The sequence below is a fragment of the Sphaerodactylus townsendi genome, linkage group LG11 (genome assembly GCF_021028975.2).
Source record: "Sphaerodactylus townsendi isolate TG3544 linkage group LG11, MPM_Stown_v2.3, whole genome shotgun sequence".
Classification (NCBI taxonomy): Eukaryota; Metazoa; Chordata; class Lepidosauria; order Squamata; family Sphaerodactylidae; genus Sphaerodactylus; species Sphaerodactylus townsendi.
Window position 1 is genome coordinate 48040971 of NC_059435.1, and position 72089 is coordinate 48113059.

Below are 72089 nucleotides of genomic sequence, written 5' to 3' on the forward strand. Positions count from 1 at the left end.
TGGAGGCCAGCCGCATCATTGAGGGGCTGGGAACCACCAGCAAATTGGCCTCTGTTGAGCGCAGAGGCCGAGTAGGGACATATGGGTTAATGCGGTCCCGAAAGTCTATTTTAAAATCTATTTTATGCTTTTCGTTTCTAGCACTAAGCACTTTTCCAGCTAATTTCAACATTTCCTGATGTATCCATTGCTGTGTAATTCAGGATCAATTTTTTTTGAGGAACAGTAGAATTTCCAGCATTAAGATTAGTTTGCTTTGGCCCCATGAGTTCAAATGAGACATGAGGCTTATTGAACAATCTTTTGTATGTCCAGCCAATGGCGGGCATGGCTTGTGAACATACATTCTAACCATGTCCCCCCACCAAGCTTTTCATCCATCTTCCCTTTAGACACCACAGGATTACCTGTCACCTTTTGCTGCCAAGTAGGATTTTTTTGGGAGGGGGGATCCCTGTGTTGGCTGTAGGAGGGGGTCAGTTAAATAGGTCTGGTCTTTTAATTGTTTAGACCATGACTGGTTTGGCTGGGATAGAGAGGGCTGATCAAGATAGGTAGGAATGACTTGAGGCATTGACAGTGATAAAGGGCAAGTTCAAAACAGCTTAGCGTGTGGCTGGGAAGGAGGATCCTTGGTGCTAAGCGACATCTTTCTGAACTTGGCAGTAGCCCTGGCAGATGCAGCTGGCTGAGTTTGGAGTCAGTGTGAATCTGCCAAATAGAGGCAGCTAGGGTCAGAGTGTGTAATACAGCCTACTCATTTAAATATGCTGGCATATTTAATAGTATGCTACAGATAATTTTATTTAAATAAACTAGCTAACCCAAAGCTGTTGTTTCATGTCTTCATTTGTAGGGTGCCTGGAGCAAAAAGAAAATGCCAAAGTTCCCCTGATCAAAGGAGAGAATTTTGTAATTCCAGGGAGACAGGAAAATGACAACAAATCATTTTGAGTATATAAAATGGGAAGCCTGGTACTAAGTGCTTTCCTTTAAACTAACATATTCTTCCAAACTGTTGAATCCCTGTAGCCTCACAATACTAATTTACATCCATCAGGGACACATCACAGATTATACCCATCACAAGCCTATTTTTAGCCATTCAGGAGACATTCTGAATCAGCGGCAATACAAAAGAAGGATCTGCCAGCTATTTAAAAAGCTATCTAATCCCAGAACAACTGGAGTCAATATTGAGGTCTATTTTTTTCCTTGTGAAAGTTCATCTATAAATCCAACATGTTTGGCAGCAACCATTTTGTCCCTCAGCTTAACAGAACCTACTCAAATCATAAAAGGTCAAGTCAAACCAATGTATGTTAGACATCCCCTACAGATGTCAAGGTAAGGTGTACGTTCCACAGCATGGAGACCTCTAGACAGATCTAATATAACCTGGGTTAATGTCAGAGGCTTCTGAATTCTTATGGAACTTTTAAAAGGATCAGAGTTCTCCCAGAATTCAGCAATGTCAGTTCTATCACTAAATTCTATTTTGCCAAAATTCAGCAGCATCTATTCTTAAAAGGGATAGAGGCAGCAGCAGTTTGAAATTCCTATCCTACCACTTACTATCTCCCATACCAAGATTTTTAACAGTTTCTGGATTTTAAGTAGTCTAATTGTTTCCTACAATGATACAAAAATGAATTAAAAGTTTGAAGTTAAAGGTCAGAGACCCAGAGCAGTATAGCCGGTTACAACACAGGATTGGGATCTGGAAGACTCAACTTGGTCTAAGATAATTCACAGGGCTGTTGTGAGGATAAAAAAGAAATAAAACGACATTAGCTGCTTTATGATGCCATTGGGCGAAAGGCTATATATAAATAAAAGAAATAAAGACATAAAATATGTATCCATGAATTTTGTCTCTAAACTTTAAATGGAAAAAAATGCTTTCTACTTGCTCTAATGGACCAGTTCTGCTCTTCTCTCTTCATATGGATTATACATAAGCAAACAGAAATTCATTATTGTTCTGTACCTCATGTATGTTTAAAGTATTTAAACAATGGAGAGCTGAATGTTTTCAGGAGTAAATAGAGAAGGCAGTATGGGCGTTGTTTAATTTTTCCCTTCTCTGTCTGCTATTTTTGCTCTGTCCAGGGATTTAGATATGGTCTTTTTCTCCATAATCCACATGGCATGAATTGCAAATGTAATCACAAGCATGAAATAGGTCCAAATGCTTTGTAGTGTTAAGATCTGCAGCTTTTACAAACACAGATCTCCTCATGACAAATACAAAGAGCACCATTAAGCTTCTACTCTCCACTGTGAGAAGAGCAGACCATTCTTTAAACCACAGGCCATGTCACATGAAAGAAACCAGTGAACCTGTGGCATTATATAAATCAACTCTCACAAAAGAAACTGGGAATCCAATGCTCACCCATATTGCCATTTCCCCACCTTCATTTTCAGCAGTGATTTGCAGATGGGAACACGGAAGTTTAATTGATGCCTTTGGGTGTGCATGGAACATAAGGTCTCCTTTAGTAAAATATGTTGTTTATTGTACTCAAGAGAAACACCTTCATAATTCATTAGACACTTCTGGGAAATAGAAAGCATTAAATTAGACCAAAAAGAAAAATAACTGGAGCAGCCAAATGAGTTTTTCTGCAGTACACATTCACATAGGGGTGCTTGAAAACCCACTACCCTATTTTGCAATGGCCAGGGAATGCATGAGACGAGGTTTGGCAGATTAAGGTTATGCTAGCTATTTTCATTAGGATTATGTTTATTGCTGAGATTCTTTCTACAGGATCAGATTTAAGAATAGGTAGCATAATACTGCCACTCCAAGAGATACATGCTAAGGCCCCTATAAGGCCCCGAATGGTCTGAGATCCTCACACCTTTCGGATTGCCTCTCCCAATATGACTCCCTTCTTGCCCCCTTTAGTCTTGTGAGCCCAGTGTTGAAGAGGGGAGTTGGAAATAGGGAGGGTAGAAAGTACCAATAAACCCTTGAATCCCAAAGTAATAGACTGACAACTTTTTAAGAATACAATTGGCACAACTTCATTGGTTACAGCAGCTGTCAGAACCTTGGCATCGCGTGGAGCAATGGATCCAGCTATCAGGCGACCACCCTGTCTGCCAATATACCAATCTGCATAGCTCACCTCAAAGACCTTCATGACCGGAGATGCAGTTTTTGAAGGACCATGTCTTCCACCATGTTTCTATGTGGCAGCATCACAAACAAACACACCCACACCTCCAGGTATGGTCCAGTGGAGGGCATGTATTTATGCTAATACCTCCTCAGGAGTCAATTTTGTTGGCTTGTTGTGGCTCGTATTTTCAGATACCTGGGACTACAGTGTCTAAGACACAAGATGACAAGTCTGATACACAGATTTAAAATGTAGGAAGTCAATATGGCATATTTTGGTTTTTCCAATACTGCTCATTTTCAAGTTTCCATGCTAAGGTCAAGATTATATCTATAGAAATATATGAATCAAAAATGTAACTAAAGAACAGGTTTATAGCCCAAAGATAGATTTTAAGGGTTCATTAAAAGCATTCAGAGATCACTGAGCTTTACTGACTTGCATTCTTGTGCTTAAACAAGTTTTATTGTTCCCATAAAATTTAATTTTTCAATGTCTGAAACCTGAATGATTGAAATTGGGCATGCAGACGCCCAAGCCAATGATTCTTTTCTGCATGTTGCCCAGTAAGAGTGAAGATGGAAGGGAAACAAAAAGGGCTCAGAGCAGGTTCTTCACAGTTTCATACCTGAAAAGATAGGTAAATGAGCAAACTGAATGCAGTCATATCCATGAGAATCCTGTCCTCAAATTGTCCATTCACCTCCTTGCTTTTTCTGTTTCCACTTTCCCTTCCTCATGCAGACAGAAAAAGTTAGCAAAACTTCCTACATCTCTGTGTCTAAGATGAGAAAAGGATCTCCCACTCCTCACTTCCTTCCAGTCCTGTATGAAGTGAATAAGTCTGTGTCTCGTATCATATGGCATCACTGCTGGGGAAAATTTGGAAGTGATGGTTTTATCACAGAATTTCCATCAGTTCTTAGAGTGACTGGACATCACTTCCAGTTCTTGCAGGAAATGACATCATGGTGTGTGGAAATCTGGTGTTCCCTATGTCCCTGCCCCTAAAGCTCCTGCAGGTGGCCAGACCTACTCAAACACCTAGCTACTAGATGTTTTGCTAAGTAACACTGACTGGAGAATAAGGTAGAAAAGCAGTTAAATGGGAAGGAACAGGTGAACTAGCATTTGCTTTGTTGGTATATGCACTAGTTTTTCTAATTTTGAAGTTGTGCTAGTAGGCTAGCTGAAGGTGCACCATGAGTCCTCTTTGTATATTACATCTATCTTTAGCATTCTTTACACATTATAGAGCCCTCAGGTTGGGTTTAAAGTCCCCACTTTGTGACCTGTGTAACAGATAAACATAGAGTGCAGGTCCTTCTTGGTTTCCACAAATATGGTTCTTGGTTCAAGCAACTGTATTAATTGTAGTTTCTGGATATTCCTCAAGGGCAGATCGATATAACCCCCATACCATCAATCCAATTTTAATGGTCCCTAGGGGCACTGTTTGGCTCACTGGGAAAACCACGTGTCCTACAGTCATAAATTAGACTCCTCATATGAGGGTACTGAGAACACCCATGTCTGACTGGAACCCAATAAGAAGGGCCCTAGACTTAATATATGTACTGTGTAATGTGTGGAGCTCAAAGCAGTGATACATGGGTTTTGCTATCCTCCAGTTTCTGAAACATGCAAAAAAAAAATCCCAGTGAGGCTGTAGAAATTGTGAATCATTGGCCGTTTCCGCATGGAGGCGGAAGGGGTTGGGTCGGTGTAGATGATGCCGACCCGACCCCTCTAGGACCGTTCGCATGAACGGTCCCAGAACCGGCCGGGACGATGGCGCCAGAGCTGCGCCGTCGTCAGGGCGACCTTCCTGTCCTGTGGCCCTCTCCGGCCGCGTCACACAGAGAGCCAGGGGACGCACACCCTGCACCCCTCTTGGCGCGACGGCATCCCGGAGTCGCGGGGGGCAGAAGGCGTGTCCCCAGGCCTCACCGGCTGACTGCGCTGGAGACGCCAGCTGGAAACAAATTAACCGTGGACATGGGGAGGGAGGGCGCCTTGGAGCCACTGCGTTCGCGACAGCGGCTCCAAGCCACTCAGGCTTTCCGAAAACCTGCGGCTTCACCAAAGCTGGCGAGGTGAACGGTAACCGCGTGGCTTCGCACCAGTTGGGCAGAGTGAGGGCGGCGCGGCTGCGAAGCAGCTGCGCCCCCTGTGTGAATGGCTCCCTGGGGACGGCGTTTTTGCCGTCCCCAGGGCGCCATATTCTGCCCGTGCGGAAGGGGCCATTGTCTAGAGATAGTTTGGGGATAGATGAGGGATATCAAATTAAAGCTTAATCCTGAAGATGCTACTGTTCTGCATCTAAGTCTTCAAATGTGTCCTGTTGTGAATGGGGTTGCCTTCTCTCTAAAGCAGTAGGTTTACAGAGTGGGGTTTCTGCTAGGCTTGGGCCTCATGTTGAATAAGAAGTGGCAGTAACTTTTGCCCAGGGCCGTAGAATCACAAACACTTCCCCTGGATGGTATCAAAGACCTGAGGGATGCCAAGTTTAAAGAAACTAACAGAGGTTTCAGGAGGGACAAGGAGACACAAGAACAAACACTCAAGTATTTTTAAAAAGAGAAATTGAACAGCAATTTCATTTAGGCTCATTCCGCACATGCAGAATAATGCACTTTCAAACCGCTTTCAGTGCTCTTTCAAGCTGTGCGGAATGGCAAAATCCACTTGCAAACAGTTGTGAAAGTGGTTTGAAAATGCATTATTTTGCGTGTGCGGAAGGGGCCTTAGATTTTAAGACAGGAAAGTAGCAACTTGTATGCATCTTCCACACGTCTCTACAGAAAACAGTACCACAGAATGTGCACTCTAATTAGCACCAATGTATCTTGCATTTTTGTAACAAATGTCATACAAAATAAAATAAAACAGACCTGTCTGATATATTTAGAACCACAGTTGTACATGTTTGACCTCCATTTTACAATTTCAGCTCATTGACTCTCTCTCTCAAGTTCCTGGAGTGAGCTCTCACAAACCCCAGATCACCTATATATCTTCTGTACTGATTTGGTCTGTGCACTATAACCCTTGCAACAGGACTGTAATGTCTCTGGCACCCAGAATGCCAGCTGCTTGTCATTATGACATATCACCTAGAAGATGTACTTAAGAACAAACAGCCTCAAAATTGGTAACATGCCATCTGTCTTGATAGCCAAAAAGCACAGCAAGATCCCAAGACAATCCAAAATTGAATCCATGAGCTAAACTGGATGAGAACAGCAGACTTAGGACTGCATTAAATGTTTGCCAGCAAATATCTTCAAGGCTAATACTGCAGTTTTGACATGACTTTTAAAAAAGGGTACTGAAAAAAGGAGAGTTTTCACATTAAAATATAGTTACGCTAGCTTATATTTTAAAAAAATTGGGTTGGGGTTTTTAGCATCAGAATTGAAGTTGGAAATCAACCCAATTGTTTCCATTGGTTTACATTCATTCTGCAACCTGATTGGAAGAAAACATGCCTTGAAGAGTGCAGCATAGTAATGTGAAATGAAGAGGACAGGATTAGCCCATCTTGCTCACATACTTCGATTTTTATTTCTGGTTCTTGCTTTACACATGCTGATTGGTCCTTCCATGGTATAATAAGAATTTCAGAGCTCTTACACCCTGAATCAACAATATGCTCTTGTGTAGAAGTATCCAGCTTTTTTTATCATTACTGATCTCTCTCACATATCCTTATCATGTGTGCCCAGTCTTTGCTAACTTTAAGCCTCAGCCTGCATCTCCAGCCAGTAAAGATTATGGCCTGCCTTTTTTCCACTCCCATCTTTGCAGCCCTTCTGCCCATCAGTATATACAAGCAAAGCCTTTGTCTCTTTCCCTAGCAGGCCGGTGGACTCCTTGCCTATCACAGAGTGGCAAGCCTCTTGTTCTGTATCCCCCAGTCTGCTCTTCTGCCTTGATCCCAGCAGAAGCAAGTATGCTTTGCCTTTGCCTCACAGATACAGACCTACACTTATATAAAACCAGAACCAGAAAAACCTCCTCAAAGTTTCTGAAAAAGTGAAATTTTTGGCTGAAACAATGTGCCTAGTTGGAACTATGATTTTCTTGTTTAGCAGGGAGGTCTGCTAACTTTCTAGTTAGATGACATCGTTGTCAGGCAGATATCTGTCATCAGTTGTTGCCCTTCTTAATGCTTAAGAAAATGGAACCACAGCAAGTAGAACCAGGACAAGTGGAAGGTGTCTGACCACTCCCAAATGTGAAGTTTCAGTTTCATAGTAAATATTCAGTTTCATAGTAAATACAGTATTTATTAATGCATTGTTTGCATCCGATTAGTCAGATTTCCAGATGCTCATCCCTGGGTTTTAACTTTGTCCGTGTTTATCAGCTCCAGCTAATGTTCTCCAAGAAACTGCTTCATTGCCACTTTCACCCCATCTGCTATCATCTTCTTGGAGTGATCTGAGCTAATCAGAGACCATGAAAGGAGGGTGATGATATCATTGAAGAAAAGTGATCATGTAGCCACTTGGGTAATCTTTACCAATCCAGAGAATGCTGTTTTTTTCTCTCTAAGCACTTGTGACAGACTGACAAGAGAGGGGGAGGTATCACACTGTATATCATGCTGTGGATCTTCGTCTTCAAATTGTTAGTTTGGAAACACTTCGCTGGTTTACAGGAGGCAGCATGCAGTGTGTTGCACAGTATGACCTTTCCCTCTCCAGCCCATTTGCAATCACTTTGCCAAAAGAAAGGAGGCAATTGTATTGAGCATCATTTGGTGGATCTTTTTAAGCTGACACAGTGCTTGGAAATCGGCAGCCTAACAGAGATGAACCATAGCGCAATGTGCAGCGTGCTTCCTTCTACCCTTCAGTCAATTTGCAAAGTACTTTGATGGGGTATGTGTATGTTAACACTGGACAGCAGGCTGTAGATCACTTTCTTTAAACTGAAGAAGTGTTTGCAAATGGATGTTTCAAGGAGGTGACATGGGGCGCAATGCGCAGCGTGATCCCTCTCTTTCACTAGCTAATTTGCAAATGCTTTGCTAAGAAGGGTAGGAGGACTGCACTGTGTACCAAGCAACAGATCTCCCCTCCATTCATTGTGGTTGTAATTCTAAGAACACTTTCCTAGGGGTAAGCCCCACTGAATACAGTAGACCTTCTCAGGATCACTCCCTGCAAGTTTTGCACTGTGGATTGTCTCTTTTAAGACCATTCCAAGCATTTTGCTGGCTTAAAGGAAGCAATCTGCAGCATGGTTCCTTACCCTCTTTCTGCCATATATTTATTAATTTATTTAAAACCTTTATTAGTCATCTTTCTTCCCTGCAGAGCTCAAATATTTTCCCCTAGAAAGACAGAGGGATTGTGCCAGAAAATTTTCCTCTCACAGTACTCCCCTATCACCAAAGAAGGTCCCTTTTCAAATTTGGCAAAAAAGTTAATGAAACCTAGTCTCCTCTTTTGGTTCCACCACTGGATTCTGAAATGGAATCAAAAGAAGCTGAACCCAGGAAACATTTGAGGAAAATGGTTTTCATGAATGTGAAAAACTTCTGTTTTCAATTATGGATTGTCATAAAGGTTAATTGGAAAATGTCCGTTATGCCTGAAAGAATATATATTCTCTATGAGTCTGACAATGAATATTGCAAGTAATACTTTTGGTCAATTTTTCATTTCTTTTCTTGGATATATTACTCAGATATATACATAGCTTTTAAGCTTTTGATGGAAATTTGGCACCCAAGAATGAGTAGGATTTTGGAGGGGTTGCCCCTATTTGATTGGTCAGCTTTGATCTACATGGCCCAGACTAGCGTGTCATCGGATTTCAAATGTTAAGCAGGGTTGACCCTAATTAGTACTTGGATGGGAGACTTATAAGGCAGTCCATAGTTGCTAAATAGAGACAAGCAATGGCAAACCAACTCTGTCCTTCACCTTGAAAATCTTGTGGAGTCATGATAAGGTGGGCTACCACCTCCACATTTGTTCTTTACAAGTTGGCTTATGTATAAATAGGTGTGAGAGGTTGGTGAAGGCAAGATGGGGTTGGCAAGATTTGTACATATTAGATTAGATTCAATTAGGTTTGATAGTGGTTATTTAAATAGATTGACAAACATCCTAGAGAGAAGTCACTCAGATCATCCATTGATAGATACACAGTCTCAATGAAAATGGAAGGTGTTAATCATTTAGTGCTATGTATATTCGGTGATGGCAAAGTGGACTTAAATAATGCTGTAATATTGAACTACTAGAAATTACATAAAAACCTTCACATTCAAGTGAACTCTGAGTTTGAAGCAAATGAAGGGCATGGGGGAAACTCCCAATATTCCAGAAAAGTGTGGTCATTTTTTTCCCTAAAAATTCAGGGTTATTCATATTGTCATCACATTTTTTGTCAAAAATAAAGTGTGTTTTATGTATGCCATTTATTTTGTTTATAGTCCATCTTTCTCACAGCTACTAGAGGTTGATTATACAATTATAAGCAAGCAATGAGAAATGTATAGTACAGAATTACAAAATTAGAGAATACACTCTAAAGGGTATAATCCAGGGGTCTGCAACGTGCGGTTCTCCAGATGTTCAAGGACTACAATACCCATCAGCCCCTGCCAGAATGGCCAACTGGCCCGTTAGCTTGACAGGGGGGGCTGATGGGCCCCAACCAATCCGCAGGACATCTGGAGAGCCACAGGTTACAGGCCCCTGAATCCCATCCAACCACAGCAGGATGTGACTAGAAGGTTGGAGATCAACACAGTAAAACAATTTAATGCATTCCACAAAAAATGCAGTAAAGAAAGGTTACAAAATTAGAGAAAACAAGTTTTAGACGAATTTGGACTTCTTCAGGCAAAACAGTTGAGCCATCAAGAAAATTTCAAAAGTTTTCTTTAGGAATGATTGTGTTTCATTAAATTTTTATACATTTTGCCAGTGATTTTGAATCTGCTTTTTATAATTATTTGTATATTTTTTATTTTATGTCCACCTGTTGTTAGATTTTATATGCAATCTACATGGTATTCATACATTCAATATATGTCATTTTAATATACACATAATGAGGATTTGTTGATGCACAAGTTATGTTGAGAACTGCATAACTTTTAAATTGGTGAGGAGGCAGAAAATGGCCTCAAAACTTAGGCCCTTTCCGCACGGGCCAAAAACGGCGGCCTGGGGATGGCGAAAACGCCGTCCTCAGGCCGCCCGTTCGCACAGGCGGCACTGCTGAAACGCAGCAGCGCCGACCTGGCTCCCCTTCCCCTCCCTCAGGGCGGCGTCAGGCCGTCCTCAAAAACATCCGTTTAAAGGGTAGTTTTTGAGTGAACAGCGTGTTCACCGACGTAGCCCTTGGTGCAAACAGCACCCGTGTCGGGGAACCGCAGCTGTTTCCCCCGATCCCTCTCTTACTTACCTGCCATTAAGCCCGTCGTCGCCCTGCTGTCCTCCTAAGCCCCATGCGCTGTCCTCCGACCCCTGGAGGTCGGAGGGTAGCGATGGGCGTGGAGAGCTGAAAGAACAGCAGGGTAACGGCTGCTGACTCAGGTTAGAAAGGGACGAGGGAAAGCAGCGGCTCCGTGCAGAGCCGCCTCTCCTGCGCCAGCCTCTGCTGGGGCCGCTCGCACGCTTGCGTGCGAACGGCCTCCACCCCCACGCCAGCAGAATTCTTGCCGGTGTGAGGGCGCTCGGAGGCCCGTGCGGAAAGGGCCTTACAGATTTGAGTAATGTAAGTCAAGCACAAAATCTCAGGTTGAAAAAGCAAGAAATGAGAAAATCAACTCTCTCCATATTTTGGATGAGATAAGTAACATTTTCTTTGGAGGGGGTATCCTTGAGTTCAATTTTGCTTTAGAACAGATCAAATAATATTTTTAATAAACCAAAGTTATCAAATCCATTATGCATCTGGGATTTATTTTTACTCTTCTTAATAATCTTATCTGTAAGGAAGGAAATCAGAAGAACGGAACACACAATTATAAAATAATAACAATGGAACAGGAACTGTTTTTTCTTCACTATTTTTTCCCCTACATTTGACAGGCACTTCAGATTTGGTAATGGGAAGACAAAAGTCACTTTTTATTCTTATTGAGCTTTGCTTCAAGACTAACATTGAACAGATGCTGTCCCCCTTGGCTAGCCTTTTCTGCCACTCATGGCAGCCCCAGTGAATAGGATAGGGTAGCACTTGTAAACAAAGCTGTATGGGTCAGATGCATTGTTCCACAGAGAACATATATAGGCAGCAAAGACTAATCCAAAAAAAGTCCCACAAATAAATAAAAGGTCCTGTTTATAAAGGTGGGGGTGGAGGAAGAGATTTGGAATTGAAAAGTAGCAATTCAGCATTTCCCTCCTTGAGTTTTTCCATGTGTGTTCTGTTCCACCGTGAATGCGAATAAATATATAAGAAATGGTCTGTCATTTCTCCCCTCTCAGCTGCTTGCTCTGAAGAGGTCCTTGTGGTTTCAGTGCACCTGATCATGCAGTCCCTAAGCAGAGCACATCTAACAAATCACGGAGAGTGTCTGTACCCTGCCATGTATCAAAGTCCTTTAATGCAGCAACAAAGTTCTCCAAGGTCAGAAAAGCTGTTTATCAACCTCTTATATCTCTTAGAGCAGACAATAAATTTATTCTAGTGCTGGAATCTATGAATATTTCAGATCCTCCATGAGATAAACAGTATTGCTTAGGAGGCTCCATGTGTCATTGTCAACGAACACCAAACACTGTCATTGCTGCGCGCACGTCATGCCTTGATATTGCTTTGAGTGCCATAAAATTTAATGCTACCTGGTTTGCATTTTCCTTCCAATGCCCTCATGGTCTTGTACATTTATTTTACAACAAATAGCCTATTATTACTGCAAACTTCCATTTGCAGATAGACTGAAACTCGTAATGTTTTGATTAATTGCTCAATTGCCACTTCTTTAATTTCTAATCAGAGTAGAAATTAACTCTAGGAAGATAAAAGAACAATGTATGTCTGAAATTACCTTCTCCATTCAGTTCCTGGGAAGAATGTTCCCTACTGCATATGTCCTAATTTGGATTAATGTGAAATTAGTAAATTCTTTGTATCTCTCAGTTTAAATTAGTTGACTGAATTATCATCATTTATTATTTTTAAAAGCATCTAAGGTATTTGCATTAAGTATCTAGTGTTTGTACAGAATTAGCCTACTGCTGAATTGGAGGGGGATTACTGGAACTACCAATAAGTGTATATTGGGGGTGTCCGAGTATCCCAAATTTGACCAAAAAAAATCACAAACTGATATAATTGGTTTTTGTTGGTGTCTAGATATTTCTGCACAATGTAAGGATTAGTACCTCCACTACTATTTATTTTTTGTATGGGAATTTTGCCTGGAATTTCAATCCTTCTGAAGTTCTGCTTAACCAGGAGAAAATATCAGCTTTAAAACTGGAGTATGTGCAGTTTGCTTTTTTTTTTGTTCCGCAAAAAACAACTGGTCCACAAAGCGTATCAATGTGTGTCAACAGTAGTGCAATGAATACTGACTACGAGGTGCCCATGACAGTAACAATTTCACACCATTGCCTGGTTGTACTAGTTATCTGAATGCTGCAAAAAAATTTATTCTGTAAAGAACTGCATCCCCTATCCTCATTGAGAGAGATTTGCTGTTTGCTTATTTTTTGTAGTAGAAGGCCTTTTTCAAAATTCTTATTGCTAGACATATGGAAGCAGAATACAGGTAATGCAGGTCTCAAGGCTACATTGAGTCACAAACTAAATATAGCACAATTTAATTTATGCTAATAGAGGGGAAGTCAGGCAAAACATCAAAAATCCTAAATTTAGAAGGGAAGGTCTATCTGCATTAGATTGTATTGAAATGACACGAGGTGAGAAGCAGACAATGAATCTGGCTACCCTGCTTTTCATAAATGAAGGTTTGCCAGGTTAATAGGGTTTTCTATGTATCCCAACAATGTGAGGCAAATACTGTGTGTTTTGCACAGAGATACTCTAAAACACTCAGAGAAGTTCATGAATCTTGGATAAAAGAGACTTTCTTTAATCCTCCAGCAGCATGGTATAGTGATTAAGAGCAGGTTGACTCTAATCTGGTGAACTGGGTTTCACTATTCCACATGCAGCCTGTTGTAGCAATGTGTTCATTCATCTCTGAACATTCTTATTGTCCATATGACTTTAAATAGTGCAATTTGCTACAGTTTACTAAAACTACAATAGTTCAGAATTCAATACCTCACCCTTGTCTTTAGAAATTTTGATACTGATATATGCGTACCTATGGACATAAAGAACTAATGAAAGCATTATTTCTCTGCTATCTCTTCCTTTTGATTGTTTCTGAGTGATGCCACTGCATGTGTCTTAATTGCACATAGGGTTGCCAGCTCTCCCACTATGGCGGGAGACCTCCATCTGACAACCCCTACTTTCTGTCAACCAATGAGAGAAAAACTAATTTAAACATTGATGTTGATGTCATGGTGTGATGTCATACTGGGGAATGTCTGAAAGTGATGTCATACCACTCTAGACACTACTGGGAACTATGGTTTTGCCAAAGAATTTCTGTTGATTCTAGTGTGGCATAACATCACTTCCGGGTTTTCCCTGCAGTGATGCTATATAGCATGAAACTGGCATTTTTAATTATTTTTCTCCATTTAACAATGGTTGTCAGTGGGAAGTCTCCCACATAGCAGTAAACCGGGCAACATACAAAAAAATTACATTCAATATGCAGTGATATATGTAGGTCGGATTTTTTTGGACGATGAGCATAATAAACTGATCTTTTCTTTGAAGAGATAATTGCATTGAATCCTGCAGGTCATCCACTACAGGATATATTATTACAATTCCTTGCTTTAGAAGTTAGTAGGCTTTCCAGCTATTTCCTATTTCAGAAACACTTATGAAAGAGACACTTCATAGCTGCAAAACTAACCTTAGTGCAGGGTCAACCTAGATCATCCCTGACAAGTGTTTATTCAGCCACTGTTTGAAGATTGTCAGAGAGAGGCAACTCATCAGCTCCCTAGGCAGCCGATTCCACTGATAAACTATTATCATTGTAATTTTTTTATCATTGAAAGGTGTCCAGCTGGTACCTTTCTGCTCATAAATTGATACCCATTATTGCAAGTCCAATCTTCAACTGACAACAGGAACAGCTTCCTGCCCTCCTCCCTGCCTGCATGGTGACATTACCAGTGATGTTATAATTGAACTTCTAGTGCAACCACAAGTGACATCATCATATTGCCAGTGCTATTGTAGCATTCAGCCAAAACTTGGTTGAACCATAGAGTTTTGGTTGAATGTCAAAGACGGCAGTGTGATGAAAGCGGTGTTCCTGTTTCCCCCTCCAATTCCTCTTGCCAGCCAGGTAAGTGGTGATAGGAAGGTACAAAGGCAGGTGGGAAGTCTCCCACCAAAACAGGAGAACTGGCAACCTTTCTCTTGCTTTATGCCTCTGGGCCTCAAAAGTTTAATATGGTTCTAATCCTGATACAGTTTAATATGGTGAGCTCTAAACTGGTTGTCTCTGGGTTATACAGTTGGTAGGTTGTCTATTTCATATCATCCCTTCATCAGCTTGTGGCAAGGTTAGGCCTCATTTTATTACAATCCCAGTACTGCAACAAATTGTGGGTCCTGACATCCCACACACAGTAGTAGAAGTTTTGCACGGCAGTAGAAGTTTCCAAGATGCTGTCCATTTTGTATACGTGCAGTCTCCTATTGGCTTATAGTTCAGTTGCCCCCAACGAGATCCGTAACAAAAGTATTGTGTTTGTCAAAAATATAGTATCTACTAAGTCTGGAGTTTAAAGCATCATATTGAGATCATACATTAATTGGATTATCTTTTGAGGTCCTTTCCAATCTGGCTTCAGTGCTGGTCATGGAGTGAAGACAACTCTGACAGCCCTCACAGATTGGAGCAGGAGAAATCTACAGAAAATGGTACTTGGAGCAAACAGGGAAATTGCTCTCCCTCTCAAAAAACCCCATCTGATACCCATCCTTTAGTTTTCAGAAAATGAACAGGGTGTGGGATCGGGCTGTGTGGACAGCTGTATTGCATCATTATTCTCAAATAGCTGCAGTTTTGTTATAAATTGACTAGGATCCTAGCTAGCCTTTTCTACCAAATAAAGTGGGGGACTCATCCAGCATAGCAATCCACCACTCTTTCCCAAGGAGATAAACCACCATGTCATGCTACACTGACAATATCCCATCTTTTTACCCTGTTCCAAATTAGTCCACCTCTGGGTCCCAGTTACTGCTGATCAGGTTCCTCAGTTGGCCACTACCTTGCATCAAAAGGGAGGGGACCACTGCTCTTTAATCATCATCAGGGTGTAGCAGGGTAGTTAAAAAGTGTTGCAGGGTAAAATTCCTGAAAACTGATTAGGTTGTGTGGATCACATTGCTTGCAAGAATGTGTTTTTTAAAGATCTATCTGCACCATTTTGAATGTGTTTACTTTATTTACCTGGTCTATCTCATCAATGGGCATTCAAAGGTGCATATATTATTCCTGTCACCTCCATTTTATCCTTCCAACATCCCTGTAAGGTAGGTTAGGCTGAAAATATGTGACTGGCCAAAGGTAAGAGTGGGGATTCAAACCTATATCTCCCACTTTAACCCCTACACCAAGGTGGCTGTTTGAGAAACACAGGGGTTCACGCACAGTGAATTTTATTTTTATTTTGTTTGTAACAATCAGAGAAGCTAAATAATACTATGACCACTTGTGTATATGTCTTAGGCCCTTTCCGCACAGGCCAATTAACCCGGGATAATACCAGTAAAAAAAAAACGTTTCGAGGGGGAACTTCACCCTAATATCATCGGGACCCATTATTGAGACCATAGGTCCTAATACCATCAGGACCCAATGCAAATTGGGCTGAAATGTGAAATGGCTATTACAGACGATTTCATACGCCTTCACAATATACCGGCAGAGGCAGCTAGGACCCTGGGGGAACCCTGGATTACAATTCCTGGTAGGAGGCTGAGACGAAGGCGGGACAGAAGGAGAAAGAGAGGGTGCCGGGCTGGTGTTTTTACTAAGCTGGGAAGGTATCAATTCAAGTCTGCACTTCCAAGCATTTTTCTTACTAATGCACGATCTCTTAACAACAAAATGGATGAACTAAGGCTACAGACTGTGAAGAGCAGGTTTGGCAAGAACAGCTGTGTTTTATTAATTACAGAAACCTGGCTTCAATCACACATTCCTGATCACGGCAGTTGAACTATCTGGCTTCACTTATTTCCGGCAGGTTAGAAGCGAAAGTAAAGATTCAGGCAAGCTGAAAGGGGGGGAGGTTAAATCTCTATGTGAACAAAAGCTGGTGCACTAATGCAAGCATCCGCGGGGGGAGTCACTGCTCAAAGGATTTGGAAAGTATGACTGTTAGATGTAGACCCATATATCTGCCGCGGAGGTTCAGTGTGGTTATCATCATTGCAGTGTACATTCCACCTGATGCTAATGCTACCATGGCTTTGAGCTCTCTGTACAACATTGTTGAAAACCAGCAAAAAAAAGCATCCTGATGCTGTGCTCATTATAGGAGGAGACTTTAATCATACTAATTTGTTAAAAGCAATTGCTCCCTAAACTCTACCAGCATGTTAGGTGCCCTACGAGAGGATCCAATACATTGGATAAAGTGTATACCAACATTAAGGATGCCTACAAGGTGATACAATTACCACACTTGGGTCAGTCAGACCAAATTTTACAATGCACTGTTTCTAGCACCAGCATATATTCCACTTGGGAGGCGGAGTGTTGCCTGTAATAAAGACTGTGAAATCCTGGCCTGATAGTGCCTCCGAACTACTTCAAGATTGTTTGGAGACAACAAATTAGGATGTTTTCTACAGATCTGGAAGAGTATACCACTGCTGTTCTGAGTTATATCACCTACTGCTGAGACACTCTTACTGTGGATAAGCGCATCCGGATTTACTCCAACCATAAACCCTGGATGACAACGGAGGTTCAGCGACTTTTGCATGACAGGAATATTGCTTTCAAGATCTGGTGATGAGGCAAAATACAGTGCGGCGAGAGCCAGTCTCAAGAGAGGTATTAGACAAGCCAAGATGAGTTATAAGAGAAAAATTGAGGATTATTTTAATAATAACAACATGAGGGCAGGTGTGGCAGGGGATTCAACAAATCACCAATCATAAACCAACCAATGACATCTCTGTAGATGGGGATTCTTCTTCTCTGGCAAGAGCAGCTAAATCACTTTTTTTACCCAGCTTTGAAACAGGAGTTTATCAGAAGGAGATGACACACAGCCACTGGGTTGATTGCAGCTCACACCTCACTGTGGAGGAACATGAGGTGAGGCAAGTTTTGAGGGCTGTGAATCCAAGGGAAGACTGCTTTGGACCCGGATGGTATTCCGATTAGGGTGTTAAAGGAATGCGCTAATTAACTGGCTGAGTGTTTTTTACTGGGATCTTTAATCGATCTCTATCCCAGTCCACCATCCCATCTTGTTTGAAAGCTTCCACCCATTGTTCCACTACCAAAGAGATTTCCTGCTGACAATCTTCAGGATTATAGACCAGTGGCACTCATCATCATGAAGTGTTTTGAAAAAACTGGTCCATAGGCATATTAGTTCTTGCCTTCCAGATACATTTTTGATAAACATCAGTTAAGCATATGGGACTAATAGATCTGAGGACGCCATTGCCATTAGCCTCCACACTGCTTTGACGCATCCTGGAACATCAGGGGAATTGTAATGCGAATGCTTTTCTTGGACTTTAGTTCCGCATTTAATACAATCTACGCCACAAAGACTGAGTGTGACGAAACTTCGTGGATCTTGGACTCTCACATTCAATCTGTTTGTGGATTAGGGACTTCTTGTCTGGGCGTTCCCAGAGGGTTAGACTGGGAAATCGGGTTTCCCTCAGTTCTTACTCTAAATAATAGGGCATACAGGGCTAATGTTGAGTCCTTTACTGTTCACCCTTTATACATATGACTGTACTCCTGTCTATCACTTAAGTAACACCATTATCAAATTTGCTGATGACACAACGGTGGTGGGGAGCTCATCTCTGGAGGGGATAAGGTCTGCTTCTCGGAATGAAGTGGACCGACTGCTCTCATTAGGTGCAGGGAAAATAACCTGGTTCTTAACACCTAACAAGACAAAAGGAGCTCATAGTGGACTATAGAAGGAATAGCTCAGAAATTCAGCCCTTGACTATAAATGGAGATCAAAGTGGAAGCGGGTAAGCAGTTTTAAATTTCTGGGCGTTATGATTAAAGAGGACTTGACCTGGAAATTACAGACTGCACGGTGGTTAAAGCCCAGCAAAGACTGTACTTTCTAGAGACTTTTAAGGAAGCAACAACTAGATGGAAAACTTCTGGTGTCCTTTTACTACGCTGTGCTATAGAGAGTGTCTTAACCTACTGCATCTGTGTATGGTTCTCCAGTTGCACAGTGGCGAATAGGAAGGCGCTCCAAAGGGTGATCACTACTGCACAAAGGATTATCGGCTGCCCTCTTCCCTCCTTGGAAGAAATCTATAATTCCCGAAGCCTAAATAAAGCCCAAAATATTCTGAGGGACCCGTCTCATCCAGCACACTCTCTTTTCAAACTGTTACCATCTGGCAGACGATACAGGGCTCTCAGAACTAGGACAAAGAGGCTTAGAGACAGCTTCTACTCTAGAGCTGTGGCTATGCTAAACTCCGCTGCTTCATATTGATGTATTTGGGGCTGTGTAGGGATGGGTGGAGGAAGGGGAAGTGAGGATGATGTATGAGTCTGAAATTGTGTGCATCGAGGAATGCTGCTGTAAATTTCGTTGTGCGTGCACAATGACAATAAAATGCTTATGCTTATGCTTATGCTTATGCTCTCTCTCCTTCTTTTTAGGAGGATTAGGTTTAGGTGAGATGCCATCTTAGGATAACTGCTGTTTTTATCATATTTATGGAAGCTCTATATGATGATTTTATGTATGGTTTTTATGTTGTACACCGCCCAGAGCCCTTCGGGGATAGGGCAGTATATTAAGTTAAATAAATAAATAAATAAATAAATAAATAAATAAATAAATAAATAAATAAATAAATAAATAAAAATAAAAATAATAATAATAATAATAATAATAATAATAATAATAATAATAATAATAATAATAATAATAATAATAATAATAATAATAATAATAATGGCTGCTGCCCCTAAAGCGAATCAGCCCCGCATTTTCCCCCTGAAACGGGTTATTTGAGAATTGTGCTATTCATGATTCTTTCATTTTAACGTGTTTGGCAGCCGCTCATGAGTGAATAGCTGCCTTGAGAAGTGCTTTTCTCGACCATGCTTTAAAGTCCCCACCTAGTGGCTGCATAGCCATGTGGGGTTGCAGGGACATCTCGCGGCAGCACAAGACATCAGCAGCACTATGGGGGCTATGCCTGCCCACCCTTGTGGCTGTGGTGAGTCCCTATGGCATGGCTATAGTGAGTCCCTTTGAAAAACCCGTGCCTCTGTACGAAGGTTCACCGGCAGTCCACATTGCCTCCACGGGCTCCGGTTGCTGCCTGTACAGAAGTGTGAGAACAGGGCAGGAGGGAGAGCGGATTCCTTTATCCCACCTGCAACCTGCTCTCCCTGTGCCATGTGGAAAGGGCCTTAGACGCATCCATGAATTAACTCAGATAATATATACATATATGATATATACACTGATAATCTCTAGACCATTCATAAGTATACCATACAAGGGGCTGAGGAAAGACTGTTATTGTTGGAAGCTGCTCCAAGTCCATGAGAGGAGGAGTGGTAGATAAATTATAAATAAATAAAGGGCAAATCATGACAACTGAGTTTACTTTCTTGGTGTAAATGTTTTCAACAAGTCAAGAAACATTCTGGCTGCATACCCATTTCTAACAGGACCTTTCAAGCTTTTTATGCAACGCCCAAATTTTCTAGTTGGCTTCCATTAATTACAAACAAAATTGAGGAAATTGGCATTTCCATTGAATCTCTGGGTATGTTACTCCATGCTGAAGCCTACATTAGTCTGAAAAATGGTTACTAGAAACAGAATCTCAAAATCTAAATGCAACGGTATCCAAAACATGCTCACCCCTTAGCTTTTCAATACCATTCGAACAGGGATGCATAACAGATTATATACGTGTAATGCTCAACCCTAGTTCTAGAAGAGTCATATCAATGGATATGTTTAATGTTCTGCTTTCAGCACTGCTGTATGGTAGATTTAAAAACTAGACGGTGCAAAGAGATTTTGCTCCTGTAACTCAAATCAACTGGAAACCCCATTCCCTCTTCTATTGCACTAAGTACAAGGGAATTAGGGGAAAATATGCAAATGTTCTTCTTTTGAACTGTGATAGGATATCAGAGACTCAAAAGATCTTATACTTGTTAAATAATTCTGATCTTGTAGTTTGTCAATTGGTGGCCAAGTTTTTACTAGAAATCATACACTTTAAAGGATAGCTCTGTTCTTTCTAATTTTGTAGTGTCACTCTGTTATTAAGAGATTTTTGTCACTGTTTTCTTGGGGAGGATGTATTACAACTATGCCAATAAAGGCTTTCATATTATTATTATAAGTCAAGAAGCACAATGTAAGCAACATTTTTAGTGACTGGGATATTACTGTTGAATAAGAATTTGGATTTATACCCTCCTTTTTGTCTTATGAGGAGATTCAAAGGGGCTTACAAACTCCTTTCCCTTCCCCTCCCCACAACAGACAACTTGAGTGAGTTGGGGAAAACTGTGACTAGCCCAACGTCACCCAGCAGGATTATAGGAGTGGGGAAACAAAACTGGTTCACCAGATAAGACTGCCACTCATGTGGAGTAGTGGGGAATCAAACCTGCTTTTCCAGATTAGAGTCCACCTGCTCTTAATCACCACACCACACTGCCTCTCTTCTGGTATGGGGCTAGAAGCTATGGTCATTTGGTGCTATGTTCTGAAGATTATTATTATTATTATTATTATTATTATTATTATTATTATTATTATTATTATTATTAAATAAATGAGAGGAGTAATGCCATAAGAAGCAAGATTTCTGGGTGATTTCAAATGAGAAAAGAGTAAATAATGAGAAACAATGTAGTCAATAGCACAACTAATTGATGACAAATGTACTTAGTAGAGCTTAATACAGAGTAATGAGGCTGGGATTAGAATAAAAGGAGAGAGCAAGACAGAGAATCAGTTATCCACAGGATCCTAAACTTCCATAAAGTAGATTTTTTGAAATCACAAAGTTGCCTTTCAGGAGGAAACATCAGTAGCAAAGACAGCCCTGCACCTTGAACCTGGTGGATGCCGCCCAAGTGGCAGACCCAAAAAATGGTGGATGAACACAATCAATGAAGACCTGCGGGCAAAGAACCTTACCCCAGAAGACACTCAAAATCGTGACCTTTGGAAGAGACAGTTACAAAACTGACCCTGCATGTGAGGGAAACCAATCCGGAAAGAAAAAGCCCTTCAGGAAGAAAAATACTGAAGAAGAGGGAAAAGAAGAAATTCAAGGCTCTAAGAAATTGCTGATGTTCTTCCCAAGTGCTGATGTTCTTCCCAAGCTCTCCTCTCAGCATTGTGCCGGCAGAGGTGACTCAGGAGATGACTATAATTGTTTTTTTTAATTGCAATGCCTTGCATTTGGAATTCCCTCCCTTTTGTGGTTCTTCTGGTGTCCACTTTCTTCTAGGTACCAAGCCAAAATATTTTTTTGAAGTATCAAGATGTTTAGAGTTGCCTGATCACAAACTGCCAGTTCTGTTTCTCACAGAGAGGGATGTGAGTTTTGCTTATCAAATTATGTCTGGTTTGGATTGTGTGTTAATGTGATAAACTGGGATACTTCTAAGGATGCCAGAAGGAAGATTTGGGGGTGGGGGCAGGGTCAGACATGACACATGATACATGGTGAGGTCACACATAGAGAGTATTGGCTGACATCTGATACCACATCTAGGTTTTCAACTGGATGTGATGTCTACACACAGCACAATATTGCAATCATCTCCCCACTGTTTCTCACTCTGGCCCAGAGGAAATGATGGGTGAAGGAACTATGAGCAGGAGAATCCAACCTGAAGTGGGCATTTGACATTCCTAACCAGTTCTCATTTTGTAAAAGAGAGTCATTATTTGGTCACTCCCTGAACTTAAAAAAGACAGACACTGGTAGGGTTCCTTGTCATTTTGATTGCCCAAGCAATCATTGGCATATCTGCAAGGTATATACAGCTTGCACACTCTTGAGCCATCCTTCTTGCCAGAGTTGATCCACCCACTTTCTCTCCCAGAGTTAGCTACTTCAGGTTGTGCTGGAATTTTTGAGGAACTTTCTCAAATGGACTTTAAGAAGGTCCTTTTTCACATGATACATACCATGATAATGTGACTACTACACATTAGAAGAAGAAGCCAGCTGAGATACCTCCAGGATTCTCCTTTGATATGCAGTAGGAGCAACAAGACTCTGGCCCTTTCCGCACAGGCGGTTTATGGCGCCCTGGGGACGGCAAAAACGCCGTCCCTGGGTAGCCATTCGCACAGGGGGTGCAGCTGCTGTGCAGCCGCACCGCCCTCGCACCGCCCGACCGGTGCAAAGCCGCTGCCGTGCGAACAGCAGCGGCTTCCAGGCGCCTTACCCCTCCCAACCGGGCAACTCACCAGTCCTGCGGCCCTCCGGCACGTCGCCGAGGCCTGGGGACATGCCCCCTTTGCCCTGCGACCCTGGAGCGGTCGCGCAGGGCAGGGGGCGTGTCCCCTGGCCTCGGCAACGTGCTGGAGGGCCACAGGACCGCTAAGTCGCTCTGACGATGGCGCAGCTCTGCGCCGTTATCTCGGCCGATTCTGGGACCGTCCATGCGAACAGTCCCAGAGGGGTCGGGTCGGCGTGGATTACGTGCGGAAATGGCCTAAGAGTCAGCCTGCTTACTCTGGGTTAAAGCCTCACCTTCTGATTTGGGCCTGCTGTTGAACCAGAATTCACTGTCCAACTGTTTGTTCAAAGCCATGAAGCTGTTCAGCTCCATCCCAATACTTGCCTCTGTAATGACCTGTGGCACTTTTAAAAACTGGTAGCCTGTAAGAGTCCTAAACCTCCACATTCTAGCAAGGATATTTAATGTGTCAGTTCACCATCAGCCTCCATGCTATATGTTGGTGGTTCGATCACCCTGCCTAGATTCCTGGACATTCGTCTTTTTTTTATAATGCTTTATTGTAGGAGAGAAAATTTAAAAAATAATTCAAAAAAAGAAAAAAATTATACATAGATTAAGGAAAGAAAAATACATAATACCACACAAATTAATAACTAATAGCAAATAATCCAACAACAAAGAAGAAAAAACACAATGAATATAATTTAACATTATATTATGGACATTAGTATTGAGCTGTACAGATGGGAATGAAGGTTTAATCACAAATAGTGCTTAATAGTCACAGTAGACAGGTAAAGCCCGACTTAACGTGGCAGGTTTAGTATGGGCTGCTTGATAAGTATGGGCTGCTTGAATTGGCAGGCATCTCAAGACATCTTGCAATAGGAAGAAGTAATTTGGAACTGTCTGATCCAGGTTTGTGGGGAAGGAACTCTTTCATTTAGGGAATTGCCAACACCCAATTATATCTTAACTTCTCCTGGTATTAAAACTGATCTTCAGACTACAGAGACTCATTCCCCTGGAAACAATGGCAATTTCAGAGAGTGGACTGTATGGTGTCACATCCTTGCTGATCATCTTTCCTTCCCAAAACTCTTCCTTCCCCAGGTATTACCCCCAAATCTCCAATAACTTCCCTAGCCAGAGTTTGTAAACCTACAGTGTTTGTCATTTCAACCCTGATGCTGTCCACTGTATGGTAATGACTTCCATGGGCAGCATCTCTCAGCACAATATTGATGTGCAGCCAAGTGAAGAATGATTTGTTTATCACATAGGTTGCCCATAGGTTGGTGACACCATCTAGTAGCCTCTTAAGGTGCCCACATTAATCGGGAGCGATAAAGAGTTTGCCTACTTCAGTTTTTTAAAAATAAATAAACCTTAGTTTAGCTCAAAGCAGGTGTGTATATCTTTTGATTTTGGAGCGAAAGATTAAAACGGATCAGCTGTTTAGCATTAAGTTTTCTAACACCAATCGAAACAAGCGGATTGGTGTGCTAATATAATAAATCAAGCAAATACAAAATTTTATAGAACAGAAAGTAATAAAATTACTGTGCACACCCTTAATGTATGCTACTCCTGAGCTGAATTTTACTTGGTGACTTACTCTCCGATAAACATCCTGACTTCATTCAGACCATCTGTATGCAATTTGCCTGCTAGGTCCATTTTCCCAGCAGAATTCTCCTCTACTTGAGTGTCTTCTTCTTTTCCTTTTAAAAATCAGCCCACTGTTGCTCAGCTTGTGAGTTTAAACTTCTTGTAAGAACGGTGATGCTGTTTTTCACCTTGAAAAGCTACTTTTAATCCTCCTTTGAGTGGGGGGAAAGTAACAGAAACCAAGTTTGCCAGAGCAAACAATCTCATGTCTGTTCCCCAGGGTATGCCTTGTAAGATTATTGCCATTTCAGCAAGTCAGTAATTTAGGAATTACTTTTTCTTCTTGCCTCCAAATGCTGACTTTGCTAACTGTTTACTTATACCTGCATTAATCTTTTGTCTCCTGAAAGGTGTATGTGGAAAGGTTATATGCTAGTGGCTAGTAGATAGGTAAAATTAAAGAAAACCCTTTCAGTGCAACTTCTTGTTGAATGGATGTACTAGTTCTGTATGTGTATTAGTCTGAGCGTGGCTAATAAATTTATATACTTCATCTGAAAACTCTATCGACAGGTATGGAATTGCCCAGGCTGTAAAAATTCTGCCTGTGATCCCCAAGTTCCTGCCTTGCAAATTTGATATTTATTTTTGGTTTTTTGAGGCTTCATGATTGGTTACCACATAATTAGGATTGCAATTTAGGTATGCTTTCCATCTCTTTTTGACCGCAGAGTAAAATTAAATATATAATTAATAATTTTATTTATGACCTTCTCCGCAGCTTTACAAAACCCAGATTAAAACAGAAAGTTCACTATAACAAGTTCTGAAAGTAACAGCAACAGTATGCATAGAATACATCAGTGTTTGTTTTAAACAATTGGGAAATTGTATTGACAGTCACTTGACCAGCACAATGTGTGCTGGAATGCTTCAATGTTTGTTGTTGTTCTATAAGATTTGTTCTGATTTCATTCTCTTTCAAAATTCATATTGTGAAAAGTGGAATTTGCCTTGTCTACATTGGTTTGCTTTTCTTTCCACATAGGCAGTCACTGTATCTTGAAAATGATAACTTGTGTGGAATCACAGCAGAGTTGTGTTGCTTTAAAATAAAATCCACATAGAAGTACAGAGTGGAGAACAAATAAAATGTGTGCGGTTTCAATGCAATTCTAAAAGAACATTAGGTAGTTAAAAAGAAGGGAGTTTAAGATGTGTGGGATGGAAAACACAGAAGAAACAAGTAAAATAATTGCGGACAGTCATTTCCTTTTACAACAAGGGTAAGGTGATTTATCAAGTGTTTACTTACAAGCAATTATATGGCCATTTTGAGCTCACTTTATATTCTGGGTCATTTTTATAGAACATACTTAGTAGAAATGTGGCAGGTGGACTAAGTAGAGATGAAAACAGGAAAAGGGCAAAAGGAAAAAAATATTTTCATAATTTAAATTGTGAAAGGTATCATCATTATTTGCAGTTGGTATTCACTTCTCAATGTCTTCATATTAAAATGTATTATGGTTCAGAATTATGAACATTGAGGTAGTTCTGCAATCAACTCTGAGTTGCAGAGATGAGGCATACTCCTGAAAATGCTTCTCAAATGACAAATGGGGCTTGTAGCTTCCATGTCTACTAATCCATTTTTTATTGGAATGCAAGTATCTTCTGAAATATAGATGATATTTGCTAAGCAAAAATGTCTGTGGGATTTGAACACCATCTGATGCTTCTGTGATGTTTGCTCTTCTGGATGTTTTAAACTGCCTTTATAGTTGTTCGATTAAGTTGTTGCTATTGTTGTTTCTCCAGTACCAGCAGTGTGTGTACACTAGACTGTTATAAAGCCAAAAATAGAAGTCCGTGATTGAGAACCTTGATTTGGAGTCTGCCAGCTATGGACTGGCATTGTGTCTGGTTTTGGGAGTTTCTGAGTTTTCAATCTATTTCATTTCTAGAGTATATTTGTGGAATTAATGCTCTATTAACCTGAGAATTCAGAGGCTGCCTTGTGTGGCTGACACTTTCAAAGCCAGCTCTAAATGGTTATGGCTCTGTACTGAGAAGAAAAACAGAGTAGACGTAAATTGCTTTCTATTTGTTGGGAACACAGTATGAATATGCTGATGCCTATATTTTTTTTTAAAAAGCAAAACAAATGTAGATTGAGCTGAGCTCCAGAAGGAGCAAATAATTTTTGTAATCTATTTATAAACCTAAGATTACTTTTATAATAACCAATCCACACTTTTTCACTTAAAATGTAGGGGTGTGGAAAATATTTTAAAAATGAATTTTCCATAATTTTTTTGTCCATTTTCCAGCAACTAAGTTTTCAGATATAATACATGTGGATCAAATTTTGTTTCACCATCTCAATGTTCAAAAGAGTTTCCCTTAGGAAAAAAAATATTGGCAAACAAGATAACTGTTAGTTAAATCAAAAAGAAGCTAAAACTCACTTGGAAAAGAAAAGTCAGAAATTGACTTTTTAGTACAGCGATGGCGAACCTTTTCGAGACCAAGTGCCCAAATTGCAACCCAAAACCCACTTATTTATTGCAAAGTGCCAACACGGTAATTTAACCTGAATACCGAGGTTTTTGTTTAGAAAAAATGGTTGGCTCCAAGGCGTGCGTTTCTCAGGAGTAAGCTGGGTGGTAGTTGATGGCTTTGCTTCGAAGCAACAGTGCAACTGTTTTAGTCCATACCTTTATTTATTGATTGATTAGCTAAGCTTAAATTGTTGTAAACATACTAGCATATGTGGTTTTATTCCAGGTAAGAATGCCCCCCTTTGAAGATACCCACGAGGAGGCCCTACATGGGTCAGGGATTCCAGTGATATTGGGGCGAGGGAGGTATGACGGTAGGCCTAGGCCGAATACTAGACGCAGAGTGAGATATGGTGAAGCTTCGCTCTCTGTCTGACCTACGGCCTATCCCCAAAGAATGCAGGTAGTGGGACAGGGATTAATTTCTCTGCGCGTATGCTGCTGTTGATTAACGCCACGTCACTTAATAACAAATATGCTACTCTCGAGAATATCTAGGAGATCAAGCTGCTGACCTCGTGTGTGTCACGGAGACCTGGGTGAGAGAGAGGCGAAACAGTTGCCCTCAACAATCTCACTCCAAGAGGTACCCGTGGCAGTCCAGCAACCTCGGACACAGGGCCGGGGGGGTGGCGTGGCGATGCTCATCCGAGATACTATCGACTTCAGGGCGTCCCCTGTCGGTGATTGATGGCATGGAGTGTCTAGGCCTTCATTGGGACTACCAAGAGAAGCTGGCTATCCTGCTAGTGTACGGTCACCTAAGCGCCACCGGCGGATAGCCTGTCACGGCTTCTGGAGAATTAGATCTCTGAGTGAAGTAAGCTGGAGCTCCCTCGCTGAATTGTGTTGGGTGACTTCAACGTCCATGTTGATTCGGCCTCCTCGTCAGTGGCCGCTGATCTAGTGTCATCCATGGCGACACTAGGCCTCTCTCTTATAAATACTGGTGTCCCTACTCATCAAGGAGGCCACACTCTGGACCTAGTCTTCGCGGCAGGTGTGCATGTGGTCTTATCCTCTGTAGAAAGAGTGCCGTGGTCTGACCACTATGTCCTGAAGGCTCGGATTGATGCTCCTATGCCCCCCTGTCTAGGTGACGGGCATAGTTTAGCCCGCCCTTGGAGACTAATGGAACCAGAACGGTTCCAAAATGCTCTGGGAACTCCGCCCACTGGCGCTACTCTAGATGAGCTGGTAGAGAGCTGGGACACCAGGCTCTCTGAAGCCGTTGCCAGTATCGCTCCAAAGCATCCCTCTCCGTGCCCGCATCAACCCGGCTCCTTGGTACACGAGGAGCTGAGGAAGATGAAAAGGAACTGAGACGGCTTGGCGAGGGTGGCGGCGGGTACTTGACGAGGGGTCAAGACACTCATATCGATCGTTTATGAAGTCCTATGAGAGTGCTGTGAAGGAGACGAAGCGGGCATACTTTGCTTCCGCTATTGAATCTGCTAGTTCGCGCCCATCACAATTGTTTCGTGTAATTCGGACGTTGACGACCTCTTCGATAGGTCCAAAAGAGACTGATTTGGCATTAGGCTGTGAGGCTTTGCAAACTACTTCACACACAAAGTCCTGACCCTCCGCCAATCCCTCCCTGCCACTATTGATCACGGTATGTGAACTAGAGGCCCCTGGGCCGTCTTTGGAGTCCTTTCTTGGACCACTTCCAGCTTACTTGACCGCAACGAATGTTTACAGGATCCTGGATGCTGTCACGATCTACCACTTGTCCTTTTGACCCGTGCCCTTCCTGGTTGGTGAAAGCCGGCTGGGAGGAGCTTGAACCACCTGTTGGATATAGTCAACTGCTCCCTTGAGCAAAGGAGTTTTCCCTAGTCGGCTTAAAGAGGCAGTGAGTCCGCCCGCTCCTAAAAGACCGCACTTAGATCCTGGAGATCCGGCCAATTACCGCCCAGTTTCTAATTTACCATTCTTGGGCAAGGTAATTGAGCGAGCGGTGGCGGCTCAGCTCCAGCGATTCCTGGATGACACAAACGTACTGGATCCCTTCCAGTCTGGCTTCAGCACTGGTCATGGGACCGAGGCGGTGCTGGTCACTGTTGTGGACGACCTCCGACTACACTTGGACAGAGGCGGTTCGGCGCTGTTGGTGTTGTTAGATCTCACTGCAGCGTTCGATATGGTAGACCACGACCTTTTGGTCCACCGCCTCACTGGTATCGGGGTTCGAGATTCAGCCTTAAATTGGCTGATCTCGTTCCTCGAGATCGAGGGACAGCAGGTGGCATCGGAGGGTGAGATCTCCAAGCGTCGCCCCATTATGTGTGGGGTGCCGCAAGGAGCGATACTCTCCCCGATGCTTTTTAATATCTACATGCACCCCTGGCGAGTCTAGTTGGAGTTTTGGGCTGCGGTGTCACCAATCCGCTGATGACACCCAGCTCTTGTTCACAATGGAGGGCAGCCCGACCTCGGCCCTGATGCTCTCCAGCGTTGTCTTGATGCTGTGGCTGGTTGGTTGAGTGCAAGTCGGCTGAAGTTGAATTCCACTAAGACGGAGGTCCTGTGGCTGGAGTCGGGAGTGTCGGTGGCCTTTGGCCTGCCTACCCTTCTTGGCGAGGCGTTAAAATTAACTTCGTCCATGCCAAGAGCCTGGGGGTGACTCTGGATCCATCTCTATCATTGGTGGCCCAGGTCACCCAGACAGCCATGAGCAGCTTTTACCATCTCGCGGCAGGCACGGCAGCTGGCCCGTATCTCTCCCGTTCTGATCTGGCCACTGTGATCCATGCCACGGTCACCTCTAGATTAGACTACTGTAACTTCGCTCTACGCGGGCTTACCTTTGGCCATGATCCGGAAACTGAAACTTCGTACAGAATGCGGCAGCCAGACTCCTTTCGGGAGCAACAGCAAGGGACCGGATTACTCCGGTCCTATACCAACTGCACTGGCTGCCGATCGAGTACCGGGTCATGTTTAAAGTTTTGGTTTTGACCTTTAAAGCCATTCGTGGCCTTGGCCCTGCATATCTAAGGGACCGTCTCTCCCTATATCGCCCTTCTAGGCCCCTCCGTTCATCGGAGGCGGACCTACTGGTGACCCCTGGCCCCAAGGCGATCCGGCTGGCCTCTACAAGGGCCAGGGCTTTTACGGCTCTGGCCCCTACCTGGTGGAACAGGCTTCCAGGTGAGATCAGGGCCCTGCGGGATTTACAAAGTTTCTGCAGGGCCTGTAAAACGGACCTGTTCCGCCAGGCGTTTGGCCAGCCGGGATGATATCAACCGCAATAATAAGTAAACATCTGGCCTCCCGTGGGTTCATAAAAGGGGAAATAGAATAGAATAGTTGAAGCCATCTCTAGTTTAATATTTTATGTATTTTAATTAACTTATATTTATGATGTTTTAAATTTTTATGTTGTTGGAAACCGCCCTGAGCCTTCGGGGAGGGCGGTATACAAATATAATAAATAAATAAATAAATAAATAAATAAATAAATAAATAAATAAATAAATAAATAAATAAATAAACTCTTTCAATGGATGAATCACGATCCTAGGAGGGTTTACTCAGAAGTAAACCCCATTGCCAGCAATTGAGCTTACTCCCAGGTAAAGGATCATGCTTTAGTTTAACAGCGCTTAACAGGGTTACCTACACTACTTCCCCAAAACTAGGTCTTAGGTTTAATGCTAATAATAGAGCCCAGTGGCCCAGGCCAGCCTAGATGTGGGGGGGGCACTCTGTTTGCACATGCCCACAGAGAGGACTCTGAGTGCCACCTCTGGCACCTGTGCCATAGGTTCACCATCACTGTTTTAGTAGGATGTTGTGGTTTTTCCGGGTTGTATGGCCATATTCCAGTAGTATTTTCTCCTGATGTTTCACCTGCATCTGTGACTGGCATCTGAAGAAGCCAGCCACTGATGCAGGCGAAACGTCAGGAGAAAATACTACTTGAACATGGTCATACAATCCAGAAAACCCACAACATCCTAGTGATTCCGACTGTGAAAGCAAGTCTTGAACAATACATTGGACTTTTAGTGTTTTGCTAATATTTTAGCAAAATATTTAGCAAAATATTTTAGCAGTGCTACATTTTGGTTTTTTAAAAAAAAAAAATTAGGTCCATGCAAGTATTATACTATATGGAGAATTATTATGAAAGTCATGCTTAAGTTTTACTGAGGAATAAATTCAGCCTTATACTTTTTATAAAAGAATAGTTTGCCTTTTTAAAATTTGCCTTAAGGCACTTCTATTCTATCTGCTATGTATAATCAGCAGCTGCTAATTCCTTGATTCATACTACAGAGCTATCACTTTGGATGATTAAAAATCTTTTATGTTGTACCATTTACTATTTTTCATTACACAGTGTGTTAGAAGAAATTTAACACAGTTAGGAGACCTGAGGGGAAGCAAAGATGTTTTGAAAATGCTTTGGATTATCCCCCCTACCCCAATATTTTCTATTCTTCTTTACAAAGGAAATGCTTTGATTAAAATATTTTACTTAGGAAGAATTTAATTCTGCTCTTTATATCACAAAAAAGTTGTCATAACAACAGCTAACTGACGTTATATATATTTTGCAATAGCATATTTATTTATTGCATTTGTTCTGTCAATGACCACAATAAATAAATCAGTTCGATAGCTAACTGATAACTGATCTCTTATTTTATTTTATTTTATTTGAGCTTGTGTGCACTTCTATCTTGTTGTGACTGAATGGACATCGTCTTATATTTTTATGTTTCCTCACCTTGTGGCAAACTAAAAGAAGAGCTGCTGATATTTCCTTTGGAAATCAGTGAACTTAAACAGATCCTTCCTCTTTAGTTCCAGTGAATATTTTACTTTAGTTCCAGTGCAAGGGCGGGGAGGCAGTTTATACTGCTGCTGCTGTAGGGGAAATGACACCTTTCAGGGGAAGGGGAAGTGTTATAGGCTTGCCCATGGGCCTGTCCTGACATGGCGCCATGCTCCCCATCTTTTCCAGCTGCCTAGATGTTGAGAAAGCCATCTTATTTGCCCTGCTGGCAGTCCAGTGAGGGGCCTTGGTCTCATTTAGACACCCTGTTGGTGGAAGAGTGACCTCATGCTTTCTGGCTTCCCCTGTTCAGTTGCCATGTCCCCACCCAATGTGTGGGGGAGGGCTCTTAATGCTTGATCACAGTTCCTGCCCTATCAGAAAGGGACCTTCTTGTTGGGGCACATGCCATCGCCATGGGGTTGCCTGGTGCCCCCTGGACAACTATGGAGTGGGCGCTACAGGCACCATACTGGGGTCTGCCACTTGCCAGGACCTTCTCTGTTCCCCCCAAAACTAACTCCATCCTTCCAGTTCCCTAATTTTCCCTAAAAAGAAACACAAGGATACTGCAATGGGTACATGGAAGCTTCATTGAAGGGGATGCCTGTCTTCAAACCACTTCCTTGTCTAGGCTGCTGCCCAACCTTGCTCCACTGGATGGATCCATGGCATAAAGTCTATTGTGCAGTGGTTGCAGGCTTGCCCAGCACCAGCTATGGCAGCTCCCTCACATGTTGGATGCATCTGCTAAGCTTTGTGAACAGTGACAGGTACATAATCTGTTGGGGAAAGTGGCAAGAGCTGTCAGCTTCAGCCTGAGGGCTACCTGGTGAATGCTTAATTTGCCCCCCATGTGACTAGATGGCATGTGCCCAGGGGCATGTGACACCACATGTCTCCCCCCCCAGGTGGTTCGCCCCTGGCTGGCACCCCTGGGTTGCATTCCTGGCACTGGTGTATGTGCCCTGGCACCACCATAAATGCCCCTTTTGCCAGCACAAGTAGAATTTATGCAAGCACTGGGACCATGCCACCTCCACAGCACTTCCCCCCCCACACACACGTAGGATTGTGCTGTGAGTATGCTTTTCCCACCCAGAATGAATGTTTGCATGCCATTTTTCTCATTATCTTTTTAGCTATCAAATTATTTCTTTTTAGACACCAAAGTGTGACTTGATCCAGCATTCTTTGTTGTTTCTTTCTTCTACCACACACATAGGAATGCACCTTTTCTTCAGCTGGAGCCTTAGCCCCATGATGGTTCATTATCTCTGAACAATTACTACCCATTAGGAAAACATCTGCTAGCCATTCTCAGCCATTAACTTAACAAAGGTATTGCCGTTTGCACAATGCTATTACAGATCACAGTGGGACACTTTATAGTAGCCCCCTGAGGAAACACCCAGTGGAGTACCATAAGTGACAAAAGAAACAAAGATAGAGCAGTAAAATTTAAAAGCAAAGCAAAAACAAAAAAAATTATAAAAATAGAAAGACATTTCTTTTTGGAACTTCAACAAAAAAATTGACAGGTTCAGTTATAGTACCATGGTACCAATGTATAACAGAAATAGTTTGAAACACTGTGATTCATACTGTGGTGATGAAGACAATAATATAGTTTGGATCCCTAATTTTAGAAAAATATCTTATTTAATCCTAAATTGAAGAGAAATCAATTATACTACAGAGCAGAATTCGGGAGGAAGAACAAGAAGAAGTTGGATTTATATCCCCCCTTTCTCTCCTATAGGAGACTCAAAGGGGCTTACAATCTCCTTGCCCTTCCCCCCTCACAACAAACACCCTGTGAGGTAGGTGAGGTTGAGAGAGCTCAGAAGAACTGTGATTAGCCCAAGGTCACCCAGCTGGCGTGTGTGGGAGGGAACAGGCTAATCTGAACAAGGACAAGAAGAACTAACTAAAGTGGAGTCTAAACTGCTATTTGCATTGTTCCATTCATGTACAGGGATTTTCAGCTCTCTCTTTCCTGCAGTAGCCTTCATATCCCAGAAATATGTGGAATAATCTTAAGAGTAAAAACCACAGGAGAAAAGTACTGTCTCCCAGAGGAAATATAATCAATGCCATGGTTCATGTGAAAAAATTAGGGGTGTGCATTTGACATAGCCCCCTCCAAACCTAATAAAAACCTAGTCCGGGGGTATTTTTCACCGCCTAAAGGCAAAAATGCAAAAGGAGCTGAAAAGTGGATCTCAAATCCTGCCAATTTACTCTGGCATGGTTCAGGCCACTTCAGTCCCACCGCCATTTTTCAAAACAAATCTCCATCTCTTCTCACTTACCTGTTAGTCGCTCCACCACTGCAGCCTACTGATTCCACATGGGACGCAGAGGAGGCAACCTGCAATGCAGGAGTTCGAGTAAGTGGAAGGCCCCTTCCGCACTTGCAAAATAATGCGTTTTCAAACCACTTTCACAACTGTTTGCAAGTGGATTTTGCTATTCCGCACAGCTTCAAAGAGCACTGAAAGCAGTTTGAAAGTGCATTATTCTGCATGTGCGGAATGAGCCGAAAAGGGGAAAATGTGGGGTAGAAATGGAGGATAAAATTCAGATTTGGGTCCAGTGGACCTGAATTTTTCTGAGAATCCTGGATTTTCTGATATGGGGGTTCAGATATAATTAGGAATCCCCCCCCCCCAATCAGGTCCTTTAGATCTGAACTCTTTTTTCTTTTTGTGCCCAAATGTCACAAATGTCACAAATCTTGCCTATGCCTGATAAAAAGAGAGGCTGGTTGCATTGGATGATTCATAGCATGTTGCTTACTAAATTCCCACTCTTGGTCTTATGTTTTGAAGCTTCAGGTATCTCTGGTGTTTTGGAAAACCTAAAAGAAACATCATAGCCACATTCAATAAAACCTCATTTGACTGTAAATACTTCTCCCGTCAAGCCGCAGCCGCTCTGGGGCACTGTGCCAACACAGTTTCTGATTTTGCTGGCCTATCTCAGATGTACACTAGTGTAGCAGCTAGTCGAATTCCTACATGTCTTCCCCCCGCCCCCGCTGCCCACCTCACCTCAGGTTTGCACCATGAAACTGGTAATCAAACATAAATGTGTGCAGTACAACCAAAGATGGACCTTGTCTAAATATTACATCAGATGCACAGTTGAAAGTCAAAATGATTTCAAGCACCTCTTCCATGGTGTATCAACCATGGAAATATCTCATTTCTGTTTTGCGTCTACTTCGTGAGAACTGAATCTGTGAGTGAATTTTTCACACCATTATCTAATCCTTTTCACTGTTCTTTTCTTGTAGACTATATGCATTTTTACAATACAAATGAATCCAAAAAAACCAACCACAAAAAGCCCAGAACTGAACCTTTGTCACAAATATAACACAACAGAAACAGTAATGAAATTGTGAACAATTGCTCATTCTTAGTTGTGTAATTTTGTTCTACCTGACCTACTGCACAAGAGACATAATGTCACTTCGGCACTGGTGGTATTTTGATAAACATAATTAACTTTGGTTTTGCCCTTGGAGTGGAACTTGACCACATTACCTCAAAGGTCTATTCTTTGCTCAGAAATTTCTGTCTGATAATTAAAAATAAGAGTCTCCCCCCCTTGCAGTCAGTAATCTACTGAAAGACTTATATATTCAGTGTAAACCATAATTTGTGAACTACAAAGTAGGTTTTGTTCTCTGTCTTGCAAACCAGTATTGCAAACCAGTTTTTAACTATAGATTTGAAATCCTTGTTTGTTTAGTTCAGACCAGTGCTTTTGATCCACAAGAAGAGTTCTACTGATGGAAGGCGTTTTGGTTTTATTGATTCCCTCTTCCCACTGCACACCTATTTTATAATGTTCTTGGGATAGCTTTCAGTGTTTTAGGGCTCATTTTATTCTGGAGTGGGAAGATTCAGGTAAGGAATGCATCCTTACCAGAGCCATCGTGGTGTGGTTAAGAGCAGGTGCACTCTCATCTGGAGAAGCGGGTTTGATTCCCCGCTCACCACTTGAGCTGTGGAGGCTTATCTGGGGAACTAGATTAGCCTGTGCACTCCAACACACACCAGCTGGGTGACCTTGGGGAGTCACAGCTCTTCGGAGCTCTCTCAGCCCCACCCACCTCACAGGGTGTTTGTTTGGGGCGGGGGGAGAAGGGGAAGGAGATTGTCAGCACCTTTGAGTCTCCTTACAGGAGAGAAAGGGGGGTATAAATCCAAACTCTTCTTCTTCTACTACTATTGATGGAAATCCTTTTTTTGTTAGTAGGAATTTCTGGTGGATCTGAGTCATGGTTTATTATTTGCATGTCGTGGTAAATTATGGTTTGCTGTGAATCTGGATATCTCTCACTACCTGGCTGTACATGAAAGAAAGAGAGAAAAAGGCAGCATAGGAGAGATAACATGTAAGTCAAAAGTTCACCTGGCTGGTCCTATAGCTATAAGCCGTGCCTGCTCTCCTTCCTTCCTTCCTTACTTTTTTACTTGCAGTAATTTTTCTTAATAGTCAAGAAACTTTAGAATACTCTTTAGAAATATGAGCATGACATGCATTGAAGCTGAGCATTTTTAAGACTGTGGAATAGTTCCATTAGAAATCTGCTTTGCCTCAGTTTTCAACACATATGAAGAAATAATTTTACTGTGGGGTAACATTTTCCATGCTTGATTTCAGTAGAAGTGTGCATTTTTTTCCTTTAGATAAGCTGCAGTGTATAACTTTGTCTCCCACTGTATAAATGTTTAGCTCTTTTTCATTTTAAAAAATCACCATGGCAGTTTGTGGCAAAACTAGAACTAGAGTTGCATCTAATTCTTGCTGATGGATGTTTTGGAATGAAACTGAGTGTGATTTTAATCTATGTGACCATTAAATTATTTTGGAAAATGTGAACAAAACACTCTGATAAATGCAGCCATTTTGGATTTGGATGGTGTGAATTTAATATATTTAACATATTGTCAAGTTTTTACGATACTGCAGCAAAAACCATGGAAGATGCTTCATAAGGTGACAGGGCATTTGTCTTGAGAAGAAAGTTACTTGTTGATATGCACAATAGTGATGGGTAAATATTCTTCTCAAATCATATCATATCTGCAAATTTGAAGGGGCATCCTGAAATACTTGGGGGTGGAAGGAACCTTTAGTCTTTCAGTGATTATTCTTTACAACTTTACATTGCCACTTAGGACCATTGTTCATAAGAAAGGGAAAAAATAAGTCCAGAATGAAACCACTGGGATTCCATTTGTTCCCTCCATCCAAACTCACCCATAAAATCCTGGGGTGGGAGAACGTCAGGTGGGTACTATATTGGTTTGAAGTAGATTTGACCCCATAGCACCTTAAAGGCATAAGCTTTCTACAGTCAGCACTCAATTCAGCAGATACTGGGCAACAGGACTAACAAAATAGGACCACATCTTCTGAGGTGGTTGCTTGCCTTGCCCATTTTACCTGTCTGAATTCCAGTGGCGTAGCGCTAAGGGAATGGGGTGCACAACGCACCAGGCACGCCAGTGTGGGGGCATGGCAAGGGTGTTCTGGGGCGTTCCAGGGCAGGGTGGAGATGGGTGCATGGCAGGGGCACAGGGCGCACATGTGCCCTGGGCACAGTTCCCCCTCGCTCCAGCCCTGCTGAATCCTGAACCTTTCTGGTGTTCATTAAGGACTTCTATTATGCTGGGGTTAACGATGCAGTTTCTGGCTGGTGTTAAATGTGGTAGCTAGGGGTGGAGGTGATTGTTTGGGAAATTGTGCAAGTTATGTAATACAGCATGATTCCTTTCCCCAAGGTTCAGAGCAAGCATCACCACCACCTTTCAATGAGTGCGCTCATACACAGAAATCAAAATTCATCTTATTTTTAAATGATGTAATACAGGTTTTGGTGGGATGCTCAAATAATCTAAACCATGTGGGGAAAGGACTTCTGTTTGCTAAGGTGGCTTTCTGGTTTTGGTGACAGTTATTCAATTTTGGTAATTCTCACTGAGAAAAGAGGAGTCATAGCTGGACATAGCATACTGTCATGATCCGGCCCTGTTCCGCCCCGATATTGTCATGTGTTTTAACTTACTATTTATTCTTGTGACTTATGTTTTATTGTGTTGTTTGCTGCCCTGATCACTTCGGGGATGGGCAAGATATAAATATAAAAATAAATAAAAATGTCTCCTGACTGAAATGTGGGATATTCTATCTGGTACTGCTTAAAAATTCTCTTCCTTAAACATTCCTGATATGGTCTGATAAAGCTTGCTTTTATTTAAGTTGATCTTCAGATACACATAGTAAGATCTAGCACTCGTTTACACTCTATGGGAACAGGAATACTGTTCCAAGTATGCCCGGTCCCTTTTATCTGAATGAAAAATATTCTTGACAGTTTTTGGTAGGATAGAATGGTCTATGGATTTTATTGGAAGCAAATTGTTATTGTATCTAATGCTCTGCTGACATGTATTCACTTCAACTTCATTAAAGTTTTCAATTGCTTTCTAAAGGGAAAATATGAGACATGATTTCAGTAAATTAACTCAATCAGTGGTGCAGCATAATTTTAACATTTAACAATATCACAAACATCTTCAGGAAGCAATGCATTGCATGTGAGCAAATTTTTCAGGATCAGGTCTCAGATTTATTAGTCATCCTTCAGTACCTTGAGACCAATTCAATTTGTCAGAGCCAGATATCACTACATTTTGTACACAATCCTTGGTTTTAAATCAAGGCCAACACAGCATCTAACCTTGGAGTGAGAGACAATTTATAGTATTGCTGGAAGGGCCATGTCTCAAAGGGATTTAAATCTTTTGAATAATACATTTTGATTCTCCCCCTAGAGGGGTAGAAAAAGGACAGATGCTACTGTGCTTAACAGAATAAAGAATAAATTACATATGCAGTGAAAATATGTATGTGTAGAAATAATATGTGATTTTGTGGTTTACTTTTTAAATTAGGATTATATGAAAAGAATAATTTATTTCTTAAGAGTGCAGGTATGGGTGGTTTATGTACATTGTATGCTTTGTTATTTTCAATAAAGTATGGACATATATGTAGACAATATATATTGTGGTAGAAGAAACTATATGAAATCAGGAAGTGAAACTGGTATCTTACATCATGTAATTTCACACCTCAGTTTGCCTGGGCTCCTGTGATTGGAACTGTTGTGTCCATGCCAAATCACTCATTACTACCAATGATCTCTTATCACTTTCCCATTCCTTTGGCTGGTACAGAAGTGTGGATAATGACTTGAGCCATCAAGTGCAAGTCCATTCTGTCCTATTCAGTGTTCTATGGTGGTTGACAGATTTTCACTGGGGATGGGGGATCTTCTACTTTGAGAGCCTTTCACCCAGCATGATTCAGCTGGCTGGCAGGAGGGCTTACCAGCAGAAAATTGCTGCTTAGACATCTGTCTCTGGTGATACAGTGTTGTCACTTTTAACCAACATGGTCAAGTCTGCCTGTTGAAATAGTAGGGGAATTAGCTAGTTTCAGACCAGCTATGCGAGAGGCGGGTAAGAGATTGGAATGCACTGGAAATGTTGTAATGTTACCAGGGGTGTGGGGATCAGAGGTGTACGGCCTTTAGGAACATGGAGTCACCCATGTCACCGGGCGCATGCCTTTTGGTCATGTGCACCTGGTGCCCCCTCAAATAAACAAAAGGTGTGTGCCCCAGCAGCATGCCACCAAGCCCCATCCCCACCTCCCTGCAAGCAGGCTCAGGAGCCAGCCTGCAGAAAGGTGGGGGGTAGGTCTCAGCAGCAGGCAGCTGCAGCACCCACCTAGGATGGCCATCGCTGCAGAGCCCCACCCTGGCTTCCTGCAGGCTGGCTTTTGCCCTTCCCAGACCCTGCTGGCCTGCACGGAGGCCAGGGGGTGGGGCTTAGTGGTGGGAGGCCCCTCCCCCCAGCCTTGCCCCCAGCCTCCATGCAAGCCAGCTTTTGCATGGAGGCTGGGGGGCTGGGACGCGGTGATGGGTGGCCCTGCCCCCAAGTCCTGCCCCCAAGTGTGGGGGGTGGGGGAGCACCCAGAGAATGGGTTGTCTCTGGGTGCCATTTTCACCCCAATATGGTGGGGGTGCTTTGGTGACTGGGCCAAAACTCTATGGCAAGAACAACATCTAGCATATAGCTTTTGCCAGAATACCAGTACCCCCACATTGCCTGTAACATAATGTCATCACTTCTAGTGTGTGCCAGAAGTGATGTTGACCTATTGCCAAAGGCAAATATATAGGTCTCAGTCTGCTACCAACAAGTTTCCCCATTCCCTACTGGTTACCAGGGCGTCCTAACAACTTTATATGGTGCAGCTGCTTGTAATGAGGCAAGGTCCAGGGATGGTGGGTCAAGGTATACTTTGCATTCTCCGCACACTACATTTTGTAGCGCGCGCACATGCACACACACACACACATGAGAGAGAGAGAGAGAGAGAGAGAGAGAGAGAGAGAGAGTCTCCCAGCCTCCCCTTTCAGCATCCCATAAAGGGGAGAAAGCTCACTCATATGGGCCACTGTTAAGCCTCCCTTTCCCTATTCTATGAGAAAGAATTTTAATCTCTACAGTTTGTTAGGGAGGATCCTTTGGTTGAAGGATATCATCCATATGGAAGATAGTTAAACCTGAATTAATAGTATGTATTAAGTCTCAACCAACCTATGGTGACCCCAGCAAGGGACTTTCAAGGTAAATGAGAAGAAGAGGTGGTTTGTCATTGTCTTCCTCTATATTTTTCCCTCTACATAGTCTTTCTTGGTGGTCTCCCATGCAAGTACTGACCCTACTTAGTTTCTGAGATGTGACAAAATCCCACTATACCACACAATTACGTTATTTCAATTGTACTCTTAAAATATTGCTTTGTGGATGTATTTGTTTGTTTGTTTGTTTGCATGTCTGTCTATAAGAAGTGCCAGTACCTTCCTGTGGTGAAATAAAATATATGTTTGATTCTCACAGGTTCTGTTGTGAGTAAATTGCAACATGTTTGAACATTTGTTCTGTATACTTTGGTCATTTTGGATACTTTTTTTCCCTTGATCTCAGAAGAAGTATGCCGAAAAAGTCCTATTGCTGACTCAACCTTAGAAGATCATAACACAATACAAAAACTGTGATAAGGAGTATACAGATACAAAAGTGTGAGATAAAATATAGACTATTGGTCATGCATCACCTCCAATAAAAAGCATGCTACCAATTCACAAGTTTCATTATCAGAATTGTCCAAGAGGAAAGGGAGTCTGCCTGACTCTCTCATTTTGCTAGGTATCCTAGAAAAGATATTGGAATATTTTAATCTGATGTTTGCAGATTTAGGGCAGCAGAGCAATGATGTGCCAATGTTTCAATTTGTTGTTCACCACAAGAGCACACACACCCTTTCGCTCATTTTCAAGTTGTTAAATCTACCCCGCAATAAAGCAGAGGGAAAAACATTGAAACGAGCAAGTGTAAGAGCTCTTCTCTGAATAGGATTAGTCAGAAAATACAAATAAGGAGCCATCTTATTTTGATGTAGAGGTATTGAGAGATGTAAGGGTGAACAAGTTTTCATAGCAGCCCTAATTAAATTAATCCATTCACTTTCCAACACTTTTTGTTTTAACAAGTTGTGAGATTCTGAACTGGATAGCAGGAAAAGCGAGTCGAGGGATATACCAAGTGATTCAATCTTTCTCTCTATTAGAGAGAACCATGGATTAACCTGGGTATCAGATAAAAGTTGGTGAACCAGCGAATGCTCGTTGTGTAAGAAATGCAGGCGAAGCCAGAATTTAAAGGCTCTCAACCAGATCCTATAAACTAATGAATTTTGGCCCAGTTCTAAACAAAGGGCCACATAGGGTACACAATTTGGCAGGCCCATAATTTTACGAAAAAAAATTGGATTGGACCATATTCAAGGAATTGTGAACTGTTTTCCTATTACTTACAGAACCTCATAATTTCCATTGTTAACTTCTTGATTGCTAATTGCTCATGTAACCGTTGAATGCAAACACTTGTAGGCTTTTAGGATTAATCACATCTGTTCATTGTTAATTTTTACTTCTGCATCATAATGTCATTATAGCTTTCTCTTTCTTTGATTTGCTATATTATTGCATTCTTAAGTCTGTAATAATTTATTTTGCAATTTCTGGTTTAGTGATTGATGAACACCCCCATATTTGATTATAAGTCACACATTTTTTAAGCATCCCTATTAAGCACTAAAGATGCTGAACAGGCATTTGAGTTGGATAGGATACAGGCAAAATGGAAGTGTGAACACATGCATACACAGATATAGAAGCTCTTGCTCACTTCCACTTTGCCCACTTCCCTAGGTTTCCTATATTTTACCATTCTGAAGAATGTGGGGGGGGGGGGGCAGGGGGAAAGAGGAATTAACCTTGGGAGAGAACTCTTCAAAGAGAGGACAGGCCTATCTTTTCTGTAAATTACTCTTCACAGTCTTCCTTAGCATGACTTTCTGCCCAGGCTAATGGAAACTGTAGGGAGGTTTTTAGCCTCCTGAATGAAATTAGAGAATACTACTGTTCCCATCAATTCTATCAATTCAGAAAGTTCATATACTAACAGTGGCTACAAGCCAGCTGTCTATGAGATGATGAACACCACCAACTGTGAAAATGCTAATGCACTTGAAACACTGATAATTTAAAATTGTGAGCAAATCAGCAATGTGAGACCACTGGGTTCTTAACTCAAGAGAAAATTGGCATTGCAAACAGAGTAAGACTGATTTTCAAGCACAGTACTCACAAGAATCAGTGTCACCAATACTCATTTTGTATTACAATTTGCATGCTTCAAACATTCCAAAAATTATTTTAAAGATGCCAGACTTATGAAATATAATACTACAGCAGAAGAACTTTGACTGTAGGACACCTTTTGCACTAAAGGATATGCAATCTGGATTTGGAATAATGCCATATTCTGAATATTTTCAAATATAGATATGGATTTTGGGAATAATTATAAATATTAGAGCCTCACTGATTCCAACAGAAAGCAGGGCTGCCGTGGGAAAGAAAAATGACAATGGATATAAATGAAAATCGATCAGTCAATGAATAATAAAATGAAATGTTCCAGAGACAGCCTTGCATCAAGGTGGTAACAACAGGAAACTGAATGTCCCTGACTGGTCTCTTGAGTGTGTCCCACTGGTGGCCTTCCCTAAGGTGTTCAATAGGAAGCAAACGTTACTTAGAACATGCCATGCTTCAGTCTGCTGCCTCTTCCTTTCTTCCAGCAGCTGCTCCAGGATTTCACCTGTCCAAGCCACTGTTCTGTGCCCTGATGCTGTAAGATACAGTTGCCTGCTGTTCCACTCTTCTTGTCAGTGCTGCCCAGGGTATCTGTCCATCTCCAACACCAGCTATCGTCTGAACTGAAGCTGTATCTCCACTTCTTAATGTTAACTAGAGTCTTTGTTGCATCCATCTCTGTTGGTTAGGATAACAGTCTATTTAAGCAGCTCTTTTCTGCAGGTAGCACTTTGCTTGGGGTTGTAAGGTTCCAATCCCCTGTGTTGAAGAACCTGAAGATGTCATATAAAATATAATCACACAGGCATAATATGAAAGATAATGTTCTGAGTAACATCAGATCATCAGCTGCAGTATACATACAGATTATATGACAATTTAAACACTGAGTAGCTGCATAATGAAACATATGATGTTTAACAATGACACTATGGTTATAAGATCCTTGGGGTAATTTCACTGGAGAAAATGTGATTAGAAACTGTATTTGGTGGCCTGTTAAATGTGTACTTTTTGTAGCATCCTATGGAAACAAAATGCTGAAATTTCTTTGTTGTAGCATATTTGAATTGATTTTTTTTACAACTAAATTATTCAAGTTAACTTGTTGAAGACTGAATTACAGAATCTCACTACAGCAAAAAATAAATATGCCACTCTAACAGAAAACTGCCAGCTATGGACATTTCAGTTCCTTAGGAAAACATTGGTATTCCAAGCTTAAGGGAGAGCAGCCTGAATAGCCTTTCCTATTTTGATCTCATTAGATCTTGAGAGCTAAGGAAGGTCAGCAATGCGATGGGATGGGAGATCACCACAGAAGACTGGGGTGGCTATGCAGAAGAAGGCAATGGCAAACCATCCCTGTTCATCTCTTGCCTTGAAAACCTCATGAAGGGTTGCCATGAGTTGGTTGTGATTTGAAGATATATGTACAGACAGACACACACACACACATACACGCAATTGGATTGGAAGGATTGGAAGGATTGAAAATGAGAATATTAATGGACTTTGATGCTGAATTGGAACACTGTCATATTCTGAGAAATTCTCATGGAATGTGATGCATACAGGACTTAAATTCCTGAGAAAAGAATGTGCATTGCTGTAGATGGTGAGACTCCCTCGCTCAATAAGTACACCACAACGACAGGCTGGAAAGGAATGGGCCGCAGCCCGTTTATTAAACAACAAACATATAAACAAGAACTATTTACATCAGAGCTGGGCGGCAAACGGGTCGCACATCACATCCCAATGAATGGGAAACTGGCGGGAAGGGAAGCCCAGAGATCATACTCCTAAATGCTTCCACATCTTCCCGCCCCTGCGCTGAAGGGGAGCCCGAGGGCACCCGGCTGAGCTCCCCAAGGCCGCCCCCCAGCCCGCTCTTCCTCCTCGTGCTTGCTGGGGTGGCCGGGCACCGGCTAAGCCCACTGGCAGCCTGGCACTGCCCAACCCAACCTCCCTGGGGTGTCGGGTGCAGCGAAGCCCGGCCTGCCGGCCTCGCCAGCCTGCCCGCTCCCATTTCAATCTCCGGCCCTCATAGGGAAGTGGCAAGACTGGGAGCCCCAGCCGGAAGGCTCGTTCTCTCCCCAGATGTGCGAATAATCGTTGCAAACCCGGCACGAACTGCCCACCCTTCAGCAGCTCTTCACCGCCCAAGCTCCTCAAGCCCTGGAGCCTGTCTCTATCTTAACCACCACCTGACGAAGGGTAAACTGAACTCGACTGGAAGTTACACAAGTCCATGCCCCATTGGGGCAGGCGGACGCCATCCGGCTGAAAAAAAAAAGCTGTCCATGACGCCCTTCGGGTGATTTCGGAGTGTTTCTACACCGCTTCCCCCCGGGGAAAGCACCACCTTGGCGTCGCCTTTATTGACTTTCTGCAGGTCTCCTGTCCACTGCAGGGATCCAACACTCGGCTCCAATGGGCCTGCTGCACCATCTCGGACCAAACCAAGGTCAGATTAGGCCGGTGCCTGGCAAAGCTCCTGAAGCGTGGCGTGCCACACACGCAAGAATGCAGGTCAAGGCCCGACCTGGCAGGGAGATCTTCCTCCCAAGGTGGGATGACCAGGGAGGTCTGGTGTAGCCAACCGCGCCTTGAAAAATGTATTCAATGACCTTTGCAGGCTCTGGAAGCTCATGCCAAAGCATGTGCCCCCTGCCCCATCCAGGACATTCTTACGTGCTCGAGTCCGAGATGCCGGCCCCATTCGGAGATTGCAGGCGTAGTCCCTACTGACTCTGTTGACAAGGCTGTGCCCCACGACCCACACCTCCGCCCGCATAGACAGTCTGGCGGCGTCCCTAGAGGCACTGAGGAGGGAAATCAACAAGTCAGGTGTGGAAGCGGAGAATGTACGCCCGAAAGGCCCCGACCGCCACCTGCTCCAAACTGCGGATATCCTCCGGGGCCCTGCCTTCTGCTGCGGTGGCATTGGGCGGCCCCAATTCTGAACGCAGTGCAGGCCGAACTCCCATGTCGGTAGCCCGCTTGAGCCAAGCATGCCCTGAACAATCACGCCAGCATTTGGAACCTGGTGAGGGACCCATCCTAGATCGCACCAAGAGCATGCCACCCACCCGAGGCCTGTGTCAGCCCAGCCACTCAATAAGGGGAGGGGGCAGGGTAGGCGTCAGCCCAGTAGGGAGCTGGCATGGTGACCCAAGCCCGGGCTGACCCCCTCTTGAGTGAGTTTTTGAATGGGCCAGCCGAGCGTAGACCATGTCCCCCGACAGGATGAGGTGTTCCCTTTGCAGCTGGTAGGGGCGACCAGTTTCCCCAGGCCTGAAAGCCCCGTGGTGTGCCAGGTGGAAGGCGGCGGCGAAAAGCAAGCGCTCATAGCGCGAAGCGCACACCTGCCTTAGCACCCCAGTGACCGCCCTCAACACTTCCTTGGTGACTGGGCGCCTGAGGTCCCCTCTGTTCAGGTGCTCCACCGCCTCGCCACCTTCAGCCACTCAGGGCGGCGGACTACAAACGCCTTTGAGTGACGTCAGAGAAAACCGGAAACCTTGCAGTAGAAAGCGATGTCAGGTGACCCCATGGTGCGCTGTAGTGCATCCCCTGCCCATGGAGTCGGACCAGAAATACCGAGGAGGAGGCCAGTGTCCACCCCACCAGCAGACCGGAGCGAGGGCCAGGACGCAGCCTTGAAGGCGTCAGGAAATCACGCACGGCTCTGTCGTATTGCCTGCACGTGGCCGGTGCCAACGAGTTCAAAACACCTGTGATGACATCTCGTTGCCAAGGCTCCAGAGGGACGCCGGGGGCCAGGCGCCGGAAACGATCCACCTGCTGGCGAGATAAGGCATCAGCAATCTCATTCTGCAAACCTGGAACAAAAGCAGCTTTGAAAGAGATGTTATGAGTGAGGCAGGTGAGAACCAAATTGCGAACCAGGCGCATGACCCGTGCTGATTTGCTCGACTGTCTGTTTACCACACGCACCACTGCCTGGTTGTTGCACCAGAAAAGCACCCGTTTGTTAAGCCAGAGGTTGTGCCAAATGTGCACCGCCACCAGGATGGGAAACAGCTCCAGAAAAGTGAGATCCCTGGTGATGCCCCCCGGCGGTGTGCCACCTCTGGGGCCCAAAGGCCCTGCTGCCCACTGACCCCGGAAGCAACACACCGAAACCAAAAGCCCCAGAAGAGGCATCAGGAGTGCACCTGCAACCTCCAGGCCAGGTTCCAAAGCAGATTGCCACAGGGAGATGCCGTTGAAGTTTAGGATGAAAAGGACAACTGCAGACCTGTAGGTCTTCTTTCATGCCCAGGGAGCACCCTGATGTGATGGTCAGGGGACTTGCAGCCCGACAAGCGACCTGCATGGCAGCCGGGAGGCAGAAGAAAGCTCCACCCTCGGGAGGCCACCACTCCTGCTTGAGAGCTAAATTGAGGTGGCTCGAGGTAAGGACCGGGACCAGGCGCACCCTGCATTTTCGGGAGTGAGGAGAAGCGGACTGGAGCAGAGGCTGAAAGGGCTGTAAGCTTGTCAGCCCGGGAGTGACGACGTGCCTGAGAGACCCGTGTCCAGGTGAATGCCCAGAGTAGCTGAGAGGCAGTGGCGGGCCCCTCCGTCTTGTTGGGAGCCAAGGGGACCCCCAGCTCGGGCGGCCAGGACCTGGAAAGCCTGAAGGAGCCAGCTCACACTCCCGGGTGCCCTGCCTGCCCGATAAAGCAAAGAAATCATCATCAGGTAGTGGAGTCACCAAAGCCCGGGAGGGCACCTCGCTGCCTGGAAAGCCACATTCAAGGAAAGTGCTAAGAGAAGTCTCCAAAGGCGGCATGCACAGGCAAAGGGAGCAGCCCATGGGCATGGCCTTGTCCACATACCACTGCCTTGGGAAGTGGATGCCCAGCAGCTCAAGAAGTCCACGGGGGAAATGGGCAGCAGGAGCCGGAAGGCGGACTAGAATGTCACACTTTGCTAGGGCTGCCCCCAGACCCGCCTGCCTGATGCAGAGGATGGCTTCGGCCGGGGTGGCGTAATGAGGACCGAACAAACCTCTGGGTCAATGGAAATGATTCACTTGGAATCGTCCTCGGGGAGTGGGAGAGGTGTTGAATTAAGCTTGAGAAACCTCCCAGCAGGGCTTTCTTAGGCACGACGCCAATTGGGGGAGACCCAGAGGTTTGGGGAGAGGAGGGTGACTGAAAGGGCCAGCAATGCGGCCGGCCTGGATTTCCTTGTTGAGCTTATCAGCCACCACTCCAGGGAGATCGCGGACAGATTTTAGATTGCTGGCTTGGTAAGCCCTCCTTGGGCCTTGGTAAGGGATGCGGAAGCCAGAAGAGAAACCATCCCCCAGCAGGCACGCAGCCCCCCTGTCTGGATAACGCTGCAGCCACTCCAAAAGCACCCCCACTTGAACGGGTGTAGGAGCCAGAGACTGCAGCTGAGCGAGCATCTCAGTGTTTTGCGGGGGCGGGAGCACTGCCCTGGCCACCGGCATCTTTGTGGGAGGGCCCGGCGCCAGGGGACCGGGCCTGCCGAAAGGGAGGGCGTCCCGCCGGCTTGGGACAGCTGATCCTGCTGTGGCTGCCGGAACAAAAGGAGCAAGGATGCTCAAATCTACATTTTGGCCGCTGGCAAGCACCTTTGTTGAATTCCCAACACAACCCCTTAGCCCCACCGCCCGGTAGGTTTCTGCGAGGTTTTGTAAGAACAGGAGGATCCGCCGCCCCTCCCATGGCGGGCTGGACCACGACCATCCAGGTTTGGTCGTGGATGAGGTCCCAACGGAAAAGGCACTTGTGCGAGGCGTTCTTGCGGATGGCCGCAAATTAAGTAGCGATGGCCGCAGTTTCCCCAGCCAGCGCGCGAGCCAGCAGAACATGAGCCATGTGAGCTGCCAGATGCCAGGCCCCCAGAGGATACGCTGTTCGATGAGGGCCAGGAATTCGGTGAAGCCCTGCAGCCAGTTGTTAAAATTCGCCGGCTGCTGCCGGGTCCTTCCGTTTTTGGTGCGGCCTTCCGCCCGAAAAACCCAACACCCCCTCCCGCCGCGAGAATTTAAAGATGTCCACGTAATACCCATCCAGCGCCCGGCTCCCGGAGCTTTCCTGGGGAGGTGGGGACCTGGGCGGGTTGCCGCTGATGCGTATTGAGCCGGGCCAGGGGATGGCGCTTTGTCGCGCCCGAAACGCCTTTGCGCTTTGCAAGCCACGGTGGGAGAGCAGGCACTCTCTCCCCCCTCAAGACCCAAAATTCTCCCAGCAGCCTGGGCGCTGGGCCATCATCCCTCGAGTAGACTCACCCGACGACGACAAAGAGCTGGGGGGGACGCCTGGAGGAACGAGGAACGCCTCTGACGACCGCTTCCTCCCCTCCTGCCCTCGCTCAGGTGGCCGTTTTACGGACGCATCCACCCGAACATGTGGACGCAGCTTAACCGGTGGCGAAAGGTGCAGCTCCTCCGCTGCCAACTCCGCTCGAGGCTCCCCCGCTTACGCCCGCCCGCACCAAGACACGCTGCCGGGGCGGTGGGCTCCAGGGCCCCCGACCCCCGAGGTGGGAGGCCCGACTTCGGGCCAGCCGCTCCGCCGAGGACTTATGAAAGATGCAACAGGGTGTCCTGCCAGGTTGCGGACCAAGGCAGGATCGGGTGCCCATATATGGCCGACATGTTCGGGCCGGGAAGATGCCGGGTCGGCACCCCCCGGGACCGCTGAGGAGGAGCCTCCTAAGGGAGACTGTCCCGCCAGCATGCCGACCCGGGCCGTCCCCTGCCGATGGGAGACAAGCCCGAAGCCTCAAGCGTCAGCCTCTCCGCCCATGCTCGGTCGCCCAACAACCGTCAAGCCGTCAGTCCGACGTCCCCGGGCTGCAGTATCTGGGCCCGGACCCTGTTCAGCAGAGCACGCCAGCTTCTGCCACGGGATGGCACCGCCGCCTCCGGGCAGCAGGCTTCCCTGGGTTCTTGGCCCTTTTTGGCCCCATGGCGTGCTGCGTAGACCGGCCTTCCAGAAGAGGCAGGAAAGGGAAAAGAAAAGGTTGAAATGAGAGAAGCGAGGGAGGGCCTAGAGGGAAGAAGGGAAATTCAGCTAAGAAAGGAAAGGAAAGAAAAGGCCAGTCTCCTTCCAGGGCCTTACCAGCCAGACAGCCAAACACGATGACCACGCTTCTTGCTGGTTCGCCCGCTAGCCCGGGAAGGGCGCGGACCGGGGAAGGCGTCTAAATATACCCAGGCTCCTCCCGCCTTTTCCGGTGGGAGCCAATCATTGCACCCGGTTCTGCAGCTAGCCGCCAGGCCATGCATGCCCCTTATCTTGCTGCGTTGCTCACCACGGCAGCAATGGCTGCCCCTGGTTATTCAGGTGCATCTTATTTATAATAGATGCACATGAACAGCTGTCTGTATATATAGTCTTTGCAGTTTGCACATATGTTTGTGTTGCACCTTTGTATATGAATAGAGCACTTGCACTTTCCCCCTGTGCTTTCAGTCTGCTGCATGCATAGATCAGGTCCTAGCTGTATGACACATGCAGATTATGACTGTGCATTTTTTTCATTATTGTGACTCACAGTATCTATCAGTGGCAACCACAGAAATTGTGTATCGCTGTTTCATATTATTTGTATCTTTGCCAGTGCTTTTTCTGTTGTTCTTCATTGGTATGCTGTTCAGATTTTTTTTAAAGTCTGTTATCATGGCAAATGTAGGTACAAAGGTACTAAAGCATTCTTCTTATTTGCTTCAGCAAAGACTGATCATAATGTTTGCTACCTACTATAAATGAGCTTGTATACGAGGGCCAGAAGCCCTGTCAGAAGTCTACTGTCACAGTTTACTGGCTAATAAGGAAAGAATTGAAATCTTGATTGGCTTTATTTGTTGGCTGATTGAAACGGTGAGATAGGAAGTCCTGGACAGATTAATTAATTTGTGCTGGGGAATCCAAACTTAATCTAAAGGATGCTGTCAGTTTGAGTGATAGCTGTGTAACAGAAGAAGTGTTTTGTTTTTTAACTCCTCCATGCATCTTCACTTTTGTGGCACTTTAATACAGGCTTTTATCTTTTTAACCAATTACTTTATTTTTTCACTGCCCATGTGCACATTAATAACCAGCAGCTTTAAGAAGGGTGTTTTATGACAAAGCAGAAGATGGGGAATAAGTATCTTATTGTTGGTATTTGCATGCTCTTGCCTTTATGAGTCAAAGTTTCCATTGTTCTATCGGGCCCCTTCCCAAATAGCAGTGCAATCCTGAGGGGGAGGGGAAAAACCTCTCAGGAGGCAGCAATACCCTAGACACAGTGCTGGATTTAGATGAAGAGACATCCTGGACTTTTCCACTTGTGAGGTCCCTCCCAATCCCCTACTCTTATGACTAGAGGAAGATGGGGTCCACAAAATGGGGTCACAAAATGGAGTCTACTTCGGTTAACTCCTGGAAGGACAAAATCAATCCAGAAATCAATGCTAGTTTCAAATTATTGGCTTAGGAGCTCGAAAAAAGTTACCAAAGGGTAGTTTAGAGACTGAAAGGGAGTCCGAGGAAAGTTACTGAATGATAGTTTAGAGACTTCAAGATGTTATGAGCATGTGTAAGAAAGGCCTATGACAGGGTCAAAAATATTACACACCTTGCTGGAGGTCCCCTATATTTTTAGATCCTAGGCTTCAGTCTGCTTAGCCTATAGGTAAATCTGGCATTGTCTGGCCATTTATATAAGGGACATGTATTCCAGTGCAGAGGCACTTGGTGCTACGGAACCTTGCAGCTGCATGATGATAGGGCTCCAACTCCACCATAGTACCAGCACTCCTCTGGCATAGGAGCCTACACCAGTCCTAAAGGGGGCATTCCCATGGTGGGACTGGCTTAAGTCAGCTTTCTAAGCCATTTCCACACAGGAACATCCCCTTTGCCAGTGCAGACACTAGTGAAAAGATAGGGACATGAAGCTGCATAGAGCAGTTCCACAGGGGTTGGAGGAGTGTCTCTTTTGGCTTGCTGGCCCTGGCACGACAGGTCTCTTTGGAGGTGGCATAACTGCTTTACGCCTGCACTGTATCCAGCCACACTGCAGCTACCCCCCCCCCCATGATTGCATTGCACATATACATGGATACAATTACTTAGTTGGATAAAATCAGCAATGACACTGTTTTTGTGTGTTTAACTTGACCTATAGTGAAAGGGAAGGGAGGAATAGGGGCAATGATTGCCTGTGTGATGTACTGGCTAGACTATGATGCAAAGGCTTGAATTAAAATCTCTAGTCACCCATGAAACTCACTGGGTAATCTTGAACTAGCCATTTTTTCAGCCTAACCTATCACAGAGGGTTGTTATGGGTACAGAATGGTAGGGGCCCTGTTTGAGCTCATTGGGGAAAGAGTAGGATAAAAATAGTTAATAAAAATGTATTCATTGCTGTAGTTTTCTTTTTTCTCATCAAAATGAATAAAATTAAGTTTAATACACATTGGCCTATTATGCACAAGGTATCTGCGACAAAGTAGGGATGAATGTCCAGTGTAGCAAGATTTCTTGTATGGATGTATTTCCTCAAGCCCCACTTCCACTTTCCGTTCTCTCCACGGCAAGCAATACCACTTCTAACACAATTTTAATTTTCTTCACCACTAGAGTGGGATCAGCTTTGCCCCATACATCTTCCCTCCACCCACAGCCAGCCTTCCTATTCCCTTGCACTGCCGTCAACACTTTCTCCCTCACTCCCCCCCCCATTCCATGTTGCCAACTCCTTCAAGTCATAGAAAAGAAGTTTACTCACATGGGCTTAGCCAAAACACACCGACCTCTGTATTCTCATAGTGATATATTGACATATTGATACAATAATAATAGAGTGCCTGAAAATAACAAGTCTCTCTGTCCTCCCATGGCAGCAGCAGGAAGTGGGAGGGGGAAGAATATCAGCTCTAAGGCATGGTCCCATTCTTTAGCAGTGTGTGGTCCAGGGAATTGCTTTGCCTCTTTTATTTGGGGTAAGGGGGGTATTTTTAGAACATTAATTTTGATTTAAGTGCAGTTTACAGGGCTAAGTCAGCAATATTGACTACTGGGTGTAATGAGATCTGTGTCATTAAGAATTAGTTGATGGCAGAGCTAAGGGAAATAAGCCCAGAAGAGTTCTCTGCAAAAAAACTGCATGCTCAGAAGTGAATGCCTGTATAAGTGCCTGTATAAGTGAGTGCCACTACAAGCCCACTGCACAGTGAAAAGCCCCGAGGTCAGTGTTCCATGCATAATGGACCATACAAAGGAAGTGGGCAAATGAGAAGAAACATGTGATGTTCAAATCACAGCCCTGTTCCAACTTCATTAATCATTGAACATTAAAGTTGACTTCATTAACAAAAATCAAGTTTTGGTGGCACAAAGCAATCAGCATAAGAATTTAGGAAAGGAAAGGACCTAGCCCACCATGGGAGATGTTGCTCCAGCACTATAGTCTACAGACTGTCTCTGACAGAGAAAGTGCTCCACTCTTTCACAAAGCTATGCTGGTAATAAAGGGAAATAGACTGGTGACATATAATACCAATGGCTTGAATGACCTCCCGACCTGACAGGCACTGAGTGTATTTTAGGTGCTGCAACATGAGTTTCTGGTTGAATGATGGCTTGCAGCAATTCACAGTCACAGTCCTGCACTGGAAAGTTGTTGCCATTCTACTCCACAGAAAGCTGGTGCATGATAACTTGACCAGAGGAAGTCAAAATTGATCAAGTGATGCTGGCTACATCCTACTCTTTTGAACTATAGCAAAAGGGATGCCAGAAGCAAGCATGAGGTGGATGTTTATACAGATCTGTTCTATAAACAGAGGACAAATCCCTTGCAGTCCCTTACATTATTATCCTCTAAATTATCAAAATATATCTTCCAAATCTGAAATGAAATTAATTTAAACAGTTGCATTTGTGTCCAGAGAGAAACTGTTCTGACCTTCCCCACAGAGGCAGCAGTTCCCCCCCTTTAACCCACTCTTGTAAAGCACTACAAAATAATTTCTTTATCCAAAAGCTCTGAAGCAGTTATTAAACCAGCTGTTTTCAAAAGTACACAAATCTGCTAAGTTGCAGTTGGGTAACTGTTAAATGTTAAAGCAGTGAATGATCAGCATGTAGCAGATGGCCTGGGAATGGGTTAGAAAATGGCAAAGTTAATACCACCAGACTGAGATGTTCATTTGCGCTGTGGTATGTGCAGACAGGGTGAATAATGAAGGTTCTGTAATAATTGTGTAAATCCCAACATTATTAAACTGATTCAGCTGGGGTTTCTTAATATATGGGAAGCACTTGACGTACTTTGAACAACACCTCCTCCTTTGCTAAAGCTGTTCTCATTAACTCACTCCACTTTATTTGCTGTGACCTCGGTGTTCCTGTTTAGAAATGAGTAGAATAAGAATTAGAAATCCACTTTAAATCTCAATATTTGGAAACGTTAAGAAAAAATGCAAGTGGCTAAATATGGTATCACAATGCCCTGACATGGGTGGGAAGTGACTAAATGGAAATCAAATAATAGAACTGAAATCTACAAGATGGATTGGGGACTATGATTTTAACAAACTTGATCTAAAGAAGCCTAACATAATCTGGATGCGTTCAAGGATCCCTGCTTTGGTAGAGGTGGTTTGCTTGTGCCACCACTTGTAAAGCTGAGGGTGGTGTGACTTGGAACCCAAAACAAGTAACACCTACTTATACTGAAATGGTTTTCATGTCGAGTATAAAGTTGAACATCTCTTTTCAAAAGTAAGAAACAACGCTTTCAGTGAGAGATAAATAAACTCATTTTGACTGCATTTGGAACAGAAGAGTGTTTCCCACATGGCATAATTACACCGGGGTGCACCTGGGATCAGGTTAATATTATCCCAGTTTCTCCCTTTGCATGACTGTCCAGGAATCGAGTTTCTTTTGCACAAGCCCAGTTTATTTGCACTTACGTCAGTGGGGTCCCCGCTGTGTGCTCCCTTCGCTGCTGCCGCCACCTGGCCATCCGCCTCGGCTTCTTCCCTTGTGGCTTGCCCCCCCCCCCGCCACCACTGATTCAACTATAGAAGGGAGAGGAGGAGGAGGAAGGGGCTGTCCTGTCCCTCCAGTGGGACGATGTCCAGCTTTCTGTTCACCAAGATGGAGAGGAACAGTGGCAGTGGAGGAGGAGGGGGTGGTGGTGGTGACAAGACCCTGGATTACCAGCGAGCCCTGTAGCATGCCAAGATTGTGGGCAGGCAAGGTTGTAAAAACAAAGAAACAGTCTGTGTATTTTGAAGAATATGACTGTGGGTATTTACATCAAGATGCTGGCGTGTGGGGAGAGGACCGTGACATCAGAAGGAGAGATCAGAGAGGCAGGAACAGGGGCAGGGAGAGCAGGTGGCAGTGGGGAAAACATAGCTCCCACTGTTTTTGCCTGGCAGCAGGATCAGTGTGGAATATGTGAAAAGAATCGCCAATTGGCAATTTTTGAAAACCCCAGAATAAGGGAAATGCTGCAAGGCACCCCTGAATTAGGACCAGGAACCGTACAAAAAATTTGCACAAACCATGTTAAGTCACTGCCCCATCCCAGGATATTTGGACGATGCAGAAAATGCCAAAATCAGAAAATATGGACCCAATTGCAATGGAGAGTAAATTGCAATGGAGAGTAAATGCCTCCCTCCAACCACCCCAGAACCTGTGCCATTAACTTCTTTTCTTTTCCCTTAGCCCTTACAATTACAGTCATTATTTTCCAAGATATTTGTTCATACGATTGACATCAGATTCTTTGAAAACTGTGTATCTTTATGTTCCATGCTATGACAGGAATCTTGGGGATGTGTAGTTTAAGTTATTTCTATTTCAGTAGGATTCTTGCCCTTAATTATGCTCAGATTGTTCTATTATCTTAGTTTGTAGGGCTTTGGTGTGCTAATAGGGTTTTTTTTTAATTAGGGAAAAAATGCCACTAACAGGGAATCTCTGCAACAATTACATTTTTTTCTTTAACATTTCTAATTGGGGACTACACTGTTTCAGTGGCTTACTTTCTGTTGTCAATTTATCTTTATGTTCATATTAAATGATAATAGCTTGGAGCTACTGCTTATACCATCTGTAATATATGAAATGAATCTGCACTGTAAGTGCAGTCTGTTCAAATATCTACTCATTCTTTATTTTATTCTTTTAAAAACCTGCAGAAAAGTTTATAAGACTATGAAAGTAAAGGGGAGAATTCCCTCCCCAAACAAAACAGGAATGTCGTGTATTTTCTCAGGTCTTTCCTGTCTTCCTAACTCAATACAATATGAATGAATCAAAAGGATAGAAAGATACCTCGGACTGCAGGTGGTTTGCCATGTTAGTTCAACAGTACCAAAAGTGGATGGGCAGATGTGTTCCTTTTTTATGCTTCTGGGTGGACAGGTGAAGGGGAGATCTGTGAGGCGCCTTTTCACTGAGGCCCCTTCCGCACATGCAAAATAATGCGTTTTCAAACCACTTTCACAACTGTTTGCAAGTGGATTTTGCCATTCCGCACAGATTCAAAGAGCACTGAAAGCAGTTTCAAAGTGCTTTATTCTGCATGTGCAGAATGAGCCGGAGAGAACATACATCGCCTTATGCATTATAACACAAGCACAAAAAGAGTGAATAATAGGACTAATACTCTCACTTGGTCTTTGAAATCTGAGTCCAGTAGCCCCCAAGCATCTCCCTCCAGCTCTGGTCAAGATGACTGCAATATGCACTATGCCTCTGCATCCTTTATAGGCATTCTTTATAACACCCTTCTCACCTTCTGACTAGGTTAAAAGGATACAAGGATCTCCATTGCTACCCTAATTATGTCTGATAACTGTGACCTGTGCTGTGTGACCTGAGCCTTATCTACCTCATAGGATTTTGTGACAGTAACATGGAGGAAAGGTATGTATTAAGTAACTAAATAAATACACATGGCAAAAATTCCATTTCTGGAATTTAGTGCTACATTACTTAACACATGTTACAGTAATTAAAAGAGGTCAAAGGTCCAAGGTTTAAAGGTAGTGCTGTCCTCTGGTGCAAGGAGTCTTCTTCCTGTGCAAGAAACTTTCCACTGGAAAAAGCCTCTGTCCCCTCCTCAAAAAAGGTTCACCATTAGGGGGCCAGGACATTTGGATAGAGACTTATTGTTTAACAGATAACATCAGCAGAACTATGCCCAATAGTTCAGTATGTTCATTTTGTCATTAGAGCTATCTTCCAAATCTTACTGAATGATTGTGCAATGACTGGAGCATTGTTTGTTTTCTGATGAGCTGAAATATTCAGCCAAGCAGTCATGAACTTTGTTTCCTCTACCAAACCCTTCATATAATGCACCAATATTACTTTAGAATTTAAGATTTATGCCACTTATTAAGTCTAGAGCTTAAGACCAACCCCCCCTCCCTAAAATGCAAGGACATATCCAGAATATGTGCATAAAATTTGTTGTAACAGCTTGACCTTTCCTTTGTGTAATGTTTATGGATCCAAAGACAGACTACCCAAATGAGAAATTGTTTCAAACAATATTAATATGAAGAAAAGCTACTTGTACAGTCATAAGCACTTGGCTTGATGAGTCAGTGTATCTGAACCCCCCCCCCCCCAAAAATGCTTATCAAGTTTTAGGGGGGGGGCGGTAATTTCCTGATAAAACAACCTGGGCTATTTGGCAGTGCTGGATAGCCTGGGAGCCGATACAGCTGAACATGAATTGTTTTAGGGGAGTATTTAGTGGGTTTCTCAAGCCCCGAGGAAGCATTGGAAGGGGCAGTGATCTCCAACTTTGAAGTTGGGGCTTTTTAACCTGAATATTTTCAGTAAGAGCTGAATACAGCTGATAGCTCTTCTGAGTAAAAACACCCAAACCTGAAATTTACCGATAGTTTCTATCAGTATTCAAGCCTAACAAGCCTAATTAAATGGATTTAGAAGGGTGTAACTCTGGTTCAGATTGTAGTGGCAAACATCTGTCCAGCATCCTTTGAGTCTTGTTGTAGAACTAAGGTCACATGACATTCAGGCAGGTCCACAAATTACCAGTTTCTTGATGCTGAAAATACTAGGGAATGCCTATAAACTGATAATTCTCTTGGTCTTTCTGTGAACCAATGATAAAATAGTTTCAACCTTTCTCTAACTAGACTTGTAAATGGGAGTTTGTTTTGCTTGTTTCATTTTTGGTATTAATTCAAAAATGGAGAGTTTTGTTATTGGTTCATTTCATATGGTTTTGTATCTTTACTGTTTTGTTCGTTGTTGCTATTTTGTTTTTAAAATTCTGTTTCATTATTATTTCCCACTGGTTTCAATGGAAGACAACCCCCCCACCCCCCCCCACCCCACTTTGAGTTCTGTACTTTCATGGTTCAAGTCAGACAAAACTTAGTGGGACTGTAGTACTGCCCTAGGACACCCACATCACCAAATTCCAGACAAGATCCAATAACAGGGTTCTCTTTTAAGGCAGTTAAAGACACTCCCGTGTTTTATGCTATTGTGTATGGGAGATTCCAAATAGTGACAAAGACAACACTGCAGCCACTGAGCTTGAAGAACAGTAGGAAGAGGAAGTGACAGATTGACAAAGCAAAAACAGGTAGCAGGAGGTACATTTGCTTGGGATGGGGGATAAGATTTGGAGGAGGCAAGCAGGGGAGTCCTGTTGGCAAGGGAAAATTTGGCACAGCACAGCAGGTACTGGGGAGAGATGGGAAGGCAAAATCCCTCTCCATATCCCTTAGAATTGGAATACCTCACACATCTATGTAATCTGGGGGTGGGATTTGAGTTTTTCTATTTTGTTTTTGGTTCCTACACAAAATGTTTTCCAATATTACTGCAAGCTGCCTCGACCCACAAGGAAAGGTGAGTTATAGATGAATGGATGAATGAATGAAAGTAGTACAGCTGACAGTCAATCAAGAAAATCCACAGTGTCTCTTCCCTTCACCCTAAGGAAAACACTTTTTCCCTCTCTATACCCTTATTATAAAAATGTTAGGGGCCTTGTAAATGGGAATCCAATAGAGGCAGAGACTGCAACAACTAAAGACAACAGGCAAAAATAAAATGGAATCATGTTGTTGTTTTTTTAAAAAATTATAGATTCTTCAGATGGAGAACTCTATCCAAATGGGTAGAGGGATCTGCTCTTGAGAGTGCTGCCATGACGATGGATTTGCCTTCCCTGGGACACTTACCCCAGTGGAGGGGTGATCTCACAGGGATGTGAGCACTCCCCCTGATGCTGAAACACTGCATTGTTCACCACATCTGTGTCCCAAGGCCCTTGCCACTACTGGCATAACAGAGGCAGACCTGGACATGGCCAGGGGAGGCCTTTGCCAGTGTTATGCTGGTGGGCTGCAGATCTGATTCAAGTCACCATTTTGGTTGGCACAGGTCCACTGTGGCCCACTGAGATTTCTCAGCTGTGTGGGAGCTTTTGCACTTTATGAGCCTCCCCATGCTGCTGGGAAACCTCTATGGGAGCAATGAAAAAGCACCACATCAGCACTGCGGCCCACAGCCTCCCATTTGGATGGAACATATTTATATTAATTATGATAATCACAAATCACCTGATTTTCACAATTATTGTAATTAATAATTAAAATAATGCACAAATCTACCCTAACTCCTATTTTAGAGAATCTGGCAACCTTTATAGTGCTCCACCCTGCTGGATATCACGGCCAAAACTCTCCACATCAACATGAGCAACAATTCTTTCCCTGACACTTTTTCAAAAGAAGCTACTTAAAGCTCTGCTGTAAATCATTTACAGATAAGCGCTATTGCCTCACTGTGGCAGTGCAAATGGCCACTTTCCTACCATACGTTCCTTTTGTGCAGTTTAGCAACACTTTGGTTGCCTGTTGTATTTAAATACAAATCTATCCATCTTTTCAGTAACTCTCTGCATAAAAGAGCCATCTGTGTGCATGGGAGCAATCACATCCCAACTGGCAGAGATAAGAAGCTTTCAGGCAAAATATATTTTCTTTCTTCCGTCTTATGTAATTTGAAAAATACAAAATGGCTAAAATGTGCATTGAATTGTTTTAGGGGAGTATTTAGTGCTTGTGGATGCAGCTAGCCAGATAGCCCTGGAGGCTTAACATCTTTATTTATCTAGAGAAAACATCCAGCCTACAAACCACAGAAAATACAAACCTTCGTACAAGTCATGCATGTCTTAAAGTGTATATTGAGCAGGATAGTCAGTCTGATGCCCAAAAAGGGGCAGCTTGTACTTTTAATGAAACATTCCTTTCTACTCCATTATTTTTTTTCACCAAAAGAGAGGCTTATCCTTTTCTTTCTTCTATGTTTATCCTGATAGTTCCATTCCCTGTTGTTCAGCACTGTGCTTTGCCGCACAAAGCCTATTATTAAGACACTCCAAAGAAAGAAAGAAGCAGCTCTTTCACAATAGTGCATGGGGTTAAGTGATTTGGTAAAAGTGATTTGCAAGTCTCACCAGGAAATAACTGGACACGGTTCTCTTCTACTTTCTCAATCTCCCTCAGCAGAGAAGCAATTCTACCCCCTCCTTTTTTATACATTCCCTAGAAAATGGAGCTATGCATGCCATTTTATGTTAAGCTCAGCTAACGTTTTACCTTAGCAGGTATTTTGCCTTAGCAAGCCCTAATGATGTAAAATTTGTATGCTGTATTAATATTCTACAAATAAGGGACAAAAGACAAGTGACAGTAGCCACAAATCCGTTCCATGGCCACTGAAGCCATTTTAGAAGGATTTGTTGTTCTTTAAACATTGTTGTGATGCCTCAATCCAGATCAGGTATTTGGTGCAGCAGTCCCAGCAGCTTTTGTTCCTCCTGTGTCTTTTCGAGTGTTTCTGCACCTGAAAAGGTGGGGAAGGGGAGGGGGACACAAAAGTTCAAGGGATTGCAGAGGGCCCAATCTGGATTGGAGCCTCTTGACAATTTTTTAAGAACAACAAATCCTTCTAAAATGGTGGCGGCCACAGGATGGAACTATAGCTGCTATCACACTGTTTAGCCCTCAGGGGAAAGCAGTTTTGCCATGAAAACTGGGTTGCAAAGTCACCATCTAAGTATTTATTTATATTTATAGTTAGGGTTGCAATTTACCTGCTTATGGCTAGAGACATTCAAGTAATTGTGACCATTGCCCAAGTGGTCAGTGTACAGAAACTGGTTGTCCAAACAGATGGAGCACAGTCATAAGCCCCATGCAAAAGCTCCATAGAGTTTTTGGGTGAGTGTAGCACAGTAACATCACTTCTTGGTCATGATGGAAGTTGCATCATTGTGTCCCTTCTTGCTAAGTTACTTCCTCTTCCCATCTTTCACTGGTATCCATGTCATGCTATTTATGCTCCTCTCCTCAATAGGGTCCCAGAGACTCATTCTCCCTTCATTTAATCTTCACAATGATCCTGTGATGTAGGTTAGTCTGTGAGAAGCTGACATAAGGTCACCAATGAACATCCATGGCAGAAAAGGGACAGTCCAAGGTCCTAAACCAACAGCGTAAACACTGTACTGCACTGTCTCTCTAAAGCTTTATGGAACATGTCTGTCAATAAATATGCTCTTTAGATTGTGATGGATTGCAGAGAAAGTACAATTTTTAAAAGTGCGGTTCTGTCTGCAGTCATTGTTATATACATTCAAAGTGAGGCATAGAGGCCGAGGAACAGCAAAAGCCCCCTGATTGGCTGGGTGACCTTGGGCTAATTACACACTCTCAGCATTGACCCTGGCAAGTATTTAGATGGGAGATCTCCAGGAATACTAGGGTCATGATGCAGAGGCAGGCGATGACAAACCACCTCTGAATATCTCTTGCCTTGAAACACCTACTGGATCTCTGTGAATCAGGTGTGACTTGTCTACAACAACAAAAAAACCCATGCATATGAGCACACTGTAAATCATCTGCAAGCACAACTCTTGTACAAGAATCTTTACTTGGACTACCATCTTATTTATGCTTAGTAAACATATTGTTGCAGCCAGTGGGTGTTCTCTATCCAGCTCAAGATAAAGCTAGTTAGATCTCAGAGGCACATGGATTTATTAGGGGATTCATTTTTCAGGATCCTAGACAGCTCTCCATGAGCATGATGATTTTCAATCAGCCCAGACAGCCTGTCCCCGCTTTTGTTATACCAAAGCAGAAGACTTTTTGAAACTGAGATCAGAATTGCTGCTAGTTGCCTATTTTTTTTAAAAAAAACTTTCCACAGTCAAAAGAGTTTCACTTACAATGAATAAAAACAGAAGACAATTCATAGTAAAATTCTTATAATTGTTATAGAAGGGAAAATTAATGCTTGTAATTTAAGATGCTGTTATTTTTTCAGTGTAAAATGAGTTTCTATCATTCTTTTAAATCCAGCCTTGTGTCCAGAAACTTTGGATAGTATACAATGTTCTCTCCTTTATTTTACCTTCACAATAATGCTGAATAATGCTTGTTTTCTGCTGTCTCTGAGACTAGGACTTGGAGTAATGGATTTAAGGTACAGGAAAAGAGATTCCACCTAAACATTAGGAAGAACTTTCTGACTGTCAGGGCTGTTCGACAGTGGAATTCACTGCCTCGGATAGTGGTGGAGTCTCCTTTTTTGAGGTTTTTAAACATAGGTTGGATAAACATATGTATGGAGTGCTTTGATTGTGTGTTCCTGCATGGCAGGGGGCTGTACTTGATAGTCCTTGTGGTCTCTTCCAACTCTATGATTCTATGATGCTCTATGATTCTATGATTCTATGATGCTTAATACGGTGTGTATAATGAGATTCAATTGTACATTAAAAATAAAATAAAATGTATATAGAATATTTCCCTCATTAATGGGAAGAGCCTGGGGTCAGGGAAGGAGTGTATCCTTTCTGAATTTGTCCCCACCCCAATCTCTTGCCAGATAGAAAAAAAGGAAACTGAATTTTAAAGGGACAGTTTCTTTAAAATTTAGCTTACTTTCCTTCTTGCCAGCAAGAGACTGGGGGCAGGGAAGGAGTGCGTCCTCCTTGACTTTGTCCTTGACCCAGTCTCTTGCCAGTTAGAAGGAAAGGAAACTAAATTTTAAAGTGATGGGTTCTTTAAAGTTCAGTTTACTTTCCTTCCAGCTGACAAGAGGCTTGGGGCAAAGAAGGAATGTGTCCTCCCTGACTTTGTCCCTGTCCCCAGTCTCTTGCTGGTCTCAGCACTGCCCAATTAGAAGGAAAATAAAGGATATTAAAGGAACCACAGGGTTTGTTTGCAGAGGCAGGAGGCCCCTATCACTATGCCCCTGCATGTAAATTGTGAAAAATGGCATACAAGAAACAGAAAAATCTGAAACACTAAAAACAAAAATATTTGAAATGTAAAAGATCACAATATTAATATATAAAAATGAAAAACAAATGAAAAATGCATGTTAGTATTTTTTTTCTTGGTGAATAATACTTTGGGATAGTATCTAAAGAGCAGCCTTGGACCGATATAGTCCAGGTGTGCTCAAGATTCTCTCTGTCTCTCAATCCCTCTCTCACACACCCACACACCCACACACCCACACACACCCTTCAGTTTCCCTTGACTGAAATTTGAAGACAAAAAGGAGAAGTGTATTATTTCAAGGTTGCCATACTAAACCTAGTGAATCAAGTGGAGAAGCCCTGGTGGCGACCGTTGCGATGGTGGAGCTTTGTGGACACGGGGAAGGGGTGCAGATCCGCCGTTGCTGGGCCTGTTGAAGTTGAGTTGGGCATTGTTGTATTTGTGGGCATTGGATTACTGTTAGATAGTTTGGCTAGTATTAGGTATGGTTATTGTCTAGCTTAGCTTAGATAATAAATTAATTGATGTTAGTGGTTAGGCTAGTTTGAATTTTTGCTTGTGCTAGAACCATTAGCGGTTAGATTAGTCCTGGGTTTTGTTTCCTGTTTTCTTCGTTACTGAAACTGACTTATTGTTAATGTGAGGATGTGTTTTACAGTTGTCATCTGTATAGTACTATATTTTTTGGAATTTGTTTTTGTATTTTGCTTAATTTGTTCTATTTATTGATGTTTTGAAGTGTTTCCGTTATAAGAATTGGTTTGCTACTCATTGCTGTTGTTGATGATGTTATGATTATTATCATTGTTATTGTTATTTATATTGTATTATTATATTGTTGTGCACCACCCTCAGGCCTTCGGGAGAGGGCAGTATAGAAATTAAACATTACATTACATAACTATTGACATTCCCCCACAGAGGCTTTTGTGATTTTCCCATTAAGTTTCAGTTTCCCCATAGTTAGCATGGTTTTAGTTCATTGTTAAGTCTTCTAAGGGAGGGTATTTTAGTTAGCCCCTGTCCCTTTAAGACATTTCCCAATAGACAGTCTTCCTTCTTTACCCAGCAATCCCCTGTTTTAGCTCTTGCCAGTCAGTCAGAGCGAGATACCAAGGGTAGCTGGAGACTGAAATATTCGTAAGGTATATGGTGGTCCATAGAGCACGAGTTAAGGTTAACAGCAATTAGAACCAGACAAAGACTGAAAGAACTAAAAGGAAGCAAGACACAGTGGACTTTCTTGAAAGCAGCCAAGAGAAGACACAGTCTACAGCTTCAAATCTGCTCAAGACAAGCAAGTACTCTGATTTAGATAGACCCAAAAGAGGAGTTAGGGTCTTGATTCTCTCAAGTAATAAACCTATTGTGGAACTGTTGAACCTGGCTTGTGTCTCCCCCACTCTGTCCTAGCCAAGTACAGGGCACCAAAAACAGATTCACTTGGGGGGCAGAACAACTATCTTCAGAAAGGGCATTAAAATTAATGCAGCTTTAGAGCAGTTGCTTTCAGATAGCAGATACTACTACACTGATACTTTTTATAAGAATAATAACAAAAACCTGCATTGAGGCTAAATTATATTTTTTATTGTTATACTTTTTATAAAATAAAAATCCTGATTTTTCTTTCTTTTGAAATATTAAAAAATGCACTTTTTAAGAATAAAGCAAATATATTAGCTTTCCCATTCTGTCTCTTTTTTGAAAAAAAGAGGAAAATATTCTCAATTAAGGAAATAATTAAACTAACTTCAGCATTAATCAGAAATTATCTGCATGCAATAAATCAGTGTCACAACAACAGGAATGCACTGCTGTTAGCAAAATAGCCATGGAAGTTCTAAAATGGGAAAGTGTGCATTTGAACAGTCAGAAACCATGGCACAACGCTGAAAGGTTTCAAGCAGAAACAATGTGATATTAAATAAAACTGCTTTTAATTACAAGTCTCTTTACCCTGTATTGAAATTAATCAGGCCTTCTTTTGTGTTGCTCCTCTTCCGCAGACCATGTGGGTCCAGATGGTTTTCAAAGACTGCAATTTCTGGGGATTTTAAACAACACATTCTTATTCTGTAATAGAAGGCATTTGATCCTTCATTTGATGTTGGTTCCTGGAAAATCCCTACCTTTAAAAATTCATGAGAGGATTTGAATGGTAATCTAAACAGCTGGTCATTTTTTTTTCATGCTCAACTCATTTCAATCAAGCCAAAAAAAAAGGCAATGGTTTTAACTATGGGCAAGGCTTCTAGGTCCTAGAAACAACAGAGGGTGAAGTGTGCGTTCCTAGAATGTCTCTAAAAAGTCAGAAATTGTAGTTCATCTAGTAATCTCATGCATCATAGAGTTGCTGTTCACTTATGCATCATAGAGTTCACTGTTCACTTATTTGTTGATACCAGCAATGTACTTTGAAATGATACTTCAGCCCATAAGCAGTATATTTTAAATTCATGTTGACCTTTCTGCAGAAATATAAATATGAAGATGAGATATTTCCACACTTTTCTCCCTTTGTATATTAACCTAAAAGATTATTGTTGGATCATTGGACATTTTTTAAAAAAATCAAGTAATTTATCATTATCACAAACCAGGTATATAATAAAATCAGTAAAATATTAATACTACAAATTACTTCCGCCAAATTGTAAAATCTTATTACACATAGAATACAATTAAAATTAACATTCAGTTTGTACACTTGAACTTATATCTGCTATTGTAATCATGTATGTTGTTGTAAGCATGCAATTCCCTGATTTTCTTATCCGGACAATAATTCAGTATCTCACATGTGGGTCCCCATTTTGTGCATACTGATTGGTTGTCAGACAGCTGAAATGTAATCTTAATATTTTTGAAATATTCATGATTTATATACATTTATGCCAATCACACTGCTTTGCCTCCTGCACTGATACAGAGTCTAAGCAGAATATTTGAAGACCATCTCTCCTGTGCCAATTGCAGTGTTCAGGCAGCCATCAGTCCAAATGGCCTGTGTGCTTTTGGATGCAGGGCTTGGGGCCTTTACCTTTGAGGCTCCTGTTCTATGGAATGGACTTCCTGAAGAGTTAAGGGGAGCCCCCTTCCTAGAGATCTTCAGGAGGTACTGCAAGGCCTAATGATTTGCTAGGGCTTTTGAGAGCAGGTTAATTATAGACATCTTTTAAGGGGTAAAGAATGAGAGATTTAGAGTTTGTTAATTTATTCCAGATATGTTTTTAACTATTATTGTAAGTCATCTGGAACCACAAGGAGAGATGGGATACACATAAAAAAGAACAAGCGAGGAAAGGAGTGCCATGGGTAGGAGTCATGGATAAGAAAAATTGGCAAGCACTATCTGCCGCTACCCAACACATGTTCATTATCCACAGAACAGTCAATGATATAGGGCTATTATGTAATCTGACCACATGATAATATCAATTAAACTAAATTTCTCCTTTAGAGTCCATTTTATTCCATTTTCAGTCTGCATCTGCTGTTAGTTACAGATTTATGCTTCATCCAGTTGTTGATCTGTGAGAATTTCCCTCACTTAGAAGCATGTGCCATCAGGGACCTAATGCACATGCTAGCCATGGGATTGTTTATTGAGGAGAGGAGAGGATAGTACAGTACTAACTGTGCCATTCTAAACCAAGTTCAGGATTACACTGTACCACTACATGAAATTTGTTCATACCTTATTTCTGCCCTGCTCAAACAGATTTTATGGAGCACACATTAATAGAACATAAATATTAATATTAATATTAAATATTTATATAAATACAATATTTCTTGTTATGGTTCTAGTGCCATCTTCACTATTGAAAGTAATGTCTTTTATGTGATACTCCCTTCCAACAACAGATAATGTGTGATTTTCTCTTAGTTTTAGTGATTTTCTATTAGTCTGTTCATATACAATTACACATTGTTCAAATCTCACAGAAAAATCTCAAAAAGGCCAATTCCTTCTTGTTCCTCACCACAATCCTAACTCATAAATTCATGGAATTATTGCTTATATTAAAAAAGCATGGTTTGTTTGTGAAGCGCTAATCTTTCTTTGGAAAATAGCTGTGCAGCATTGCCGGGGTATGATTCTGTCTGAAAGACAAAGCAGTTGATTCTCATAACATTGTTAAGGTATTTGCTTTGTTTGCTAATGTACTAGGGAAGGTAATCCTTCTCACATAACCACTGAGATCCCATACCCTGAGGTTCTTCTGAAGCTCACAGCAGTACACCTCTCTCTGATTCTTCCAAACCTGCTGTTCCATCAAACACACACAAACATACACCATTAGAAGTGGTTACCTTCTCCTATCCCTCATGGATACTTAACAGAGCTGCCACCTGCTGAGGAATCATCAGTATTCTAAAACCAGCCAAAGGTAAAAAAATTAGTCAGCTGGCATCTGTTACATCAGACAAAATCAAGTGAAGGACATATTAGAATTGGCATGCATCGTTATGATACAGTTAACATTACTTCTATTGAAAAACGAATGATTTTTTTGGTAACCATTTTCCATCAAACTTTGGTCATATGACCAGGAAATGTACAGGTTGGATCCCAAATTTCCCCTCACCTGATTTTGCTCGTTTTCCTTCCTTACTGCAATCCCCAGTCCATGTTGCTTTTGTTCATGGCAATCCCATGATCATCAGCACAATCTTTCTGGTGATCAAAATTGTGTTCCTCCATTCTTCATCCATTGAAAAGCTGATAGGATCCAACCTTCATCTAGATGTTCATTCTGAGTACAGGAAAAACACAAAATAAACTTGAACTTTCAGATCAAACAAGAATAATCTAGAAATTCAGAAATTCCTGACTGAAATTCTTGTAAGTAATATGCCATAAAATTAAACTTACCCTGTTCATAATGCCTATGCTTCCTTTCAGTCCCCATATTCTCAAATGTTGAATACATATGTGATTTAAAATGAGATATACATTAAATTTTATGGCTATGCACTGATTTTATTGAAATTTTTGAGGGAAATTTGAGTGTACTGGAGCTAAATTTTTATAGCAAAGCTGAAAAAACCCAAATACCCACATTGGTTGTTGTTATTTTTTGCTTCATTATCACCTATGGAGAATTTTTCAAGGTTCTAGGAGGCTGTTTTTCAAGGTAGAAGCACCTAATTATCAATGTAGCTGCAAGTGACTCTCCTTAGAACCCCCCCCCCCTTTTGTGAGGTTTGGTTCACAGAATCCAGTTGTATGGTCCCCCAGAGTAAATGCCCCATCTTCCATTGGAAAAAATTAAAGATTCCATGGAAGATGGGGAAACTTCCTTTGGGGACCCATAAAATTGTACTCACCCACCCAAAGATCAGCAAAGTTTCCACCACTGACTTTCATAGGGATAAGTCTTTGTTCCAATTGCATTCTATTGGACAGTTTTTGGAGCTCTTGGGGAGGGGGTGTTGTTATTTTAGACAGAGATACCAAATGTGCAGGTGACTTTCCTCAGAAGGACCCCAAGTTTGGTGAAGTTTGGGTAGGGGCTCTAATTCTATCAGCACTCAGTTTTCCTCCATTTGAGTGCTCATAGAATAGGACCCTCTGAACCAAACTTCACCAAACTTGTGTGTGGTGGGGGGAAGGGGGTATTTTGAGGAGGGTCACCTGCAGCTACACTGAAAATGATATATCAGTTTGTACAGTTTGGCCAAGCAAATGGAGAGTGCTGAATGGGAGGCATGAACTGACTTCTCCCATTGCTCAAAATTCTCCTTTGTTCCAATAGAACAGGCAAATCAATTACATGATGATGTGGAAAAATGGCTCTGTTGAGTTTTATGAGAATCCCTTCATGTGCTCACACTGTGTTCCCATAAAAAAGGATCACAGCTATGCACTATTTAAAGATACAGAAGTTGCTACTGGTTTCAAACTCATTTCTAAAATGGCTTCCTTAGTCTGGCCATTTCCACTTCATCTGTTCTTCCTTTATCTCTGTATTTGACCACCAAGTCTCTTTGCAAATACTGTGTCAACTTGTAATAAGCAATGTCAAGAGACATTGTGAAGAAAATAATGGCTCTTGGTACTGGTTATGTGTGTTTTATAGCATCATTCCAATGCAATTACTAGAATGAATGTCAGGAATATATTCTTCAATATTTTAGACCAAATACACCGGGGGAGATTGATTGAAAGAACAGCCTTGTCAAAGCATTGACTTTTTCCCTTCTTTTGGAAGACTCTGGAGGAAAATATACAAAGTATAAATACTAGTGGATTATCAGCTTTCACTGATATCATTGCTCTGCACCTTTCTTCCTGTGAAGACAACTGACAATCGTCTGTCTTGAGAGTGCTCCTCTATTGAAAGATGGAAGAACTCATGGATTAGTGGGAATTTACCATGCCATTATGCATACAGCCATATGAAAAGTTTTAAAAAATGCCTTTGAAATGGAATACTCATAATTTCAGAGACAAAAGATGAAAATATAAATCAGTGGAAGCTGTGGGGTGGAAAATAATAGCTTTTGAACCTCTGGAGAAACAGCAGTTAAATTCAATGTCAAATGTTGCATGTTGTTTTCATTTCTCCTATTAGTTTATTTTTGGATAGCATCAGTAGTAAACAAATGCAGGGAGCATCAAGATCATGAACAAATAGAAGCCAATTAGTATGTTGACCACACACTAAATATTTAGTGATGCCTGAAACTAATGAAATGTACGGCTGCTCACTTCAGGTGTTCCAAGAGGTTTGTGCCACTTATTACTACTATTACAACACTAGCCAAATGGGCCAGAAGAAAATCGTGTGACTAGATTTTACTTCACCTAAATATCTCTGTATCTTTTTAACTACAACAGCTTGCTGCTTCAGTCTTCCATCACTGTTAGAGGGACAGGGTCACTGTGATCAAGACTCATCCAACCATATGGTGGGCTGATAGGCTGCAACGAAATGCAGGGCAAAGCTTCCAAGTAACACATTTTAGACAATCTTCTTGCCCCATTGTTGCTCCTGGATTAACAAATATGATAGTGGGCTTTCACATTCTTATAGACTTCATTACAGTTGGTCCATTTTATGTGGGACATCTTAAAAAGAGGCGACTGCTTCTTTTCACTCTGCCCATCCAAAATAAGATGTCCAGGAGATGTCTTAAAAAGAGGTGGCTTCTGGTTTGTTTTCCAGATTCCAAAGGTGCCAACCATTTTGCTCTCTGGTCAGTTTCTCTCTCAGCTTAAGCCCAGCATTGCGTGTGCTTCTGAAGGGATTCTGCCTGCTTCCATTTTCTGAAGGTTGCCCCAGGATGTTTGCTTTGCAGGCTCTGATCCTGGGCACCTTTTCAGCCCAAAGAGTACACAGGTCTACCCAATGCTTTTCAATGGGCAGTAGACCCATCTTCTGAGCAGGTAAGATTCTCATATTCGTGTCCGTGTATCTTCACAGACAGCTCATTGAAAATTAAAAAAAATGGAAAACTATACATTGCCAGAATTGTGTGTGTACTCAACTGTGTACTCTTTGGGCTGAAAAGGCATCCAGGATTGGAGCCTGCAGAACAAAAGTCCTGGGACAACTTTCAGCAAATGGAGGCATGGAGAATTCCTTCAGCAGCACACAAAATGTCAGGTGCAAGCTGAGAAGAAAACTGACCAGAAAGCAAAATGGTCGAGCAGGAAAAATAAGATGCCTCCAGTCCTGAGCTCCTGCACTCTTCACAGCCAAGCAGGAGACGACTTGTAGGCATCTTAAGGGAAAACAGGAGCACTTCGTTTTTTTTGAAAAAAATAATACATCTTTAGCTAAAATAAGGCATCTTGGAGGAAAAGCTGGGTGAAGTGCCCCCCCCCCCCCCGATGCCTTTTTTGGCATCCCCTGAATGTCTTTTTTGTGCTGTGTGGAATGGACTGTTCTTAGACAGTGTTAGCTACAGTAAGGTTATCTGAGATGCCCTGAGCATACCATGTATGTCCAAAATTATCTTGAAGACATTTTTCCATCCAAGCTTAAAGAGAACTAGCAACAATACAAATGTGGAGAGGAGCAGCTGTCAAGCAGCTGGACATGACTTTGATGGCCTTTTGGCTGCCCTTCAAGAACTATCAGGAATGGAAGCCTGGGTTGGCTTGATGTGTACCTATTTATGCCAAGTAGTGCGGATGCTTTATAATGATTTTCATCCAGATTATTCCCTGAATTTTGGAGTTCCAAATAATCCTCATCTTGTTGCTGTACTGGTTCCATTGCATTTGAACTTCTTCAATGCTAGATTTATTTTAGCTGCTAATTTTATCAAGATCACTGTGCCTGCACAATTTGCCACAGCTTTCTATTGTCTTCAGTTTATGTGTGCCTCTCACTCCCTCTCCATTACCAATAAAACCCTGCAAAGAAGAAAACTTGATATGACTGGATGAAAAGTTTACTAAATATTATTTTTGACTGGTCTTTTATTGATGTGCATATGTGCTCAACAGTAAGGCACCATATAAAAGTAATCTTGGTATAACCATATATATGAAAAAATTAAAATTACTTTTGAATATGCACTGTAATAAGTGGGAGGAGATGTAAATGATCTGAAACCAGTGGAAAATATGTATGCTTCATGGTTAATTTTAGAAATTATCTTTATTGAAGCTGAAATTCTGGACAACTAGATTGCTAGGCAGAACTAAATTATACAAGAATAAAAATAATAGCGGTAAGGAATCCTCTCATTGCTACCAAGTAGTTTAGGGTTCTGTGGTAAATCTTTATGACTAAAATAATTAAACATTCTTGGTATTTATATCCTAAAAAAGATGAGAATGTTCTCATGTTGTCTATACTTAGACACACAAATTGACTAATTTCTTAATCTTCCATGCCATATCAAAATTAGATGAACATGTACTTACCGTCAAGTCAGTGACATCTCACTGTGAAAAGAATACATCATTCTGAGCTATTATTACTGGTATGTAATACAGTTTGGTCTTCATTTAAGTAAATTTGCAACAGAGTAGAATATCAGTTTTTAATTATCATGCAG